General features: G+C 48.5%; 1 pseudogene; it reads right to left on the minus strand.

The window, feature by feature from the left end:
- Positions 1-37,217: 37,217 nt before the first annotated feature.
- On the minus strand, positions 37,218-44,161 carry LOC144157720 (uncharacterized; annotated as a pseudogene).
- Between the last annotated feature and the right edge of the window lie 27,928 nt (positions 44,162-72,089).

The following is a 72,089-nucleotide window of genomic DNA, read 5'->3' on the forward strand; positions in this document are numbered from 1 at the left end:
CCGTTCAATTTGGTCCGACGGACGTCCGAGCTACGTTTGTGCATGGACGTTTACTATGGTCCCATCAATAACGTCCGCTGGACGCCCATCGTACGTCTGTATGGTTGAAGCAATATTCCTTGATCTTGTTTGTAACTTATCGTAATTAGCATCGCGTTAATTATGTTATCTATATTCTTGCTGCCTGCAGCGGGAGGCAAACAATTCGTAAGCTCCGAAACAATTGCAATAGCTGTAACCCTCGCGTCTTTCTGGCTCGCGCACAAGTAACTCGTTGCGGGCTGAACGAATTCAAAACAGGAACGACAGCAGATCTCATAAAGTTTTATAAAAACAGTTGGGTTGATATACAATGTTGTATTGTTTGATTTTCTGCTAATTAGGCTAAAAAGTATTTTTTTGTGCGTATAAAGTTTTTTTTTCTTTTTTGCGATGCAAAGCCAACACTGGTCAAGACACGTCAAGCCGTACAGCCATAGCCATTCGCTTTTGTGTGCCCCTTGCTAGAGTGAACTAGAATACTTGGGTAGTGGAAAAAGCGGCCGCCGCCGAGTGAGGCACTTCGTGTCAACCCCGCGCGGTGGCGCTCGCGTGCCCCGCCCGAGCGCTTTTTCGCCTCGGGTAGCGGCGGGTAGGCGTGCGTTGGGGCAGTCTCCGAGGGGCTAGTAGGGGCCGTACCCAGAAATTTTTTTCGGGGGGTGTTATGAATTTTGGGAAGGGGGTAATTTGGCTGAAAGCAACAGTAAGTATTGTTTACGTGCTGCCTGGAAAAGATTTCGGGAGGGGTTCGAACCCCCAAACCCCCCCTCTGGGTACGGCCCTGGGGGCTACAGTTATTTTTTCGTGTAAAAACCGTTGATAAGGCTATTAATGTACCAGGGTTTTTATGGGAAAGGTAGCTACATCGTGTATTTACTGTTTGCTCATTTCTTCATCCCATTTGGCCAACCGAGCAGACCGCGCGGTGCTTTAGCGATCGATCTCGATCGCTATCATGCCGATATTTTTTTCTGCGTTGTTTGATGATTTTGCTATCGTACTGTGTCAACTGAGGAAAGAGTGGCGTGCTTTAGGCTGGCCAGCATACGTCTCTTCTGCTTTTTTTATTTTCTTGCTGAGTTTTCGATCAAGATCTGAATACCGACCGAGCAAACTGCGTCGTGCGTACGCAAACGTACCCCGTTTTCTTTTTCAAATTTGACCCATGCAGCACACATGACAGATGTCTTAAAACTTCAGTCAAGTCAACGAAAAGCGCGCAAATACAGGATTCGTAACCGCAATTCTCAGAAAAGCACCAAGTCACACGGCATAATTTTACTGCGGGATCATTTTAAAACTGCGCACTTTTCGGCGCAGTGTACACCTACAAACATAACATAATACATTATTTACATTTAATTATTTATATCTACATCACAAACAAAAAGAACCAAGAGTATTTAAAGAAATGTGGTGCCTGCTCAAAATTCTCAATATGTGGCCGATGTGTTTTGACTCGTTCTTACAACTCCAAATTTATTTAACGTACGTTGCTTAACAACCACGATTGCCTTTGCATGCATCTTTAGTGTGCGCTTGTTTACGTGGTGCCTGGAAAAAGGGGTTCAACCCCCCAAACCCCTCTCTCGGTACGGCCCTGGCTCTGGGCATTTATTTTGTGTGCGTGTGTGTGTGTCTGTGTGTGAGCGTGCGTGTGCGTGCGTGCGTGTGCGCGCGCGTGTGTGCGTCCGTCGTGCACGCGTGCGTGTATGTGTGTTCGCGCGTGTGCGCGTGTGCGTGCGTGTGTGTTCGCACGTGCGTGCGTGCCTGCGTGTGTGTGCAAGTGTGCCTACACACACACACACACACACATTGTTTCTAAACACACATACACACACACACCAGACTTTCTAAATATCATCCCGCGTCCGACAGAGTATGAGCCCGAAAAATATCAGCTTTTAAACCGAGAGCGAGTATATATACAGATATATCGCATTTAATTTTCTTGAACTTGTACCGAGCTTTGTACAACACACACACACACACACACACACACACACACACACATATATATATATATATATATATATATATATATATTTATATATATATATATATATATATATATACAGAAATAAGGGTTGGCAGTCGAGAAAACCTCGGAAAGCAAAGGGGAGGATGTGGTAGATCATTGAAAATAGATTAAGAATTTGGAAAGAAAGCAAGAAAGTGAAAGCAAGAAAGCAAGAAAGGAGGTCGTGGGTTCGGATCCCACCTGGCGGGCATTTTTTCTTCACTTTCTTGCTTTCTTTCCAAATTCTTAATCTATTTTCAATGATCTACCACATCCTCCCCTTTGCTTTCCGAGGTTTTCTCGACTGCCAACCCTTTTTTCTGTGTTATTTCTATCCTATTCTGATTCGCTACATGCATAGCGAGGGCCTCTGTTCTGGCAGTCTTGGTGCCAAAGTGAGCTTAAGAGGGTTCAAAGCTGGTCGACCACTCTGGACATGTCGTAGACACTCGAGTCACGACCCGGGGGTTAAAAAGAAGGTCCCCTTCACCCCGATTAGTCCGAATGGCGCTGGCTACCACCCCCAAGCACAGGAAACAAACATACCTAACATAAATACCCCAGAAAGTGAATGGGAAAATCGCCCCGCCGGTAGCGTAGTGGTTATCGCACCAGACCGGTATTCTGGAGGTCGTGGGTTCGGATCCCACCTGGCGGGCATTTTTTCTTCACTTTCTTGCTTTCTTTCCAAATTCTTAATCTATGTTCAATGATCTACCACATCCTCCCCTTTGCTTTCCGAGGTTTTCTCGACTGCCAACCCTTATTTCTGTGTTATTTCTACGAGCCCCTCATTTCCTATATATATATATATATATATATATATATATATATATATATATATATATATATAAACTTGCTTTCCTCAGGGCCCTGAGGAAAGCAAGTTCTCTTAGCTAAAACGTAGGCCACAATCGTGCTTTTACCTTGTTCGAAGTTTTTCTTCTCTTGTATATATATATATATATATATATATATATATATATATATATATATATATATATATATATATATATATATATATATATATATATATATATAGCCTTCCTGACATAGAAAATATTTTTTGAGTGTACAGTATCAGCGAAAGATATTTTTAACGGTGCCGCAGTGGCCTCGCACTTTGATTTTTTTTTTCATTTAAGCTAAATGATCAATGCGGAAATTTTTTGGGCAACAACCATTACGAAGACACTGCATGCATGTGCTCGGGCAAGCACGTCCCAAAATATTTTTGTTGAAGCCCGAGCCTGGCCCGGGCCCGAGAAAATTAGTGCTACCTGGCCCGGGCCCTTGCAGTGCACTAATCTACGCAACACACACGATACGTTTTAAAAACTTCACTCAAGTCAGCGAAAAGCATCAACATTCGCAACCGTACGTAGTTCTAAAAAAGCACCACATGGCACACTTTATCGCGCGATCATTTTAAAAGTGCACAGTTCATTGGAACGCTGGTTACCCATTAACATAAAATAATTACCGCTTCAGAAATGCACAAGTTCATGAAATGTACTGCCCACGTCTTGCAGACGTAAGATAATTATGAACAGTTAGGAACGCAACAAATGAAAGCAGGGTAAAACAAATCGCAAATATAAAATATTTCTAGCAGCATTTTACTAGCGAAAAATAGACGCGGACAAAGAAGTACACAGGACACTCGCTAGCGAGCGTCCTGTGTACTTCTTTTTCGTCCGCGTCTATCTAGCGAGTGTCCTGTGTACTTCTTCGTCCGCGTCTATTTTTCGCTAGTAAAATGCAGTCAGATAACCAACTAGCCCAACTTTATGCCTTAAGTATTTCTAGCAATCACATAAATTTATTAGGGGTGCAGTCCCACCCCACAATACTGCACAATCTTTTTCAAACTGCATGAGCCATGGCCCTTCTGCCATTAGAGACCGTCGCACGCATAACACCCTGTCCGTATTACCAATAAAAGACGGAATCAAGTACACTTAAGGATCAGTACAGTGACTGCAAGGCTCCTCTTGTAATTTCACACAAAAAAGACCATGTGCAGCGGTTAAAAAACGTCAACACACCGCGGGAATCACCGAACAGCAGCATAGCGGCACGTCGATCAACGCGCGCCGCTTCCGGATCTCCTCGGGCGGGGCACACCAGCGCCACGCGCGGCGGTTAACACGTTTGGCTTCAAGGGCGCCGTGGGGAGCAGCCGCCGCTTTTTCCACTACCCAAGTATTCTAGTTCACTCTACCCTTGCAAACAAGTGTGCCCCTTGCAAACATTTCTTGCAAACAAGGGAAATCTAGAAACTACACTCGATCGGCGATCATCGTAGTCCACATTGTTGATCGGGGAAACAAGCCGCTGCTTACGCTTCGGTCGCATGCGTAATACACCACCACTCTCATGGTGTTTGCATGTTTGCGGATAATCTACCACAGTTGATACGGTTATACAGTCACCATTAGGTCGAATTGCGCTTGACGCACTGAGAATTAACTTCAAACGAAGGAAATTAACACCAAAATACTTTTAGAACGCGCCTCCTAAGCGAAGTGTCACGCGCTGCAAGCCAACTACGCAGCAAGATAGGAACGGTGATCCTACAAGTGACGTCAAAACGATCGCAGCGCCGGCCTCTCCAGTGGTGGGCCTCGCGGCCAATCCATCGTGTGCGAGTTGTGAAGCGCCAACGAACTTCGATTATCTTAGAGAAAGAAACCCTGCTGCTTTCTTCTAGACATCTTTTTGCGTCCCCAACGAAAGGTAAGACATTTTTATAAGTGCCGGTGAGTGCGGAGAGGGCGAGGAAATCGTCTTTAGCTTTCCGTGTACTGCAAACGCCGTACCAGCCGTACGTTGTGCCGAAGTTAGGCATGACTGGATTAAAGCGTTTTGAATGACAGTGTAAAAACGCGCTCAGGGAATCACCTTTTCTTCGCAAACATAGGCGCTTAAAGCTATCAGCAGTACGTGCACGTACTCTCGTTGAAAGAAAGTCGTTGAGCATGCCCGCGTTCGCATTCAGCCCGGCGCTACCCAGACAACACCAAACATCCTAAGGACATCCCAAAAAAGGCCCTATATCCCATGTCCCAAACAGCACAGCCTATGGGCATCCCTGGGACTTCCACACTGGGAGTGTCCTAAAAATGTCCAAGAATGGCTGTAATTGGGATGTATGTGGAAGCGCATGCGTGCTTTTTGTTGATTCGGTCAGCCCGATATTTTGTTTTTGTGCGTAGAAGAATAAAACGCATAGGCGCGTGTAATGCGCGTGAAGGAGGTACAGCCGTAAAGCAAATGCATGGAGGAAGAAAACTTTTCTTTCCTCCATGAGCAAATGCCTCGCGTACCCGCAGGTAGTGCGTGATTGTTACAGGAAGTGCTTCAGAGAAAGGCTAGTACACTGATTAAACCAACTGAAAACGCTGCTTTTGAGCACGGCAACTTTCTAAGGGAGGAAAGAACCGTCCCGCTCAGATAACCTGCTGCTTGGTTCCGGGCACGGAGGTTCCGGGTCTGCCTTGTTGCCATTTTATTTCGTATTTATGTAAAATATTTCAAACTATAAGTTAAAAACTAAAATTTCTATTTTATTTTAATTATATCTCAATACATTTTTAAAGCTTCGTTGTTATTCTGCACCATTAGAGACGTCTGTGAGCTTTTTACGAAACTGATTCAGCCGATTCAGCCATCGCAGTTTTATAAACATGGCCGCCCGCGGATGGGATTGTGCGCCGTGCTCCCGTGCTGCTGGAACGTCATTTCACATGGTAACTACTGCAAGTCGTTTATATGTACCACTCAGTGTTTAAACCCTTCCAATGCCCCTCTTGTGTTTTATGCATGATTTCTTGCTCTGTGGTCGAAGGTGGGTGCTCAGTGCGGAAACGGTCGAAAGGCGTCTCCCGGGGTGGCGGGAGAAGTTGCAACGCTTGCCGCACTGTTTCGCGTCGCTCAACTTGTTTTGTACCTCTGGCTGTTGATTATTTTACATGAATTTATTATACAACTAATGTAGAAGGGAATCACTGCAACAGATTAAAAAAAAAACGCCGCAGATGCCGGAAAGCCGAGCAAGAACAACTCTAAACAAAGAGACATTATTGGGCCTCAATAGTTTGACTAACTAAAACTTTTCACGTAGTTTAGTTCCTGGTTCTAGGCCTCAATCATCAGTCCCGCGCTACCCGGAACGAAATCACTCATTTCTCGCATGTATTTAGATAAAACCACGTCTCGGGTTTTGTCAACGCGCGAGACAGTCCAGTGACAGCCCTCGGTACTGACTGCGTTTTTTTCTTTTTATTTTTTTATTTTTCAGAAATGATAGAGCGGCTAAGCGCAGGCGTTATGCGTTATAATTTACGCGTTTAACATTTTTCACTGAGTAGCATGTCAGTGTGTGATGTGCTCAATTTACTCAGCTCGCGTGATCGCCTGCCCTTGTATGTGCTTATGACTGTGCTGCAATCTAAATCTGGCTTGCTGCTGTAACTTTGCGGCCGTTTGTAGATGGGCATGTTGGCGACTACACAACCTCCACAGCAAAGAGAATTCCGGCAAACTATGCAACAAATGGCAACGTGATCTGGGCCGCTTTGATACTCAGATCTGGGCCGCTTTGACGACTGTTTTAAAGAAGGGGACTATGGGGGTAGTTGTGAATCTTGTTTAAAGGGCTGCGAAGACTGACTTCACAGTGCGGTTACTCTTAAAAAGCCTTAACAATTTTTCATGAGCGGTAAACACAACCTTTCACTCATTTTGTTTGTAATCTTTCTCAAATTGCACGATATGCTCTGAATATAGGTATTGCAGTCAGTCTTTAACTGCCAAGCAGCTATATTTCTTTTTTTTGCCAGTTTCCTGTAGTCTCTTGTCGGCAAGCAGACACTCAGAGATGCAGTTAGCAGTTTTTACAGGCAGCTTTAAACCTTGCGGGCATTACCAGAAAACTGCGACTCCCGTGTCTAGTGTCGTCCTTATTATTGTTACTCTGTTATATTTCATTGTGCTTTGCACCATTGGATCCCAGGGAAGACTAATGTAATGGCGCATTTGACAAACGTTTAATGGTAAATGGCTGCAGTAGCTTGCATGTGTTTGATGCGTTGTCCCAACAAGCATGATTGTAAGAGCCAGTTCAAAATCTCTTGACTGAAAATTATTTAGAAAAACTGTTTCATTTACTTCTGAAGCAGGTGAAATGTTTGGGAAGTCACGGAATGTAAAGGTCGTGTCCATGAAACATAACTAAATAGCAAAATTTCTATCACACATCAAATTTCTGCGCAAAACAACCCGCAAGCTCCTCAAGGTTTCGCGTGGCAGCGGGCTGCTTTAGTGTTGTGAGTTCTGGCCGCGAGGTTTATTTTGACTGTAGCGCAATCACGAGAGCATGTATCAGGAAGGGCATTGTGAGAGATCAGCGAAGCTCAGCTTGTACTCGTAAGCATGCCGTTTTACCCATGGTGTGAAATCACCATGGGTAAATGTTTATCTGTACACTTCGCTAATGCTCGAGTTGTGTTTCCTTACTGGAAGTTTTCAAGCTAGCCGGTGTCCGCACTGTTCATTGAATTCATTACAAGTTGTTTTCTAAATAATGTGCAGGCAGCTTCATGGGCCATGGAAAGCCTCCCCAGCCACAAGGAACTCCAAAGGATAAGAAGACAGCCACACGGTTCTGATGTGCTGCAGAAAGAGCTGCGGCACACTAGAAAATCCTTGGAGCTCCAATGCAGTGACTGCCAAGGAATGATATGAAAGTCGTTTAATCTGATTTTCTTTATCTTGGTTGCTCATGTATATTTTCCTGACACTAATCAAAACTGTTTTTTTGTGTGTGTGTGTGGTAAGCTACTACGTGGTAAATAAACTACGGATTTCAGGGCATCATGCCAGAATAAGGTGCATGGCGCCAGTACTCCCTCAGTGTGTGGTTGTCCATTTGGACGTTTGTATGGTCTCTGCTGTGCGTCAACTAACACCACATACATGGCTAATATACTATTACAAAGTGCAGCCTGGCTAGTTTTGAGTGATATCAATATTATTTATCTTAGTGTATGAGAGTCAAACTCAAATTTAAAACTCGAAAAATATAATTTTGCTTCACTTGCCTCTGTATTTTCTGTATTTTCGAAGTTATAGAAAACAATTCAACAGAAATTGGATAGATTGCTGTGCATTCATAATACATACCAATTAGTGGCTGCATGATGGAATTCAATTGGTTTCAAAATTTCTTCATATTTCTGCTAAAAAAGTCTAAAAAGGGAAATTCTGTACTTTATATTTACATGACTCAGTGCAGAGCAGTGATAGTTTTTGTACATGTTGGCTGTAGACTGATTTTTTTTGCCGTCAAAATTTGGCTGCATTTATTTGGAATTTTTTAATTTCCGAGGTTAAAATGTCGCAATATACATCCTTACACGGTCCCACATTTTCAACGCTAACTCATAAGTATGCATGCACATATATTTCCACATTTAGACCTCAGTGCGTAAAATGGTAACAAAATGCAGCCAAATTTTAAAGGTAGAAAAATATGCATACAGCCAACACGTGCAAAGTGTTATTCTTCTGCTCTAAGCCGTGTAATGTTACCTGTTCATCAATTTTCTTGTGTTAGCTTTTATTTGCCTTTTAGCAGACAGGTGAAAAGCTATTTGGCTGAGAACAAATTTGTCATCATGTGGCCAATTGGCATGTCTTCTAAGCACACAGCAAATGTCCTCCCTTTACGTTGAATAGTTCTACATAATTCTTTTCGAATGTAGGTACACGTGATCCAAAATTTTATTTTATAAGTTTTTTTTTTTCATTTGCAGTAGGTTTTAGAGCTAGTATTTTATATCAATCAGAACTAGATCAGCTGGCCTTTCGAATGATTTCTATGTGTGTGTGGTGCAAAGCGATGCCTTACGGTAGCCCTGTATTGTTCAAAAGTGGCCGTGCGGCCTGAGGGAGTGTGACTGCCACATTAAAGGGCCTTGCAGACAAAATACAAGCTTGTTTTCTTCGAAAGATTTGGGGTTTTGTAGTGCCCTTAGCACGTGTCGGGCAGCACATGATGCTTTATTTGCCAAGAAATTAATGAGTTTAAGTTAAAATTTTGATTCTACCGCCAAATCGTGTTTTGTGACGTCTGCCATGACATCACAAGGAAGGGTCTTCAAGCTAATTTCAAGTGCGCCGTCCTGCCTGCAGCGGACTGCGGAGCCTTGTTTACCATCAATCCTCTTAAAATCGCCACCATGCTGTCTTCACCTTTGCTTTGTTTTTGACTGTATTTGCACCTGGCTTGGTTTTATTACGGTAGGTACTAATTGCTTCGTGAAACATGGGGTACGTCTACAATTAGGGTCACGTAAGACAATGTCGCTTACACCGCTCGGCCAGTGTCGTCTGAGACAACCCCAAAGCGCCACAGTTCTGTGCTGCTATAACAAGCATAGTGTGCGCAGTAGTTACAGCAATACGCACTGGTTCTTCTTTTGTAACTTCCATTGTTTCACCCCACCATTCTTACTGCTATAAAATGAATATGCATTACACTTAAGCGAAAATAACTTATTCTGCAAGCTTATAAGCCCTGCCTAACTTGTGTTTGCTTTTGCTGGCCTCAGCCAATCGCACGGCTGTGCGTATGGTGTCATGTGTCCTAGTGTGGGAAGTGAGCTAGTGGGTCGCATGGCAATTCCCTTTTTTCCTAATTATGTAGCTTATTTGAGCAACGTTTGCATTTAAAGGGGCCATGGAGACAGGTCAAGTTTGGTTCCTTCAAAAGATTGCCTCGGTAGAATCAGGTTGACACCACTTTTAATGTAAACTTCACTCAAATAAGCTACATAATTAGGAAAAAAAGGGAATAGCCATGCGACCCACTAGCTCATTTACCGCAGCAGAACCTATGATGTCATATGCCGAGCTGTGCGATTGGCTGAGGCCGGCAAACACAAATTAGGCAGAGCTCATAAGCATGCCCAAAGAGCTATTTTCATTTAAATTTAGGGCACATTCTTTTTATATCGGTAAGAATGGTGGGACAAACAGTGGAAGTTAGGAAAGCACACATAAACATTGAAGTACCTCTGCGTACTGCTGTTGGTACTGCACGCACTATGCTTCGTTTAGATGCATAGCACTGCGGGGCTTTGGAATTGTCTCAGACAACACTGGCCAACTGACGCAAGCGACGGTGTCTTACGTGACCATATTTGTCGAGCGACCACCATGTTTCACAAAATGATTATTTTCTCCGTGAATAAAAACAAGCCATGTTTAAATACGGTCACAAACAAACCAAAAACATGAGACTGCTTTCCGTGGTGTGGTGGCGCCATTCAGGTCAACTAACAGTAAACAAGTCTCCGCTCCACACCAACTTTAGCTGAAAGACCTGCTCTTATATCACTGCAAACGTCATTCAAACACACTTTTTGGCGTGAAAATCAAAATTTTAGTTGATTAATTTCGCAGTGAACAAACCATCGTTTTCTTCTGGACAAGCACTGGGGGCACTATAAAACACGAAATCTTTCGAATAAAGCAAACTTGTATTTTGTCTTCATGGCCCCTTTATAGTCGTGTCAAAATGTTTCTATCAAGGCAATCTTTTTAATGAACCAAACTTGTGTTTTGTCTGCATGGCCCTTTTAATGGTTTTCAGTAACTTACTGTGCACTAATGTGCTTTTCCTTTGTCGTGAAACATGTTTCACCTTTTGGTATTTCATAAAGTACTGCACTTAAAGACCTTATTCTTTATGCCATAAATTGCTTAGAAATTAGGCTCACTCTATTTTGTAAATAAATTAGGTGCATGGCACATTTCTGATGTAAAAGAGAAGAGACGATTCTTATCTTTCTGTACATAATTCGTGCTACCTTTAGAAATTTTTCATGTGAAATTTCACTTCTGCTTCAGCTACTCGAATTTATTGTGAGAAACAGAAGTAAAGTCATGCATCAAGTTATAAAGAACTTGTTTGTGGTATTAAAAGTGTATGGTGTACCTTTAAGACTTAAGTGCTGCTTGATTTTGCCACTGATCTCTGTTATGTACGAAATTCGTCCAATAAAATGGTTTTGCAGAGTTCTAATTGTGCACTTGAGTGGAGGAAAAGCTCCATTGCAATGGAATGTTGAGCTATAACTACAAGCATTAATGAAACATGTCCTGAAAAGGACCAACGAGCACCTTTTTGGAACATCCCAAAAATTTCCTTTCTTTGTTCTACATGGGATGTCAGACCTCCCAGCAAAGTCCTGGTCTGGGACATCCCAGCGAGGTCTTTTTTTGTATCACTTGGGATGTTTTTGGAACTTAAGTGGGATGTCCCTGGGAGTTCCCGAACTCCCATGTGGGACATCCCTGGTACTTACCTAGGATGTATGTGCGTTGTCTGGGTACCTACGACGGGGTGTGCGCAGTGGCTACTTTTACGTTCACTCAGGTTTACGGAAAGGGTTGTAACAATTTTTACTGTGTGAGCTCATTGCGGAGATGCGTTATGCATTGGCCTTGAGGTGAAATGTAGGCACGTGTCACGAAACGTGTAGGAAGCCGTACGGTGAGTTTTAGGTATGGGGGTGATTCCACGACCCCAGAGGGGACGCGGCCGTATAGTGTTTACGCCGAGGTGCCCTTCAGTGTGGCTCATGCCGGCGAACGCGGTGAAGTAAACGCATTTTGCTGACGCGAGCATGGAGCGTGTACTAATATATTTGCCGTGCTTGCTTATGCACTTGCAGACGCACGTATCAATTCGCTCTTTCCAGTGACGCGCTAGTGACGCCGCGCGGAATTTGTCTGAAGCCGGGACCGGACGCTCCGGCGGAGCCGGCCGGCGGCATCCTTGCGGCCTCGCAGAAGCGAAAGGAAAATAGTAATCGCAAGTATAGTAATCGACAATGCCGTGTAAAACACCCGAAAATACAGGCAGAACGCGCGTTTATATTCTCTCAACTTTCTTGAAGCTATAGAAGCTGCAGGTAAATGAAAGAGTTTTAGGCCTCATCGGCATCTGCTGCGGAGAAAAACGGAAGTCTTTCGGACGCACACCTGCGTGCGTGGTGCCTAAATTATTCTTTCCTGAATTATGGCTAACACATTTATTAGTTATTTGCTGTGAGGACGCCGATTTTGTAGGAACTTTGTACAACCTTGTGATCGCCTTTTTCGGATACTATTTACAGTCACTGCCGCATAATGTATCAACCAATCTCCGCTTATATGAGCTTAAATTCGCTCCATTCCACTGCTTTCAAACATATATAGCAGCAGAGGCTGTCCAATCCGCTTGCTTTTATTTTCAGTAAAGAAACAAATCAAACGTTTTTGCACGTGAAGGCGAGAAGCAAATGTGGGGATGCGTTTATTGATGAATGACTGAAAATATACATATATATGTCGAAGAAAGATGTTTTAGCAATGACAATATAGTAACCTAGTAACCTCATCTGGTAGTTGAAATGAGAGCTCTTGAATGTATTTTGTAGCCGCCGTTTTGGTTTTGGTTATAAGCATTCACGCACTTAAAAATCTTACCGGCAGTCAAATCAACATAACGCACTTACAGCCAGGAGGTTTCTGTAATTATCACAAGCCAAAAGCGCACCTGTAAAGTACTGCCTGTATTTTCATGTACGCTTCAATATCACACGTACGCTTATCTTTTTTTTTCATATATAATGCTAGCATGTTCGTTTGTATACCACTTGATACGACGTAATAGGAGCCTCGTCTTCGCGGTTTTACTGCCCAAAGTCACAACTAGGTTTTAGGGCATCTAAGAAAAACACCGCAATACGCACATATCGCCCGCGCATTGTGTGCATGGGCTTCTGCTTAGTATGTACACAGGAAAATGAACACGCCTAACTAAAACGTGCACTTCGGCGACTTACGCTGCAATAATCTCCCAAAATTTAGCGTTGCACATTATGTATTAGGTTGTTTACCCAATGAGGCGGTATTGTTCTCAAACCACTTCCGTGAGGCCTGAGCCATGCACAGCGGATTGCCTCGCATGCAGCGCTTTTTACACCGCAGCAGACACCCTGAAACGAATCGAATGTTGTCTCGCAATCAGCAACGTATGCATGTGTCAATGTTTCAAGAAAGTAGTTTCAAGCGGAACTGCGACGTTTCACTGAGGCCGCTATTGATGCTGGAGCACATGCTGCTACGAAGGCCCGATCACCGTCTCGTCCGCCATTGCTGTTTTCCGCAGCGCCACCTGTAGGGGTTGGAAAGAGCGGATACCCGCCGCGGTGTCTCAGTGGCTAAGCCGTAGTGCTGCCGAGCCCAAGGACACGGGTTCAATTTTCGGCCGCGGCGGCTGCTTTTCTGATGGAGGCGAAAAGAGAAAACGCCCGTATGTACGACATTTAGCCGCACGTTAAAGATAACCAGGTGGTCAAAATTCATCCGGCGCCCTCCACTACGGCGCGCACACCTCATATTGATAGACGCCGTCAAAGCGCGTAGGTGAAAAGCATGCATCGTATCCAAACGCACCCCACTGACTCTACGAAGCTTGGAGTTGGGCTACTTGGTGATTAAAAATATTGAAATATGAGGGGTGGGGGGAGGGGAGAATTTAGCCTGGCTAATCAGGGTTTCGGTGCGCAAAGTTGCGTCCCTCCGCAGCTGCCAGTCACCGTGTGAATGTATTGTGTATAAAGGCCCATTCACACTTGCGACAGGAGCAACAAAAGTGGTGCTGATTTCTTTTCTGTTGCTGTGACGAAAATTGCTCGAATCTGGAGTAGCTGTAGATTAGCCCCAACCAAAATAGTTCAAAAGCAGGCTAAAATTCTTTTTGTGTGTCTAATTATGTAGCCATATATAGGACTAAATAAACCATGAAGTTTGAATTTACATGTATTTGACTTCTGTCAGGTGGCTCCAAGAAGAAACCTGTAATTGTTGCTTTTGGTTTTGCAGGTGCTGACTGAAGAGTTGGGGAAAGTTTGAGCCGAGATGTTCCTGGCATGAAGCGTGATGGGCACATGAAAGGTTGTACTTACATTTGAGGTTATAAAGCATCAAATAAAAAAATTTCAAGCTTTGCGACATTGTCTCATCTGTTTTGCATGCCATATTTTGCAACATGTAATCTATTTCATTCAGTATATTTGTTTTCAGCAGCCTGCTTAACTGTTCAATACTTCACTTTTTCAAGCTAACTTGTTGTTCTTTAGCGTGCATTGCTGGAAGTTCTGTCTTTAGCAGTTTAATGGAAATATCCCAAACATACTCGGTATAGATTCATAAAGCTTAATAGTGTAGGTTTCAGTTTTTTAGTAAACTTGAGAACCTGTACTTGCTGTAAATTTCAGTGCTTTATTGATAACATGCCTTGAAGTACTACTCCAGCTTTAAGAATACTAAATGCAAAAGCCCCTTCTGTAGCTTGTTTTGGCAAAACCCTAATTATAAATGCTTGTACCACACAATATGTGGACTCACAACTCCACACCCTATTCATATTTTTCTTGGCAAGAGTGGGAGCAGGGATGCTTGCAGTAGCATAATATTAGCGTGGAAAGTTGTGAGCTTATTGTCGTAACCGCTTTTCAATACAGAACCATGTGTACACTGCGGGCTGTCATGTTGAAACATCCTGTTCACCGAGGTGGTAACTGCCTACTACAACTTATTCATATTTATATATGTTGACACAACAGCCCGCACTGTATGCATAGTCCTTATTGGAAAGTCATGACAATAAGCTTGCAACATTCCACTGTATTATGCTTTTGTAACCACTGTTCGCACTCTTGGCAAGAGAAATATGAATAGGTTGTGGAGTTGTCTGACCACAGAGTGCATGGGGCAAGCATTTATAATTGGGGCTGTGCCAAAACAAGCTACAGAAGAGGCTTTCGTATCAAGTATTCGTAAAGCTGGAGTGGTGCTTCAAGGCATGTTATCAACAAAGCACTGAGGTTTACAGCGAGTACAGGTTCTCCCCGATTCGAAAAATTTAGGACTAGAAGCGGACGTCCGGTGGACATCCAATATCCGCATTTTGTTGTCCCCTGGACGTCCCTTGTACATTTCGGTTTGGAAATGTCCAATTTTGAACATCCGCCGGATGTCGGAAAATCCGGCTGGGACGTCTGTCGGACGTTCGTAGGATGACCAATTCCTTTGCATCGGACCATCCCACGGACGTCTGTAAAACGTCCGCTGGCTTTCTGCGGATGTCTGACGGACGTCCAAATGTCCGACAACGGATGTCTATCGGATGTTCGATGGACGTCTGTGGTCCACTGGGTTAACGTTTGCATGAATTGTGCTTCAGCAATTAACTCGTCGTCTGCGAGGGAGTATATCGTTATATGTGCTTCCTCGATCGCTAATGCAGACAACACATATATATGTTATCGGCAATAACAAAGAAAACGAAAATGCACAATTTGTGTTTGTGTAGCCAAATTATTTAATACTAAGAGCTCATTGCACTAGAATTCACTAAATGAATAACAAAATTAAAGATTAGCTCATCTGTACTCGGTCATGATCGTCTGCTTCGTCTGCACGACTGCGCAGCCGTGCCCACGGCAGTCTGTTCATTCCGCTTTCACTTTATCGCCTTTGCAATTGAAAGATTGCTTCTTGCCTTATATCTGATAGGGCAAGAAACAATCTCGTCATTGTAACTCTAGATAAAAGAGAATTCCCTTGTTCAGGGTTCTGATCACGGAGCAAGATATACGTTTGCTTGCACGAATCGCGAATTTTTGATGTCGATGCCAGTGGTTCCGTTTAGAAACTAAATGTTTCTAATTTTATTTTGCTGTCTCTGTTCGAATTTGTAAACTTTCAGAAGTGTACACAAGCTTTTTTGGTGCGTATAGAGACGCAGCTTGCAAGAGTGGCAGATATTGTTTCACAGAAACGGCTTCATAATTTTCTATTGAAATGTGTATTGCGAGCTTCGTTTGTAAGTGGCGTGCATAAATTCAGCTTTGTTAAACCTTTCAAAAGGGCATTAAGTGTCACTGTTATGCTACACAACACCGGTTGCATAAGCATCGCAATCACGGCGCACGCAAAAGGTTGTTTTCTGTATTTTGTATAGAGGGGAGGAAGACAGAAACCGAAAGGCCAGATTTTGATTTGCGTATGGGGCGAGCTTATGTTATCCTTTGTCCATAGTAAAATAAAAGGCACTGGCTATGTTACAGCTTTAAAAGTTTAACCAACTAAAAAAAGAAAGAAAAAGACTATCCTTGAGGGGGATTTGAACCAATGTCTTTCGCGTAGGAGTCGAGTACTCTATCCGTTGCGCCACGATGGAGGGGTAACGCTCGCAGCGCCGCTAAACGGTTCGACCCCATTTTTTGCCTCACTTTTAATACATGGGCCCTATGGGCGTTTGAACCACTCTATCTTCTAGTTTACTCTAACCATAGAGGGAGCCATGGAGGAAGAAAAAGTTAGGAGACGGCGCCGCCGGAGAAACGTGAAGCCTATACATAAAAAGTAAAATCGAAGTCGGCCCAGGCGTCACTGCACCACGTGACCCCACCGCACCGCCTCTGTATGGGCCGCCGCGCTCATCAATTTCGTCTGCTCGAAACTGCTCTGCGGCCCGTTGTCGCGAAGCCTGCTATATGTTGTTTTTTTTTCCCACGGCTTTTGTCTTCCGCACGTACGCGGCACTCCTGCCCGCACACGGGCATGAGATCGCCGAGCAGACAAATGCAGGAAGGACGGGGAACAGCTATATATTAGTATGAAACTCTATGCCTTGGAGGGCCGACTGCGGCGGCTTGAGAAAGGGAAACGGCGGATGGAGCGGCTTCAACGGACCTGGGCTTGCGAAGGCTAGCTGCGTGACGTCATGCCGTCTCCTAACTTTTTTTTAAATGCAGAGCATTTCAGTAACTCACGATGTCACCCGCGTTGGCGTCCGTAGTCCGCATCGCTCCCCGTCGGTCTGGCATTGGATTGGATTCGATTGGATTGGATTGGCTTGGATTAAATTGGATTGGCTTGGCTTGGCTTGGATTGGTTTGGATTTGGATTGGATTAAAGTGGATTGTGTTGGATTGTGTTGCGTCATAGCCGCTCCACGTTGCGTCATAGCCGCGGCAGGGGGTTCACGGCACGTTTCACGTTTCACCATCGACTTCATCGACAATGTCTACGCGGGAAGAGAAGGCGGCGCGGCGGCGTGCTGCGGATGCTGAGCGCAAGCGCCGCAAGCGAGCCGCCGACGCCGAACTTTTGGTCTCCTCGATTCGGCTACACTTTCTGCACTAGTTCACAAAAGTGCCGTGCAAGTGCAGCGCCAGTTCTTTCGCACGCTACACCTTGCACGAGACGAGAACTAGCACAGGGGCTAGTGCAGAAGTGTAGAAGAACTGGTGCAGCACGGCGTCAAATCGAGGGCCGAAGTGCAGGTGGCGCAAGCTGCACTGGTAAATCGAGTGCGCGAGTGCTGCACCGCCTGAACTGGTGCAGAAAGTGTAGCCAAATCGAGGAGACCATTTGCCAGCGAGAAGCCGCAGCCATTCGTGAACGTCGGGCGGCGATGCGGGAGTAGTTCACTCTAGCGGGAGGGAAAACAAGCACCAAAAGAACAGAACTCCTGCTGGCGCAGTTTCAGGCAGGGGGCGCGCGAGCACTGCGAAGGAGGGAAATTTGAAATGCGTCGGGTGGTAGCAGTGAGCGGATAACGGCGCTACAGCCCATTATGGCGAATCAGTGCTCTGCATTTCCAACAGTTTTCACGTAGAGTGGAACGGCTGTAACTTTTTTCCTCCATGGAGGGAGCGGTTTTTCGCACTTGATCTCACCCCCACTGCTCTCTGCGCATGCGCCGCGTTGTTGTGGCAACGGAGACGCGTCGCCTGCGTCGTCTGCTTCCCCTCCGCCGCCTGCTTCCTCTCCGCCTTGGCTGCGCTCCGCGGCGCCGAAGTCAAACGGGAGCGCGCGGCCTCCATGGCGCGCGGCACGCCGTCGGCAACGAGAAGCGTGTAGCCGCGTATGCGATCGCGATGGAAACAAAAACCAAAAAAAAAAAAAAAAAACAGAAAGAAAAGAAGATTCGAACGCGGAGATCTAGGCATTGGGCACATTTTGCTCAGCCCAGCGATGAACAGCTGATCTCACGATTCGTGTCGTATGCGCTGGTTATGACTAAGCTAAATCGGCGCTAGCATGGGGTTTCATTGCGATGGTCACTTGATACAATCGGCGCCTTTGTCTGTGCATCCCATCCTTGTAGCGCCTGTTTCAGAACTTCTTACGCAGATTATCAACTTTTGTAAGCTGTTTATTTGATGTGCTTCCTTTGTCCGGGACGATGCTAGTCTCGTACGTGTTTATCAGTCTTTTTGTTGTTGTCGAAGTTGTTCTGTTCACCTTCCTGTGCTGGGCCTAAATAGAGGCTTGCTGTACAAACAAACAAACAAACAAACAAACAAACAAACAAACAAACAAACAAACAAACAAACAAACAAACAAACAAACAAACAAACAAACAAACAAACAAACAAACAAACAAACAAACAAACAAACAAACAAACAAACAAACAAACAAACAAACAAACAAACAAACAAACAAACAAACAAACAAACAAACAAACAAACAAACAAACAAACAAACAAACAAACAAACAAACAAACAAACAAACAAACAAACAAACAAACAAACAAACAAACAAACAAACAAACAAACAAACAAACAAACAAACAAACAAACAAACAAACAAACAAACAAACAAACAAACAAACAAACAAACAAACAAACAAACAAACAAACAAACAAACAAACAAAAAAACAAACAAACAAACAAACAAACAAACAAACAAACAAACAAACAAACAAACAAACAAACAAACAAACAAACAAACAAACAAACAAACAAACAAACAAACAAACAAACAAACAAACAAACAAACAAACAAACAAACAAACAAAAAAATAAATAAATAAATAAATAAATAAATAAATAAATAAATAAATAAATAAATAAATAAATAAATAAATAAATATTTTCATTACTAACTATTTATGGAAAACCCGAATGAAAAGGGCAAAGGTTACGCGCAACTGCAGGGTTGAAAGCCTTCCGCAAGCGCAGTGTTTTTTTTTTTTTTTTCATTAGGCCGGGAAAGATGAACCACGTAATGAAAGAAGCTTCATCCCGTGTTTGTTTTTCGGTTCTTTCATAGACCCCACAAAGCAGAATTCGGCAGCAAGTAACGCGAACGCTCTCAAGCAGACGCGTTCATGCACCTCACAAGGCGTGTTTACATCGTGAATTTAAAGTTGCCAAAAATTACGCAATAATTAAAATATAATACACGTGCCATCATTGCGTAGAAAATGGCAAGGCCTCTTAAGCATTTCTTTTGTTCGGGCCCTGATCGTTTGAGATGGATTATGCCATGCTTCAATGACAAAGGGAGGCTGGTTATAGCACATGATCCATGAATCATTCATTTATTTAAAAAAGCACAGGACATATTTATTACATGCGACAATTAACACCAGTTTTGTTGAATATACACGTATGGGGTACACAGTGTAGGAAAACATATCAAAATAGGAAACTGCTCCTGACTCGAAATTGCTAAACCAGAACAGAGTGTACTAAACCAGAATGAGAGCGTAGATTGTGTCCTCTAGTAAATCTATGAGAGTGATTACACGTGTCCCAGAAACAATATATTCATCAAATAAAAACAGGACAGGTAAAACAAAGCATATATTCTTTGCTAAAGACAAAACTGCGTCCCATGACCAGATGCGCATACATGGATTATGTTACTAGAAGCTGTGAAAAAATATACCTAACTGCAGATGTGGCGAAAAGGGCGCAGCCACACGTCGGATTCTGGGTTCGGACTCCAAAATGTGCCCATGTGCGTTTAGGGGCGGGTCGCAGCGTTATTTATGGCCTGGGAGAGAGCGACATCGCGCTGCTGAGGAAAAGACTGCACATTGCACGTCGAAACTGTGTACTTCCAGACATCAAACGCCCCATATCGAGACTGAAAACTAAGCGCTTATCCTCCGGCTCGCAACCTGTTGACAGCACTGGGAAAGGTAGCGGCGTCCCAAGTCAATCATTCAATTCAATTCAATTCAATTCAGTTTATTTCAACATCAAGGATGTTTGGAGGCACAGACAAAAAGCCATACAAAGGCTTGACAGAGGTCCGTGCCCCCTACATGGCACACGGGAGGCCGTGTTCATATTGGCAACAAAGCAATTACATGTTTTTCGCGTACAGAAGCAGAGCGCCACTTTTGTAAAACAAAAAAAAAACTACAACAAAGAACAGAGACCGTACTATAGTGACTAGATAAGGGAAAGGATTTTTGTGCGCACCAGGAGGTCAGTAAGGCATTCCATAATGTGTGACGCTAAGAACAATAGTTAATCCGGGATTGCAGCAACATATAAATGTCATTGATAACAAAGGAGAAACAGCATACAACGGAAAAAAACAAAATATACAGGAGGTCTATGAGACAACTACAAAAACGCGTTACGCAGATCTTTAAAAGAGACTGTAAAAATATCAGTTCCATGTTCGCAATAAAGTCGATTTCGCATTGAAGGGAGGCAAAATTTCAGCATTTGCTTTCCATAATTTGTGCGGCACGTGTCAACTTGCCATTGCTCTAGGACTGCGGGTTGCATAAGAAATGACGTTTTTTCGTAGTTTCGCAAGTTCGGCCATTGTGCCAACGTTTCTGGCTGTTTCTTAATTAAAGTTCTGAGATAACTTAAATGGATTTTACATTGATAATTTTAAGGTCATGAAACAGACTACTTGTATGGGATAGCGGAGGTACTTTATTTACAATTCGGATAACTCGTTTCTTCATAAGGAGTAGTTTTCCTATGTTTTGAAGAGTGGTAGTGCCCCACACTAATACGCCATAATTCAATAGAGATGAAAAGAGACCATTGTACAAAATGATATTAACAGATATGGGAAAATAAAAGTAGCTGTTTCAGCATACAGTCAGTCACAACCGATAATTTCCCGTTTAGGTAACTGATGTGTTTATCCCAGGACATATGCTCTGAAAAGTATACACCTAAAGTTTGGAAATGCGCTACTATTTCGATTTCGGTATTATCTATATGAATGGGAAGCAATGTGAAATATTTATGTCGGGGGTGAAATACAATTGCCTTTGTTTTGTCGGTGTTGATCCTGAGATCATTACTAAAGATCATTCATGATAGAGTGCACTACATAATTGTGCTCCTACGCGCCTGTCGCCCCCGTAAATCTGACAGGTGTCTTTCTGACCTGTTGTTTTTTGAAAGATCTGCAAACGACGAAGGTTTCTGCTGTGGAAGTCTAACGGGCCACAATGTCGTTGTCCAAGCAGTCTTCAAAACGCAAAGTGGAAGACGAGAAGAGGTGCTTTCAGGAGCGATGGGAACTTTCTTATTTCTTCACGGAATCAAGAGACAATGTGTTGTGCTTAGTCTGCCACGAGACTGTGGCTGTGCCGAAGGAGTGCAATGTTCGACGCCACTTCATGTCTTGCCATCACGAGAAGTATGGTGCTCTTACTGGCAACGTTCGCGAGCACACCGTGACTCAACTGAAGGCGGCGTTGGGAAAGCAGCAAAACCTGTTCAAAAAGGCTGCCAAAGCAAGAGACGAAACGGCAAGGGCAAGCTTCGTCATTTCTGAGCTTATCGCCAAATCATATCCAAGCCCTTCACTGAAGGTCTGTTCGTGAAGCAGTGCCTGCTCGGAGTCGCTGATGCTCCTGTCCCAGCATGAAAAAGACATTCGAGAAAATAAGCCTCTCTCCAAAACACAGTCGCCCAGAGAATTAACGAGATCAGTGGAGACATTGAAAAAGGATTAATCAACCGATGCCACGAGTTTGAAGCATTCGATTGATTTGATTGGTTGTAGGGTTTAACGCACCGACGCAACGCAGGCGATGAGGCGCGCCGTAGTGGAGGGCTCCGGATTAATTTTGACCACCTGGGGATCTTTAACGTGCGCCGAAATCTCGTACACACGGGCGTTTTTGCTTTTCGCCTCCATCAGAAAAGCGGCCGCCGCGGTTGGGAATCGAACCCGCGACCTCGTGGTCAGCAGCGCAACGCCTTAGCCACTGAGCCACCGCGGCGGGTAGTTTGAAGCATTCTCTATTGCAGTTGACGAAAGCACTGAGATCGTGAGATCAGCTGTTCATTGCTAGGCTGAGAAAAATGTGCCCAATGCCTCGATCTCCGCGTTCGAATCTTCTTCTTTTCTTTCTTTGTTTTGCTTTTGTTTCCATCGTGATCGCATACGCGGCTACACGCTTCTCGTTGCCGACGGCGCGCATCGACGAGCGGCGTGCCGCGCGCTCCCGTTTGACTTCGGCGCCGCGGAGCGCAGCCGCGGCGGAGAGGAAGCAGACGACGCAGGCGACGCGCCTCCATTGCCATAGCAACGCGGCGCATGCGCAGAGAGCAGTGGGGGTGAGATCAAGGGCGAAAAACCTCTCCCAACCATAGAGTAAGAAACTCTATAGGGACCGGGCAGCTGGACGGGTGGCGCCACCACTCGGCGCTCCCCTCGTCAGTGGAATGAGCCGGTGCATTGGACTACACAGCCTCCCGTTGTTTTTGTCGTGTTTGCTTCGGTGCTTTGTATGTTTTGGTGGCGTTGTGAGCCGACATGTGAGAATAAACGAAGTATAAACAGATGTGTTGGGTTCTTAGATACAGTAATGACTACGTAAACTTGTCGGACGCGTCTAAAGTTGGGTATCGGCTGCAATGGCATAAGCGCTTTTTGCAGCGATCTGCACTTGGCTCCACCCGTTCTGAGTACGAAAAAGCTACTATTATTAGTATTCTTTTCTTCTTAAATGCACTCACGGCTACGCAAACTTATTGGATGCTTGTAAGGTTGGGGAAGGGCTACATTGACACGAGCGCTTTTGCAGCGCTCTGTGCCTGGCTCCGCGCGATGTGAGTAGGAATCAAACTATTAGCAATATAAGAATTCATTTCTACCACTATCTTCACTTGTTGCAATGACTACGGTTTCCACGCCAGCCTTAGCGCTGGGATACCTCGATACGCGTGCTTTAACCCTTTAATGCCTGAATTATGAAATAGGCCACAAAAAAATTTTTTTTGTGTGTTTCGGCTTTAATCAGGGACCGTGATCACAGTCCACATTTGTTTTATCTGGGGTGCAACTATATCGCCGACTTTTAGGTTTGTCGCGAATTCGCGACAACAGGCACTTAAGCCCATATCTCGAATAGAACTTCATCACCTGCTTTTAGGTTTGTCCTGAATTCGCGACAACTGGCACTTGGGTCAATATGAGGAAGTTTTGCCGCAAGAATAAAGGGGATGTCTGCAGGCCTGCGAAACAATGGCTTCTATGAAAAACATTTATTTCACAGATTCCAAGCCCAAGAAATCAACTGTCTTGAAAATAAAATCCTCGGCTCAAAAATTGATGACAGCATGTCATTTACGGCTGGTGAAAATTGTGGAAGCAGTTCGCATTCTTGTTGAGGCACAGGTGAACGTTGCACTTCGCGCATTTGAAAACCGTTTGTCCTTTGCACCCAGGCCGTTTGCACCGCTGGCGTGTGTTTTCCACAGCCGGCCAGTGACCTGTACTGTCCGTACGGATGCTAGCGACTGGCACGGGTCTCATTGGCCCTCTTTTTTTCTTGCATTCAAGCTTGGCTTCCACAGATGAAGATGACGGTCTTCCCCTTTTCTTCACTGTAATGTCTTTGCCCTGCTTCAACAGACATGTGGCAATGTAAAATTTGAATTTGAGGAGGTCCATCCTCTGCTTGACAGGAACACCCACTGAAGCACAGTCACGTCTATAAAGCAGCCAGCTGACAACGACGACCATGTCCACAAAGTGAAAGAAAATCTTGAGATAAAACTTTCTTGACCTAATGTGGATTCTGTAAAATGCAATGAGGGCATCAAGTTGGTCGACGCCTCCCATCGACTTGTTGTAGATGCTAACAGCACTTGGACAGTCAACCTGCACGGTCTTCTTTTGCGTGCGTTCCCACCTGTCTACGGAAGTCACCGGCTGTGCACCTGCAAACGTGCTCAATGTTGTCACCGCTCGGTTGTCGTACCACTTGAGTACAATTATTTTTGAGTCATCAATCACCGTCTCGAACTCTTCAAAGGATCCTCGGCCCTTCTTTTTCAAACTGGCATCGGTAGGCAGAGGGCAACCCTGTAGGCGATTAGCGCGTGCTGTTCCAAGACAGTGTACATCTTTCTTTGCCAAGGCAGTAAAAAGCTTCACTGATGAAAACCAATTATCACAGAAAAGAAGATGGTTCAATCCTGGCTCGATCACTTGGCACAGCTTGAGGACTATATTTCCACTGGCACCAATGTCCGGCTCTGCAGTAACAGCCTCTATCTTCCCTGTGTATATTTCAAATGAATGTACCATTCCCTGAGAGTCGCACAGAAGAAATATCTTGTAACCCCACTTATGAGGTTTGCTGGGAATGTACTGCTTCAGGTTACTGCGACCCTTGAATGGAACCATTTGCTCGTCAACACAAAGGGCTTGCGTTTTCGGAATAGACTGAAATTTTGGAAGCAGGGAGTCAAGAATTGGTCTCACCTTGAAAAGCCGATCCTTCTGTGGATCGTCGGGCGAGGGCATGTCTTCATTGTTATTGAAATGCAAGCTCGCCTTGATTGCCTCCCAACGATCACGTGACATAGTATCAGCCACCGTGGGGACCCTGCACTCTGCCATCCAGTATAGCCGACTTCTTGGGAGCCTACAGAGCGACATGAATGTGATCGTGCCAAGAAACTGTTCCAGCTCCTCACGAGTCAGTGCCAGCCCTTTGTTTGGGTTTTTTTGCGTTGCAAACAGATTTGTCTGCTGGACGATTTGATCCAGTAAGCAGTCATCAAAAAAGTCTCTGAAATATTCAATAGGTTCTCGCACAGTGTCATTTTCACGAAGAGTGGTATTCCAGGACGGTATTTCCCGCTGTTCTCGACAGTCTGTTTTTTTCCACTTCACGGTCTGTTTTGCACAGGCAGTTGGCAAAGCCACCACGTCACCGTTTTCATCTTCACTGCTAGACGAAGACTCTCCCAAGGGCGCAGCCCGTGCTTGTGCATACGGATCGTAGTCAACATCGTCGTCATCACTGTCACTAAGACAGCTATCGTCACTCTTATCCTCAGGTGGCAGTCGTGTGCGAAGCCCTTTTCTTCCATAGAACGATCCAACGTCCATCCTCTGCCAAAAAATAAAAAAAAAAACGTCATACCTGCAGTCACCGCAAAGTGCCAAAATGGCCGAGTGTCACGAATTCGCGACATACCACGAAAGGAAGAAGCATGCAACAAAAAACACAGTTTTAGAGAATGTAGCAGCTTATGGGCAGTCTCTTGAATGCGTGCCAATAGGGTAAAAGATTTGGGGAGCTTGTACTCACTTTGGTTAGGCAGAAACCGACGAAGAAGTGAGAGCTGTCTCACGTGGCTCGCGCTTCCCGCCAACCGATAGCACAGAACTGGCAGGATGCCGATAGATCTACTGGGTTCTAATTTTCAACATCTTGTACTAGATGGCGATACATGCCTGGAGCGCAACCACCCCCTCTTTGAATGAAACACATGACAGCCGCCGCTGAAGTGCCTAAATGGCCGAGTGTCGCGAATTCGCGACATACCAGAAAAGCATGAAGCCTGCAACAAAAAACGTATTTTGATTCAATGTAACACATTATGGACAGCCTCTGGAATTCGTGCAAATAGAAAAAAAAATTCGGAGAGCTTGTGCTCACTTTGGTTAGGCAGAAAACGACGAAGAAGTGGAAGCTGTCACACGTGGCTTGCCCTGTCCGCCAACCGACAGACATTCTGGGTTCTTATTTTCAACAACTTATACCAGATGGCGCTACATGTCTGGAACTCAACCACCACATCTGCTGCAAACACATGACAGCCGCCGCTGATGGCAGCAAAGGTTGCGCGAGTTGCCTGGCCAGCTTATTCAGTATGTCGCGAATTCGCGACAACCGGCATTAAAAGAAAGGCACCTGCATACGAGATGGATTACCGTGTAGCAGTAGAAATGTTGCGGTAGTTTACACTTTCTGTAACCGTGAGCTTTGTACCTTCGGTTTGGTGAGCGACACTGTGACAGCATGGGAGCCTGAGAGCCGAAGCGGAACTCCCACGTTTGTGGTGGTCATTTTATCAAGAGCAAAAGTTGTTCACCCACCCAACAGCCCAAGCCACAAACCACCCCTCCTCCCCTTCCCGTTTTACCACCTGCGTGAAATAAAGGCTGGCACCGATAGTTAAAAAATGTGGCAGTGTTAATGTCAGCCGGTGTTTTTTAATGCTTAAGTATTCTTTACAGATTACCTAAAAATCATGTAATGACTCGTGAAGACACCAAAAGCGCGCGATTAGTTGCCTCAAATATGGGTGCATCAGCCTAAGTCCCCCAGCACAGACACATTTCCGACGCGCTGGAAAAAGTATAGATTTGGAGAGGGGTGCATGGAAGTTCAAAATTAAACAGCAAAATCATCTAGCCCTCCGTCTACTGATTACGATAGTTGAACGCAAAGCTTTCTTCGTGCGAAATCGAATGGGAAATGGTCAAAGTCAAAGACGCTGCAATCAAAAGACCAAACTTCGTGCCGGTCAAATTCGATCAACTAGTCAAAGTTTAAATCCAGACGGCAACCAAGGAAGCCCATACGAGAAAGCTTTGCGATAAACCATCATCGTCGTTAGACGGAGGAGTGCATGATTTTTCAAGCGTAGGCGGCAGCTTGTAAATTGACCGCAGCATTTAGTTGTGAAGCTTAGTACGGGTTTCGGGCACCCTCCTGTCTCGCGTCCTTCAGCCACGCAGGAATTGGTTTTTCAAAAACCATTTACCAACTAGCCAGCAACCATTGCAGTTCTTGTAAAGCAATGCTTCTGTACGACAAGCAATAACGTTCTACTATCATGCTTTATTCTATCAACGATTCCCGATGACTGTAGTAAGAGCATTTCTTTGAAATTAAACACGTTTCAGCCGTAGTTAATGAAGTTACGAAGCGTCGTCCATCACAATTTCTGTTTTGAGGTAAATCTTAGAAGGCACCCCCACTTTGTTTTTCGCTTGTGCACGACGTCGACGCCGTTTCGTCATCAACAGCCAAAGGCCAGCGCCGCAGCATTACGGGATCGGTTGCACACACCGGCTTTGTGGGAGCATTTAGCTGCAATGTACTCTTCGATAATAGAAACTGTATGCAGGCATGAAAAAATTGCATGAAGGAACGGACTTTCACTTTCAGCTTGACTTCCAGCTTGGCGCATTGAGCGTAGTCTGCTATTTGTAAATACTGAGTATGGGCGTAAATCACACACATGGCATGCCTCGTCCACGCTCAAGATTTACCGATTTGAAAAAAGTCCTTGTAGTTATGTACACTTTGCGAGCTGCACCGCAGATAAACGACAGCAGAAAGCCATGCATAATAACGCTGTGCTGACCGCCACCGGCATTCCACTGACGAGCGGTTCGCCACGGGCGGCGCTGTTCGCTGAAGCGACGGAGGTGCCATACAACGGATCGCCGCGAGCTCGACATGTAGGTGGCGACAGCGTCGCGCTGCTAGTGTGGATGCTCCGCTGAGCGGCCCGTAAGAATGCATACTGTGGGCGCGCTTCGTGCCTTTTTGCCGCCGTATGTGTTCACGAAAGGCGCAAACAAGAGTGGTATGATGTAGTTCGGTTCCTCAACGTTCAATGCATAGCATGGAAGCAGCAGTAAGTCTTCATTACTACGCCAAAAAAGCGACGACCCGTCGGGAATCTCAGAATGGCCGTAATAGTGACAATGAACTTGTACGCCGTGGCTCGTAGCAAGTTCGATCATTCCATACTATGGCTTTGAAACTTTAATAAAAGCATCAGCAGAAACAAATCATGAAGCCTCGATTTCTGAAATTCAGTTTACAACGGCAATCTCAATCGCTTTCACTGGTAGCATGACGCATTCTTGCATTTGTGAGATGCCCTTACATGGTAACAGCACCTACCTGCCCCGAAATTCTTTCTAAGAGCTTACGGTATTTTTTGTGTGTTCAAAACGCAACATAAAATTACTGAATTTTAATCAGCGCAGAGATATAAATGTAACCACTCTAACGGTTCTTTTAAATGAAAGTTTAACGACTCTGAAGGAAGGTTTGATGAAAAACGGTTATGGATCACTTATTTACGGCTTTCGTCGCAAGTGAACGTGCGAATTGAATTGTCAACGCACGCACTACAATCAACATCACATGTTTAGCTATAGGTTTTCGCAAAGTGACAAGCAGGTTTACGGTGTGCCAACCAAGCTTCTGGGACCTCACAGTGAGCACAAATTTTCTGTTACGGCTGCTCTGTTGACCATTTCCGTTCCTTTTAAAATCTAACAGGTGCCTGCAACGGCGAGATGTGTTTGCATTCTTGCGTATAAGGTCGCTTACGAACCCTAAAGATGGCAATAAATGAAGATGCGCTGTTGCAGATGTAGTAAAACATTTCCTTTTTATTTCTCGTTGCGAATCAGCGCAACGGGTTCCCGGTAACTGCTTTGTTTTGTAAACTGAATATTGCCTTTGTCTTGGCATTTAATTCTTGAGGATTGGTTAAAAAATGAAATTCTGTGCATTTAGTTTTTTTTCGGGAAGGGGGGGGGGGGGGTCCTGCCAACGTTGCAAGAGCAGCGAGAAGATAACGCATGTAACGCGAAAAGCCAAACTATGGTTATCAGTATTACTTACAATCGAAACTACACTAGGCGTCGTGTTCTGTAGCGGTGAAAAAGCAGTACGTATTTTCAAAACTGATTAACCTCTCCCCCCAACCCCCCCCCCCCCTTTGGTCCGGGATTGTCCAGGAATTGTGGCTCGCCTTTTTCAAAATTGTATTGAAAGCAAGCATTGTGGGAAAAAATTAAAAAAAAAAACTGAGTCATGGCGCACACCCCTCACACATGTGGGCAACAACGTGCATTAAATTACGCGTTTTCTCCTCTTTCTTTAAACTTAGGTCCACCTTAAGAAGTTAAGACGTGACCATATTAGGCATTTGAAATGCCACATGACAGACGCAAACTCACAACTGCTTAATTTTACCGAAAAAGCCCCCCTAAATACTCTTGCGTACCCATAGAAACGTATTTTAAATAATACGTAAAATTAGCAACTCGATACAGTTGAATAAATGTTTATTCCTCCTCCTCAGTATAAACGACTGTCCAAAAATGGCATTTGTTTTAGAAAAGGTACGGGAAGGACACGATCACACAGGCGCTTGCGGGTGTAAAATACGTGTCCGGTAATGTATGGGCGATAGCGCACGGGTCGTGTGCAGTGTAAATGTTTTTGTTTATATTGTTTCTTCTTTCTATAAGGACACAGCGCAATTTTACAAGGGTGTGGAATTTGCACGCGTATGCACGTGTCTTGTCGCTTCGTACCCGTTTCGCGTACTAAACTTTTATCCTTTAAATAATCACCACGCCACCTTCAAAAAGCACCCTTCGACGTTCCTGAAACGGCAGACGACCGCACTCAACAATACAAAAAATGCAATGTGTGGAAGCAATGTTTATAACACGTTTCACACTTAAGCGGGCGGTGACCACGGCGAAGATGTTTCGTGGAATTAAACCATCGTAATAAACCTTAACGGCCGCTGATTATTGCGTTTCTAGAGGAAATGCGCAAGCAGAGGTAACTATGTCATTGCTTACTGCCAAACGAGCACACATATTGGTTGTTTTGTCGTGTGCAGCACGCGTCTAGCGCCTCACGCAACGTGAAAAAGCAGACGACGCGAGAGCGCCATCCACACTAGGAGCGGTTCGTCCCGCCGCCGCCAGGGGCCGACTGTGTTCGCGCTCGGGGCGAATAAGGCCGACATGTTCGAGCAAATTGAGAGGGGAAAAGACGAGTGTAAAACTTTCAAGGCCAAGCGAAACGAACGATAGTACCAGGCGGCGATAAAAAAAACGGCGCTAAAGAAAGGGGCGGAGCGACAACTACACTACTGATCAGGTACATTCAGCAGAAAGCAGAGATCGAAGGAGAGAGAGCGTCGTGAAAGGAAGAAACTTGGATAGAGCGGGTGAGGAAAGCGGGTGTTCGGTCATCGCCGTTGGGTTGTGTCGTATGTTTTCGCGTTCGGGGGCGGCTCGATGGGAGCTTCAAACTCACGGTCCGCCAGCCACCTGAACTTTGACTTCCCGCGGTTGGTGCGTTGGCGTACTGCTGCTGCATAGGGTCGTCAATAGGGTTGCCACCTGACCGGTTGTTTTCGACAGCGGGCCAGTTTCAGGGGCGGATCCAGGTGCCCGCTTTGGGGAAGGGGGGGGGGGGGCGGTTTCATAATGCTGATGGGACGGGGGGCGCAACCGACCAAAATTTCATTTGTCCTCAGTTGCACACTATAGTGCTTTTGGGGGGGCGATCGCCCAACCGCACCCCCCTTGGATCCGCCACTGGCCAGTTTTCGGTCTGTACCTAAAATCGGCCGACATCGCCCGGTTTTTTTACTATCGTACCGCGGGTATTTTTTTTTTTTTTGCCTTTTGTAAGCGTGAATACAGCAACTACGCCGATAAATATGTGTCGACAAGCTGTGCAAAGACACGCGAGCCGACAAAATACGTGGTCAAGCGTGATTCCTGAGATGGAAGGGGACCAAAGGGAGGAACAGCACCACGAAATGCCCCGGCGCGGTAAGCAAGTACGGCTACGTTTCAGTGCAGCACATTCAGCAATAACCAAAATCTCAATTACATTTAAATACAAACGTTATGTGGATTTCTATACACGAAAACGCTACAATAAATGGCATTGCATGTAAAAAAAAGACATCCCCCTCGCGAGGGGCACGATCAAATGCACAGCATTTCCGAGGGGGTGCGCCGGCAAGTCGTATCTCTCGATCGCGGGACCCGTGTCGCCATCTTTTGGAGGCGCGGGACAACTTGTGGCGCTTTCGAAACAAACGAGAAATGAGTGAAGGATATAAGGCGCTTTCGGTGCATCGAAATCTGTGTCGGTTTCGTGGCTCGGTCGGTAGTGCGCCGGGCACCTTGCGTTCCGCCCGCGGCGTCATGGGTTCGAAACCGGGCGCCGGAAACTGTTATTTCTTCCTGGCTGCGGACTGCGACAAGGCGCGCCTGCGGACTACGACAAGGCGCGCATGCGGACTACGACAAGGCACGCCAACGCCGCGTGACATTGTGAGTTACTAAAATGCTATGCATTTAAAAAAATCAAGAACGTAGCGTCTCTTTTTTAACGCAAATTCAACCTTCTATATACCCCCCCCGCCCCCCCCCCCCCCTTCGCTCCGAAGGGCCGGTTTTTTCGTTGGGGAAAGGTGGCAACCCTAGCCGTCAAAGGTAAACTCCAGCACGCGAGTACCCGCCTGCTTGCTTGCATCTGTTCAGCAAGTGGTCTGGCCCGCCTGCGGACTTTTGCACAAGCAGCGTTAAATGGGGTGTTCAGCATAAAGATCTGGTCGATACGAGGTGGCGAAGCGCTGTAAAAGATGGGGAAAACGACGGTTTATCCGCGAAAGGATTCGTCATATGAAGCGGACCGCGTGCACCCGAGGGTCATATCATCGGGGTTTTTAATGCATTGTTTCTCTGGGGCGTTTGCCGCGGCCGCGGGGATATCCGTCGTAAGAAGCGAGTCGTCGTAAGTCCTGGGGACGTGTCAGTGGGGTTCCACTGTACCTAGTTCGCTTCAATGTCCCTTTATTGCATTTTCCAAGAAGAAAATTAATAGGGCAATAATTTTAAAATGGCATTTTTACAGTACGCTCTGCTAAAAACCCGAATTACCCAATAATTGTAGTTTCTTTAGCTATTCAAGCGACCTGTGGCAGAAAGATAAGCTTGAATAAAATTTTAAAATCCCCCTTGTAGCGCAGCCCAGACTTGCTGTCCCAAAAGAGAGAAGTGGCATAAAAAAAGGCCGTCCCTATGCAATTATTTGGAGCTCCTCCAAAAGCACTTGTCTATAGCTACCCAGAAGCGGCGGCAAAAGAGAAAAAAATATCTTCGAATAATTCCGGGACCTGGCACTATGCACTTGGTTCAGTTTCAGAAAGACCTAACATTAAGCTATCTGAATGGAACCTTGGAATCCAGCACTGCAGCTCAGTGAAGGTTACTTGGCATTCCTGCAAAGCAGAAGGAGAGTTCCAACTGAACTTTAAATGCATATTCTTTTTTTTAGACGAGATCATCAATCTACATGCCAAAATCTTCTTATACGTGGGGATGCACAAAGAGGTGCGTCTTGGATGCCGAATTGAAAGGAAGCCCTGATGGCGAGATCAGCTAGACTCGTTGCCCATGAGCCCTGAAACCCATCACATGTCCAGGAACTAAAAAAAGATGCGGGCAGTACAGTGGTGGCTCTGAAGAAATACTTAGTGCCGAAATAACCGAAATGGAATCGGACGATACAATGGTTCAGTAACATAATGTAGTATAATGCTATTCCGTAAAGTGAGCGCCATAAAAATGGGCGTGTAGTTAAAGTTCGTAACGAAACATTCCAGTCCAGAGATTCCGAGAAAATTCAAATTCCAGCTTTCTCAGCACCTTGCAATGCATTCGACTGCGATTTAGGGTACTTAAAGGGGTCCTGAAATACCTTCCGCCGATGCATGGATGTACATGTACCTAAATAAAGCAATGTGTTTGCAATCTCCTCCCGCAAGAATTTTGTTAAAGCGATGAGTATTAGCTGAGAAATCGTAAATCAAAAACCGCGCATTACCGTCGCTCCGCGTTTCCTCCTCCTTTAGACTAATTACTCTCCGCTGTTGACGGCGCGCGAGCCTTGCCTCCCATGATGCTGCGCTCCGCATCGGTGACGTACTTCCGCTATTGCGCTGCTCAGACTGTCGTCTGCTACGGGCAAGCTTTGTTGACACCATGAATCCCGCACTTCGCTCAAGGCTGGAAAAGCGAACGAAAAATCTGGTCCCATGTGTGCGGCGGCCTGGCCTTCCCCTTTCGCGGTGTACGTTGCTGGCGGCACGTGACTTTTTATCGGCGGCGAACTCGCAGCCGCACGGGGAGAATCATGCGCTCGCTCCCTTGGATGCACAGCGCACTGTTTATCCAAGAAGCGTCGTATCAGATGTGGCCCCGCTGGTGCCGGGTCTTATTTTGTGGCGGTGGTAATTCCTGCCGGCGGCATGTGAAAAAGACATTTTAAACCGATACAGAACCCGTGCACAAAACACCAGTTCAGCTTGGGGCGACGCGTGGTGGAGAGCGGCAACGTTGGCAAAACATGCCCGCCGCGGCTCTGAGCTTTCTAGCGCTGGAGCGAGCGCCTGTTCTTTGACAATATCAAACATCGGTTGCCCTGGCAACAAGGCACAAACCGCTCTAGAAGTCAGTTACGGTTGCGTGATCCCGGTTCAGCTTGGGGCCCCACCTCGCGGCATATGGGCACTGCAGGCATACTACTCACTCCCATTTGGAAGTGCGAGATGCGTTTGGCATTACAGGAGGCGATGGTGTGTGTGTTGTGGACGCCTTTGTTTCGCGATGCAATGCGACGTGGTGCTTCTGCGAGTGGATAGTGCTTCCCATGGTCTGGATTATCTTTCTTGAGCGACGTACGACTCAACCTCGCATGGGGTATGTGCAGTGTGCGTGGCTAAAAGCCATCGGCTTGTGTGCCAGAGTTAAGTGACTTGCTGTTCGTCTCCGCAAAGCGCGCGCGAGGTAAGTACCGAATTTACGACGGGCAGGAGGCAACCCACCCTCTGTCAATCGTGGTTCAGACTTTCAACGCATGTTGTGACGTTGTGTTCGTTAGAAACGCATCTCTGGATTGTTTTGAAGTTGAATAAAATGTATGCGTCAAACCCGGGCATTCGGCTCAGGGCGTTCTCTGCGATTGCACGAAACAAGTTCCACGGGGCTTCAACGCTTTCTTTATGGAACGTACTCAGGTAACAGAATATCCATGTCGTGTTATGGCCGTGTTGCATTCAATACAAACGGTTAAGCGTTTGTTTTACACTTGTTTCGTTTGCCGTAAAATGTCCAAGCACTCCGGCACTCCGCTGGCAGATCAGCCGGCGAGCCGACGCTGAGCAGACGACTCATCTCTTTGCCGGAAGTGCGTGAAAAAGCCGCCCAATAGCAGGATGTCTAGCTCATGACGAACATCTGGGAATCGATGATGTAGACATGTGAAGATGGCGGCGTCCAAAAACACGAAGGGAAGGGTGAGAAAAAAACGACAAACTTTGCAACAAAAGTGTGAGCTTTCTGCTGCGCGTAAAAGAGTAATACTTGGCACAGAGGACGTTGACGACCCAATCTAACGGTTGCGCTAGTTCATTTAGTGTGCTCAAAATGCCTTTCAGGGCCCCTTTAAAAGGGCCGTTAGTAGACAGCGGATGGTGGGTTGAAGGAGTTTCGCTGCATAATAAAACACGTTTTCAAAAAAAAAACCCTCTGCTTCTCTTTTCTCAATTGTAGGCACTGTAATTACGTCATGTAAGATAAGCAAAATATGAGCAAGGCATGCTTGCTCAAACTCCACTTCGAGTGAAACCCACTCCGGCCGGCCGAGGTGAAGCAAAGAATAAATCGGCAGCACAGAGGTTTGAAGCAAGGTTTGAACAGTGAGCAGTAGAAATCTTGCCCAGAGCTTTGGAATGCCTGCATCTAGGTAGAATACCCGAATCGAAATGAACCGAGGCAGGCGAAGGAAACTGCGAAAAATGTGTCTCTCTAATTGCTTAACGATAGCACGATATTCAATACAGAAGGCAAGTTGAGAACAAGTCACCACCAAACTTTAAGAACGACCGGCCGTGCGACCGGTACAACATCAAAAGGGAATCAAAGCTGTGGGGATCCGCTTGATCCCCTTTCCTCCTCCCGCGAGCGCGATGTTCGAAAGAGCGCGCTTTCCCGCGCACGTGACGTCAACCTCACGGGCCGACGCGCCGGTGGGCAGCGACTGTCCCGCCGCCACTGTCGCTCCTCCTCGCCAGGGAACCTGCCTCCTCTCCTCAGCGCCTTAAAACCGCGACGCGCACGTTTCGCGGCTCGGTCTCTCGCTCTGGGCTCGGAAAGGAGATGGAGGATAGAGTATAGGGAACGCGAGGGATCGCGGCTCGTATCGCACCCTCGCCGCCACCCGTCCGGAGCGGGGCCCATGACCCCAATCGGACGCGCGAGGTAGGCTACCCCCACCTCGCCAGCAGCCCCGTGTCGCCTCAGCCGTCGCGGCCCGCTCGAGCCCGGCCTTGAGGCGCGCGTCGGTACAGTGTAGTTCTTAACCCTGTCTTGGCGTTATTATGCGCTGTACCACCCGGTCAATAAACCCCCTGGTTCGTCCGGGCCCTTTGGAGCCTGTCGTCGCCTTTGTCGGTGAGTCGAACCCGTCACGGCGTCTCCCTTGTGGACGCCGCGTACCTCTCTGGGGCATTTTGGATGGGTCAGTTCCGGGCGTAGGGGGAACACCCTGAACCCCACTTAGGCCCACGAGGGACCATCGAGCCCAAATTGGCGCTCAACGTCTCTAACGAGGCTAGCCGGGGTGGTTTGCTATCCCGTAGCTAGACCAATTATGCCCACAAAGCACATTGCTGCTATTTCCGACATATATATGTTCTCTTCATGCGACCGTATGCCCTGTCCGCCGGAGTAACTGGTGTGTAGTGCCGGTCTTATGGGTGGTCGGCGATCGCCCAGGGCGCCAGCGAGAGAGAGAATCAACTTTTACTGAGCCCTTTAAAGAAGATGTGTGCGCGCAGGCACCAGATGGGGTGGTTCCGTAGTCAAGGGACCCATATGTGTCCAGCAGCTCCTGGCCCCTGGCCACCAGTCCGTACTGAGTGGCGAGGTTGGGGCTGGACAGCAAGGTCTCCCATCGCTCGAGGGGGTTGGGGATAGGGGTGGGGGGAAGGGAAGGGAAAATGGGGGAGTCTTGAGTTTCGTGCACTCCCCTATGATGTGCGCGAGAGTGCCTCTCTTCTTGCAGAACGGGCTCGAGCTGTCGTGCTCGGCCGGGTACATCCTGTTCAGGAGCACAGGATGCGCTAGCGACCCCGCTTGCATGCGACCAACGACCGTCTGCTGTCGTCTGTCCAGCTGCGGATGCGGACCGGGAAGCCTACATCGCTCGTTTCGGTACATTTGGACAATGTCTTTGTAGCTCGTGGCGGGGTGCGCGCGCGGTAGCTCGTCCTCGGCCCGGATTGACATTTCTCCGGCGTGGTGGTCGGCGAGGAGGTTGCCTTCCACCTGCGAGTGAGCCGGGACCCACACGAGCTTGATCGCTCGTCCCGGTGGTCTTCGTTTGTTCAGAATGGCTAGTGCCGCGGGAGAGACTCTCCCCCTCCGGTAGCGCCCGTATGCCGTCTTGGAGTCGGTTACCACGGTCCCCGCCTCCGGCATAGCCAGGGCAAGAGCCATGGCCACCTCTTCTGCTTCGACGGGGTCCTTCGTTCGCACGAACGCACTGGTGACTAGCTAGCTTGTCGATGGTGGTGACGACCGCCGTTGCCTTCGTGTTGTGTTTCGGGAGCGAAGCGTCGACGTAGAGTACCCGAGGGTCCTCTTCCAGCTGTTGGGCAAGAGCTTTGGCCCGCGCCGATCGCCTCTCGTCGTGCCTTCCCGCTAACATATTACGGGGGAGGGGTTTAGTATCGATTGATTTTTGCCACTCCTTGGGTAGCGCCACCGTCTCTGGCTGTGGTTCTATCTGCCATCCGATCTTTCTCAGGACGGCCCGGCCGTGCTCGGTCTTGCTCAGCCGTATTCGTTGGTTCGACAGGTGAGCCTCGATCAGCTCTTCCGCGGTGTTGAGCGTGCCCATGTCCAACAGACGTTGCGTCGACGAGTACATCGGCATGCCCATGGTGGTCTTTGTTGCTTTTCTTGTGGTCGCGTTGAGTGCTTCCCTGTCCGCCTTCGTAAGCCGGAGGTACGGGGCGGAGCAGGTGACGCGCGACACGACGAAAGCCTGAACCAGACGCAAGGCGTCTTCTTCCTTGAGTCCTCTGTTGCGGTTGGCAACTCTTTTGATAATGCTCGTAATCTGTTCTGACGTGTTCTTGATTTTTGTCTAAGCCGCCGTCGCGCTGCCGTCGCTTCGCAGCAACAGGCCCAGAATGCGGATCTGCTCGGTCGGCTTGATGTGCGTGCCGTCGATGGAGATGGTCATGTTCGGCGGCGCCTCCTTCTTCAGTCTGCCCGGTTGCACCATGAGCAGCTCCGATTACTGTGGAGCGCAGCTCAGGCCGCAGGACTTATCGTACTCGTGGACGGTCGTTGCCGCTCTCTGCAGCACCTCCTCCGCCCAGGCGTCTGAACCCGCGCGACTCGTCCACACCGTGATTTCGTCTGCGTAGGACGCGTGGTCCACGCCTTCGATCTGCTTCAGTAGTTCGGGTAGGGGGAGGAGGGCCAGGTTGAAGAGCAGAGGTGACACTACCGACCCCTGAGGGGTGCCCCTGTCTCCGAGTTCCACAGGCTCTGACCGTTCCTCGCCTATCCGTATTGTTGCCGTCCTCTTTGTGAGGAAGTCCTTGATGTAGCCGAAGGTCTTGCGGCCGCATCCCGTCTTCCTTAGGTTCTCCAGGACGCTCGCGTGAGACACGTTGTCAAAGGCCCCCTTGAGGTCCAGTGCCAGTTTCCCCCGCGGTGCGTTCTTCGTGGCTCGCTTGACTACCATTTCGTTCAACTGAACGAGGACGTCCTGGGTGCTCAGGTGTTGCCGGAACCTGTACATGGTCGCCGGCATCTGGTCCGTGTCGTCCAAAAACGCTTGAAGTCTCCTGAGAACCATGCGCTCCACGACCTTGCCCACGCAGGACGTGAGCGAGATCGGGCGCTTGTTCTCTATCGTCAGTGGCTTTCCGGCCTTCGGTATGAAACGTACCTCGGCCTCTTTCCATTCCGCAGGCAATCGCGAGCTCTCCCAGGCTTTGTTTATGTGACCCAGCAGCCCCTGCGCCGCCGCGCCGGCGAAAAGGGGGCGCCGACCTGCAATGAACGCCACCCCCCCCTTCCTGTTCTCTCCACCCGGCTCTGCCTTCCGTCCATCAAAAGAAGAAGTGACTTCGGAGGTGCACTTAGAAGTGAGGGACAAACAGACAGACAAAGAACTTTATTCACGTCCTGAGGAACTGCCTTGGACCGCCCCTATCAAGGGGAGTCCATGACAGTCGCGGGCCGCTCCCACGCAGAGACCGGAAGGCCGTGACCCTCCGCGCTCTCGCAGGCCCTCTGGACAGCCCCAAGCTGAACCGAAAGGTCGCCGCTCTTAATTAAGGGCTTCCTCCCAGTCCTCTTCTTTGGTGAACTCTGCACCGCGTAACGCAGGACATGAGCAGTGCGCCTCCCAGCAGTCCGGGCAATGCGGTTCTATGTCTGGCGGGAAGTGGCTAAACCTTCCCCTCGAAGGGAAAGATCCCGTTTGGAGCATCCTGAATTCCGACGATTGCGGTCGAGTGAGGTGAGGGTGAGGAAGCGGAAAAGTCCTCCGAGAAAGTTGATAATGAGTCGTGACCTCGTGGAAGGTGAGGAGCGACTCCTTGTACCTCCCGGCGACCCTGTCTACGAATTCGCCGGGACCGCCGCGATGAGTGAAACCTCACGCACGGTCGTGGGCAAACCCATTAGCGCTGGGAACATCGGGATTTACGTTGGCCCCCATGTGGGCCGGGAACCAATTTATGGTGTGAAATCCAGCAGCGCCCTCGCTGCCGAGGATTGCCGCTGCCTCTCGCGAGATCGAGCCCGAGGCGAAAGCCCTAGCTGCGGACCGCGAATCTGTAAATATATCTGGACGCGATGGGTCTTTCATTACTATAGCAATTGCGATTTGCTCAACCACCGTGGCCGATACATTTTTAACTGAGGCAGAACATAGGAGTTTGCCACTATGGTCGACCGAGACCACTGCGAAGCAGTCCGAGCGCTCGTACTGGGCTGCATCGACAAAGGTCGCGAGTTCCGGACTCTCTGCAACCGAGGTCAATAAAGAGCGGGCCCGAGCTAAGCGGCGCCCTACATTGTATTGCGGATGGACATTTCTTGGAAGCGGACGCGTACTGTAAAAGTACTTCTGATCGAGGGCGATAAGGCCACTTTACGCTCGTTAGACTCGTTAAGACCGCAGCCAATGGATTCCAGGATGCGCCTACCAGCCCGCGAGGACGATAGACGCACGACCTGAGCCGTCTTCTGGGCCTCGATCACCTCCGAGAGGGAATTATGCATGCCCAATTGCATGAGCTTCTCGGTGTTTGTGTTGAGAGGCAAGCCTAGAACTCGCTTTATGCTTTTGCGCATTAGTGCGTTGATTTTGGCCTCCTCCGTTTTGGACCAGTGCAGAGCCGAAGCGACGTAATTAATGTGGCTCATAAGAAACGCATGGTAGAGCCGAAGGAGATTGCTCTCGCTCAATCCTCCCCTGCGGTTAGAGACTCTGAGTATGAGCCTAAGCATGTTCTCCGTCTTGAAGGTTATGCGGGCTATTGTCTCAGAGTTTTGCCCCTTTGACTCCAGTAGAAGACCGAGGATCCTGATGGAGTCTACCCTGGGGATTCTCTGCCCATCCCGTGTGTATATAGCTATGGGAATCTGCTCTAAAGGAGTGAGGTTCCTCATCCCGTGTCGAGTGGGTCCGTAGAGTAATAACTCGGACTTGGCCGATGACAGGCTCATTCCCGAATCGACTAGAAAATTTTCCGTTATGTCTAATGCCTGTTGAAGCGCCTGCTCTACCTCAGCGTCGGACCCTCCCATGCACCACACGGTGATATCGTCCGCGTAGAGAGCATGGTTGGTCCCGCGCACCGTGGCCAGTCGCTCCGAAAGGCCCTTCATGGCAATATTGAAGAGAAATAAAGAGATGACTGCACCCTGTGGGGTGCCTCTCGCTCCCAAGGTAAATTCCTGAGATTTAATTTGACCGATTTGGATGGTAGCCTTGCTATCCCTGAGAAAGGAGCTAACATATGCGTGGAAACGTTGTCCCAAGCCGATATCCGAGATCACCTCAAGCACAAATTTGTGCGAGATATTATTAAAAGCTTTAGCCAGGTCTAGCGCGAGTATGCCTCTAGTATCCCTGGTGAAGTTGTCAATAATTTGTTTATTGAGAAGGAGCATGACGTCCTGTGTGGATAGTGCAGGTCGAAATCCTACCACATTGTGGGGAAACACCTCCTGGCTTTCTATGTATCGGGAAACCCAAGTGTGAATCGCATGTTCAGCCACCTTGCCCACACAGGACGTAAGCGAAATGGACCGCATGTTGTCCGGCGTTAGAGGTTTGCCTGTCTTTGGGATGAGCACAACCGAGGCCGCCTTCCAGAAATCTGGAACGAGCCCGATCTCCCAGATTTTGTTGACTTCCTCAGTTAACTTCGCAATAGATTTTCCGTCCAAGTTACGTAAGAGCTTATCTGGAATTCCATCCGGGCCCGGCGCAGAGCGCCCGTTGAGCTCGAGTAGGACGTCCCAAATTTCGGATTCAGTGAAAAGTGCGTCCAGCTCCTCCACCGTTACCCCCCGGTAACGAGGATAATCCACGTCCCCGGAAGAGCCCAGAGGAAGATATCTGTCCGCTAACCCATGCAGGAGTGCCTTTTCGGACACCCCCTTTGCCTTTTGGCTGTGAACGATTCTGTCGATAGCCAATCTCTGATTACCCTTGGACTGAGACTCATCAAGTAATTGTTTGAGGAGGTTCCATTTGCCCCCCACTCTCATCTGTCCATTAACCGAAGCACATACTTCATTCCACTGCTGTTTGGACAGTTCAATAGAGTGGGCCTCAATCTCCCGATTGAGCTCCGCAATTTTCTTGCGTAGTCTGCGATTGAGCCTTTGCGTTCTCCATCGGGCTAGGATGGAATTCTTGGCCTCTAAGAGGTGCGCGAGACGCGCGTCTATTCGATCAACCCTCAGGTCCGTTTTGACAACCTTGGTCGCAGAATGTTCATCCTCCTTGAGCCTTGCAAAAAGGCTGTCCAACTTGGCAAGCTGTCGTATTCATTCTGGTCCTCCTTTCGCAATTTCCGAAAGGCATCCTAATCCGTTACTTTAAATTCCCTGAGGGGAGCTGCGTGGATTGCTAGGGTAATAGCCACTATGTAGTAGTCGCTACCTAGATTCTCTTGTAAATTTTGTCACCTTGCTCCGGAAACATTCTTGACGAACGCCAGGTCCGGAGTTGTGTCTCGGACTACTGACGTGCCAGTTCTCGTCGGGTAGTGCGAATCTGTAATCAGTTCCAGCGAACAGTCCGACACCGCCTTTAGGAGATTGTTACCCTTGGTGGATTGCCTCGGGTAGCCCCAGGCGCCATGCTGAGCATTAAAGTCTCCCGCTACCACGATGGGGGCTCCCTTGGCCAGTCACCGCTTTTGACATGATCGAAGCAAACGCATGCCGGTTGAACGACGGCGAGCTGTAGACATTTAGGATGAATACACTGTTTTTGAGCCAGCTGTTGGGGATGATTTCGATCATAATAACCTCCGCCCTGGTTTTGCCCAGCTGTAGTGTGTGTTCCTGGAAGGAGCATTTTCTTGCGATCAAGGTTGCCAAACCCCGCTTCCCCTCCTCGCGCACCGAGACGATAGCCCGGGAAGCTTAACTAATCACCGCGAGTTTCCTGTAAGATAATTACGTGCGGTTTGACCGCCTGCGAAGCGACAAACTGCTGCAGCGGAGCCCTGCGCCTTTTAAAGCTAGCACAGTTCCACTGCCACACGAACAGTTCAAGGCACGTTTCCTTGCACGTTTCCTCGCACGTTTTCTTGCACGTTTTCTTGCGTTACAGCAATGTTGCCAAATGTGGGCCAACGTTGGATACATTCATGCAACGTTTAAGATGAAGGCATGGGCAACGTTACCCTTTACACAGTCAGTAGTATTAACTCTATGCTTTACACGCTTTTTTCGCGTTGCAGCAATGTTGGCAAATGTAGGCAAATGTCATATTTATGATGTTAATCGATTGTATGGGGAGTTACATAAGCTGCCTAAAAATTCGAATGATCCCGTACAGCAGACTTGGAATGTTTGCGATGTAGAACATGTACACTCTAAGAAATCGGGGGGAGCAGTTGAAGAGTCCAACCGTCATTGTACTCTTGCAAGCGTTGATGGACTCCCCTCGAAAGCTGCGGGGAGTTGGATGCAATGCTCGCTCCCCATGAGGAGGAGAGCAAAACTGACCGCGTATTCTTCTCGTGCGCTGCGGAGTGCAGCCCCAGTTCTGCTCCCGCACCAGTGAAGAGTAAACCTGCGCATCGTCTCCCATCTCCAGTACGAAGAGTAGAATTGCAATTTCATTCCAGGGCGGGAGTAAGCATGGAGATGCACTCCTGCCATCTGCGCACACCAACTCATCAGCGATGTTTTATTTGCATACGAATATATTATATAAAGCGGTTGTGTAAAAAGCGCCCGATTACTTCTGCCGGGCATTCTACACGTGCAAGAATATGAATTCGTGTAACGATTGCTCGCAGCGTTCAGTGGCGGCAGGCGGCAAACCGAAGGAACTAATCTACGGACCGCTGCAGACGGTCGCTTTGAAAGAGTTTGATCTATAGAAGTACGCTTGTCCCGCGCCTAGTCGAGCTAAAAAAAACGGATTGTAAATCTGAGATCGATTGAGAAAAATGGTGTTGCAAGAAGTGAAGTCCGCACTCTTCTGATAGCTCAAGCTGCAAGCGCAACACGAACCCGACCCAACAACCGTGGAGTGTCGCCGAGATAGGCATGTACATGCGATAGCTTTTATTAGGTTAAATAAAGGAAATCCGTATACATTGTAATGATCCGAGGCTGTTCACTTGGGAACCATCCTTTTATTCTGTTCCTCAACCTTCTCTTCTTCCCCTGCCCCTAGTCCTGCCTTCGTCGTCTTCGGCTCTCCACACTCTCCGGGGCCCTGTTTTCGTCATTCCTCTGTGTGTAGGGAACCACGTTGCTGATGGCCGCGACTTCCACAGTCCCGTTGCCCGTCATGTACCAGACGGTCTTCAAAACGCCATTGGTAGATGCTGTCTTGATAACTTCGAAGGGCCCGATAGGTCTGGTTTCTGAGTTGCCACATCCTTTTCGCACCAAGACCAAATCGCCTGGTGAAACAGCCGAAATACTCGTGTTGTGGCGCCTGTCGAAGAAACGTTTCATCGTCTCCCTATACTTCATTTCACTCTGGACTGTCCTTTTCGTTTCTTGAAGTTTAAGCCTTGTCGTCAGACCAAGGATCTCGTCAGCGGGAAGGTATGATGGCTTACCAAAGGCTGCATACTGAGGGCTGCACCCCAGCGCACTTGTGTGCGACCGGTTGTGATGCGTGACCGCCGCCTCCAGACAGCACTTCCAACCCCCGGGAAAGTTAGGGTAGAAGTGGATGTACTGTTTAATATCTCGTATGGCCCGTTCTGCAAGACCATTAGCCGCCGGGTGATATGGGGCTGCAAACTTGAGTGTGATGCCTCTGCTTTCCGCCCAGCGTATCATTGCTCGGCTCCTGAAAGCAGGTGCATTGTCAGACACAACTTATTTTACGCCATTAAACATCTCTCTGTTCAAAAGCGCTATTACAGTATTTGCGTCCTCCTTTCCTGGTTTTGCAGCCACTATCCTGGAGCATTCATCGATACACAATAAGAAAGACTGTGTCCTTCTTACCCCTTCACCCTTCTTTTTGAGCTCCGCAAAATCGAGATGCACTCTCTCAAATGGTATTTTTGAATGGGCTGGCAAAGTCATTGCATCCATTTTCTGTTTGTATTTGGCCTTGTTGATTTGGCATGAGTGACACGAGCGGATGTATGCGCTTACATCTCTTTTCATTTGTGGCCAAGTGAACCTCTTCCTGATCTTGTAATAGGTTCGCCAGAAGCCGTCGTGACCTCCTGACTCTGGACTGTCATGGTAGAACTCCAGAACTTTTCTGACCAGTGTAGGTGGAACGTGAAACCGTCCATCTACACACTGTAGTTCTTCTGTTCCTTCCCACAGCCTCAGAGCCATCAGTGCATTTACTTCTTCACAAGTCTTGGAGCTTATGTCAATAGGAAGACGGGAAAGGGCATCCGCATCTGAAAGCAACTGCCCGGATCGGTGCAATACGTCGAAATCGAACTGCTGCAATTCGCTGATCCAACGAGATACTCGTCCTTTAGGTTGACTGTCATGCAGGAGATATGTAAGGGCCTGGTGGTCAGTAAAAAGCTTGAACTTCTTGCCCTCGAGAAACGATCGAAAGTACCTCACCGCTAGCACAACAGTCAGAGCCTCTTTCTCTGTTGTACAGTAGTTCTCTTCAGTCTTGTTGAACGTATACGAGTAGTATCCAACAACGTGTAGTTTTCGATCGTTTGTAGCCGAATGTCCTCGTTGGTATAGGACGGCGCCTGCACCATAGTGAGAAGCGTCCGTGGTGAGCTCAAAAGGAAGTGAGAAGTCTGGCAGTGTGAGCACGGGGTCAGATGAAATGGCTGACACTAAGTCGTGGTACGCTTTTTCGCACTCTTCTGTCCACTGGAAAGCCGTACCCTTTTGAAGCAGGCTTGTTAGTGGCTTGGCACGAGCAGCGAAACCCGGAATAAAGCTCCGGAAGTGTCCTGCCAGAGCGAGAAAAACTCGCAGTGCGTGTATGTTTTCAGGTCGCTTCATATTTCGTACCCGTTCAACGGACTCCTCTTTCGTGCTTTTAGTGAAGCCATCCAGCACGCGCCCGAGAAATGTGATTTTCGGCTTAAAGAACTCACTTTTCTTAAAATTTACTTTCAGCTTGGCTGCACTCAGGGCAATCAAGACAGCGGTCAAATGTTCCGCATGTGAGCTATCATCCTTGGAGTACACTATAATGTCATCAACATAAACATTGCAAAATAGGCCCAAAAATGGTTTCAACACCCCATTCATCATCTTCTGAAACCAGGCGGGGCTGTTCTTCCACCCGAAAGGTAGTCGGTTGTATTCGTACACGTCGAAGGGTGTGACAAAAGCCGTGTACTGTTTGTAGTCTTCCTCTAGAGGAATCTGCCAAAATCCCTTGCACAAGTCTATGCGAGAGAAGACGCGGCAGCCTCCCGTCTCTTCAATGATGTTGTCTATTCGTGGCATCGGAAATGGGAAAAGGTCAGTTTGTCTGTTTAGAATCCTGTAATCTGTGCAAAAACGCAATGAGCCATCTTCTTTTAACGCTAATGTAATGGGGGAAGCAAATTTGGAGACTGACGGGCGTATTTCAGCTTCCAGCATGTGCTGAAGTTCTTTCTTTAGCCAAAGTCTTCTTTCACGGGACATATTGTAAGGCTTTGGTCTAATGGGTGTTACATCAGCAAGCTTGAAAGGGACAGAGAATGTTGTTGTTGCTGGCGGGTAAGTACCGACGCAAACGAGCTCTGGAAACTTGAGGCGAACGTCCTCCTCACACCGAACAAGTCGGTCTGTCGTGCTCAGGGAACCGCAGGCCTCCATGTCAACGCAGACATTATCATTCCAGTATAGGTTTATTTTAAGTCTTTTCATATCAGGTCTTGAGAGTAGAAATTGGTATTCGCACCCATTAACAACTAGGGCGTCGATTTCTGTGCTTTGACCTTGGTACGTCACCTTGGCTTTTATCCACTCATCGTAAAGTTGTCTCCTTCCGTCAAAGCCCTGTATTTGTACTGGTCTCCATCTTTTTCAGACACAAGGGACTTGTTTATAACGGACACGGAAGCGCCACTATCAACTAGTGCTGTGACGTCGGTGCCGTTAACTCCCACCGTTATGAAAAGAAGATTTAATGTGGTGAAGTAAACAGTCTCAATTTTTGTCGTCGGGTGGGACTGATCACCCTCATTTATTAGTTTTTTTTTCTGGGTTGCTTCAGCGTCACTATGTGCTTCGACTTGACGGGACTCATCCGAGGTTATATTGTCACTACAGGTGGATGCAAGGTTAAAGACACCATGTCCTCGGTACGAATTTCTTTGTGTACCCGATGACACTTCGGAAGATCCAGACCTCTGTGACGCTTGCCCGGTTTCGAAATTGAAACGTCGCGTACCCTGCATTCTCGGAGGAGCATCTATGCACAAGCCTTGAAAGCACTCCAAAAGTTCCTCGATTGTCTTTGGGGACTTAAGCTGCACCTGCTTCTGAAGATCCTTAGGCAACCCGTGAATAATCAGTGGCACAGATGAAGACTCCGGGAGATTAGAATCAGCCATTTTTAGTAGGCGTCTTTTCTCGTAAAAATACTCCAAGGGTTTGCCCGATCGGTATTTATAGAAAATTGCGCGGTCCCACCTTTCCACGGGGTTTTCCTTGAACGCTGCGAGAAAGCTTGCCTTCCAGCTGTCCCAGCTGTCTGACGCGTGTGTGGAGAAGTGTAGCTCATACCACTTCTTTGCAAGTCCCGTCAAAAACAGCCGCATGTTTTCCACTCGGTCGGTAGCTTCGTGCCAGGAGTTCTTCTCGGATGCGTATTCATAGGAACGAATCCAATCCTCAGGACTTGAGCTCTCTCCGTCAAACCGATCCGGCTTCACCATTTCTGTGCGCTCTCTTTGTTGAGCTTGGACCGTAGCGATGAGGGTCTCCATGAGCTGCTGTTGCCTCTCTGCCTGCCGTTATTGCTCTTGCAGAATCAGAAGAAGGCCTGGGTCCATGGTGGTAATGTTAACATTCGGTGTCGTGTTCGTGTTCCCTGACGCCCTCATGGTTGCAATGGCTCCATGAAGTATTCCTGGAACTCGGACAGCTTCACCCTGAGCTTGAGAGAAGACTAGGTAGTCAGGTCCTCGGTTGTCTGGCCGGTCTTCTTTGCCACCCAGTCACACAGTTGTGGTGTTGTGATGCACTCGGGCAAGACGTACAGCACTTCGTCGTCGACTTGGCATGACGAGAAGTAAAACTTGCCTTGTGCGTTCCGCGTGGCATGCAGAGTAATCCACATAGTGTCCGTCTTTGGAACCCTGTCGGCTGCGCCAATGTAATGATCCGAGGCTGTTTACTTGGGAACCATCCTTTTATTCTGTTCCTCAACCTTCTCTTCTTCCCCTGCCCCTAGTCCTGCCTTCGTCGTCTTCGGCTCTCCACATACATAACTGGTATTAACAGCAATATGGGGCCTATCTGCAAGATCAGAGTGTGAGGAACAGGCGATACCACTGCGAGGGCATCTCAAGGTGAGGGCATCTCTACGGTGAAAACTATCTCGTCGGCTGACGAGCGACGATAAAAGCGTACACACCGATCGGTTGCTGGAACTCAAGCGCCTTTGTTAAGCAAAGAGAAATGATGAATCCCCCCCCCCCCGCGGCGGCGCAGGCGTGGATCACGATACGTAACGCGTCTACATCCGGGGGATCATGTAACGCGAACCGCCCGAGCAAGCGTGAGAAAGGCACCTTCAGCGAGCCACGAAGTGCGCGTGTTCTGCAAAAAATTCCCCCGCATTTCCCCGAAGGGGAGTATGAGGAAGTGCGAAGCACGGGGTGATGCTATGAGGGGGAGTTTGTTGAAGTTTGGTGGCATTTTGCCCGTTAGTTACATTAACACCCCCTCGTGATCACGACGAAGACGCGCGCGCGACTAACTGCAGAGCCGAGCCGAGCGAGGAGACTGTAGCGAGAGAGCACGCGCGCGCCGACCCACGGAGTGTGCCGCGCCGAGCCAGGTGGCTGAGAGAGAGGAGGCGCGGGCGAGCGCAACGAGCGAAGGGGAGAGGGCAGCGAACGCGCGCAACGGCGCAGCGGCAGCCGAGCGAGGGGAGAGGAGGCGCGAGCGCGTGACGTCACGGCGAGAGCGCGCGCCATCACATGGTGTAGTGACGTCACTGCGCCGTTGCTATGGACGCCTTCCCTCCGCTACCGCGCCGTTGCTAAGGAGAGGAGGGCGGACGGACGGACGGCGGCCGACGCGGGAGTAGGCCCGACTAAGTGCTTCGCACTTAAAACCTACACAGGCGGTGAACCCGCCAAGGCCGGACGGGCGACTTACAGGCCGCGCAAGACCGTGACGTCAATGTGCTACGAACGAAGTGGGATTTCAAGCAGACGCTTCGTGCAACATGGGAAGTTGGACTAGAGCTGCCCTTATCGTCATACTTGATTCGACACGCGTGTTGGCTAACTGCTGGCCGCTTGTGCGTCGGCGCGACATCATGCACACGCGAGCAAGTCGTATATTCGTTCATTCGTGCGTGCGTGCGTGCGTGCGTGGTACTAGTTTTTCTTTCGGACGAACATCACAGCGGCGACAGCGCTGAGGCCGATTTCGGAACTATGCGCACTGTGTAGCGATGCGCGCGCTATGGCCGGACTGTATCCGCGGCCGTCGCAGGCTTCGCGCCTTGAGCTCGGGATCTTTCGCAGCTATTACGACCTTGGATTTATCTACCGGACGAAGAACCGCTGGCGGGAAGTAGAGGTAAGCCATTAGTTAACCTCGTATTCTTGTGTTGTGTATTTAACGAAGCAGAGTTACTCTCGGTACTTCGGTCCGCGGAAGCGGTCAGTCCTAACGTTTTCGTGACTAATTTTGACCGTTGCTTAGTTTTGAAGGGCGGCTTTTGTACCCGTGTGCAAACAGCGTCGATTCTTGCACCGTTTCAATCCCTTTGATTCGTGAAGTGTTGGTATCCTCTCCCTGTTCTGTGGTATCCTTGCGGAATGTTTTCGCAGGTAGGAAGCATGGTCGCGCGAGTAGTCGCAGCGCTACGCTGTACTCTTAGCTCGGCGGCTAGGGTTAGAGTGGCGGCCGTGCAGTAGCTGTGGCTACCTGCGCGGCTCCAAAGAATTGCGTACAATAGGCTGAGTGATAGGAGCGCGTCTAGCGCGTGGTAGTCACTAAATTACAATAATTTTAGTGACCGCCGCGCGTACAGCAGCAGACTGAAATGCTGTTCAGACAAGTTTTTTTACGTTTTGCGGTCAGTCCTAAGCGGTCAGTCCTAACGTTTTCGTGACTAATTTTGACCGTTGCTTAGTTTTGAAGGGCGGCTTTTGTACCCGTGTGCAAACAGCGTCGATTCTTGCACCGTTTCAATCCCTTTGATTCGTGAAGTGTTGGTATCCTCTCCCTGCAGTAGCTGTGGACGGAATGGGCAGGATGGACGGAAATGGGACTTTTCGGGGCGTACTCACCGCACTGTTAAGGGGTAATTACATGCGTCTAAGGCGATGAGCGACGCGAGAAACCTCACTCAGTGTGTACGGGAAACAGGTATTGTGTGAGACACAGACAAGCGAAAATTTTTTACACAGGCCGCTGACGGCGGCGACAGCGGCAGGCGACGGGCCGTCGCCGTCGCGGGTTTATTCCCGGACAGAAGCAGCCCACAAGCGAGCGGCAGCAACGACGACGAAGGGCATTGGCAGCAATGCATTACTTTTTTTCGTTTGTCGTTGTCGCCCACTCTGTTTGTTGTACCCATTACATTACTTTTTTCGCTTCGGTTGTCGCCGTCGCTCGAGCGTTCGAGCGTTCTGATCGTTCAATAACGAGCCTATTGGTTCTCATCAAATGTTGCGATCTGCAGCGTGCATGCAACGAAGCGTACTCGAGAATGAAGAAAACAGTAGCTATATGACCCATTAGTAACTTTTCCACGCTAGTCTTGTGAACATATAATTGGCCCTACGTTGCAGTCTGCTGAGGACCAAATCCAATGTAAATTATTCAGGGAATATAACCTTACAAAAAGAGTTATGTTTCCTTAAATTTTGTTCAATGTTTTAATACCGGTAACGATAGCGGGGTAAACAGTTGAAGCTACGGACACGTAAGCACTAATGGGTTTTGGGCGCAGTGCGTAGGCAGACAGCTGTAGGGCGCGATGTCTGACATGACATTGGCCAAGTGGTACCATGAGCGTGGTGGCATCCAAGGTCACCACATCCGCATCTAGACTGGTTACTGCGCCAAGCAGTATGGCATTCCAATACGGGTTCAGTGCGTGCTCTCGGCGCAAAAACTAATCTATCACCCAATAAACTTCATTTAACGTTGTCAAACTCGTTAATATTTTTTTCATTGTAGAACTTATCTTTGCTGTCCCCCTCTTTCTGTCTATGTAGGAACCACGGGAAGACGCTACTTGCCCGAAGACTTTTTTTTTTTTTTGAGAGAGAGGGAGAGATCCCCGAGGCGTCAGCAGCGTTGGCCGTCGCATTCAAGACACTTCTCCTCGCACCCTTGGACATCGTGGATGGGTTCCCATTGCTGCTGTCTGTGTTTTGGCCGTTCATTGTATAATACGCTTTAAAGGCGAAGCGCACCTTCTTCCTTCTGTAGACGTTACTTTGGCTCAAGCACGGTGCCCTGGTCGGTACTGTTCTGAAGGCCGCCACCAACATTATGAAGCAGTCAGCTCGAGCGTGTTTGTTTTTAATACCAAGTTATGCCATTTTAAATCTTACTAGCGCATCCTCATTTGAGAACCACCCGCCTAAAAAACCCAGTGGGAATGTTTCCTGCGGTTTCCTATTGTACCACCAAAATATATCTGTTGCAAAGTTGCCGTGTCAATGGCTTTGTATCTTTGTGTTGATTGCACCTTGTAATGCGTTAATAGTAATCCACGCTGAATTGTTTTAGTCCCAGATTTTTTCGCAAAATTTATTTGTAAATATTTTTGTGTGCTAAATAAGAGCTGGCTTTTCCAGTCCATGTAAAGCACTCATTGATGTACTAAGGCCATTTTGTTTTATGTTAATACTGTTAACTATTCTCCCCCTGCTGTATTTCTACTGACGCTTTTCGTGCTAATGCCAGTACCTTTTTATTTGTGGATGTTAATGTCATTTTTATCGTCATAATTGAATGTTTGTATTTCAGTGTTTTCAATTGCTTTGCTGCATTTTTATTTGTGAATTTTTCTTGGATGTATCCTAAAGAGGCGCTACGTCTCCTGTGTGCATGTGGAGTAGGAACCGTTTTTATGCCGTGATATTTTCATCCCCAATCAATTGCATTTTGTGTTAAATTGAAAAATGAACCGATTGTTGTGGTATTTTGAAAAATAAAGTCTGAGCTTGTTTTTCTTCTTTTCCATGTTTCAAAATAGCTTGTCCTGTTTTGTTTGCTTGTAACTGCCTATAGTACCATCGTGGGGAAGGGGGGGGGGGGTCTAGTAGCAGGCGGAACGAAAGCACGCTGCCTCGCGGGGAATAGCAGAACGCTCTTGAGGCGTAACGAGATGCTTTCCAAGAGAGAGTAGTAGTACCCCTCTGCAGTATCCGGGAACGCCGCCAATAGAGCTTATTTACGCCTAAAGAGAGTGACGGAATGCTGCCTTGGAGATGGCATTGCAATTCCCACACAGGGTTCAAGTACTCCGCTTCGAAAGCAGCAAGTAAATCCCACGGGGAGTGTTTCGCCTCTCGTTCGGCCGCCACGCGCTACTCCTCGGAAGAGTCGCCCAATGCTTCCAAAGGGAGTGAAATATGGGACAAAATTTTTTACTCCTAGACAGAGTGCCCAGCACTCCTCGAGTTCTTAGAGTGTAACGTCAGGATACGTTAATTTCGGGAGTGTGGTTAAATGTGATCCACAGTTTCTACATATTTAGCAATGCTCTCGAAAAACCCGGAAAGAACAATGCCTGTGTGCATGATATATCTAGGTTGCCCCAATATTGAGGAATGTTGAATGTGTAGCAGCTTTCCATTTATTTATTATGTGAAACACCACACTAACCCATGCTTTGGAGGAATTACGTGGCCTATAAAAGTTCAAATTGTTTTGCACAACGGACGCCTTAGCCACAGTTCACTAGCTGTACCATCGCCTCCTGTACTTTACTGTACTTTAGCTGCGTATAATACGGCAATTACACACACACACACGCACGATGCACGCACATAAATGAAATATCCATCGTCAGCCTGTCTACTGCAGGACGAGGACCTCTCCAAATACGGGAAGTTCAAGTTCGCCACCAAAGGTGCCAATCTTGTTCTCGTGAATGGATGCCGTTTTCTTAGGCATCGCCTATCTGGTTTAGCCTCTCTGATATTCGCTGATGATATACCACAGGACCAGGCAGCACCCCAGACCGGGGAATATAACGGAACAAAGGGTGGTACCTGTACTAGATTTGAATTATTCCGAGGCAGACAGCAGGGCACCCTACATCGATGTGTGATTATTTAGAGGCACATCTCTCGAAAAACTGCAGAAATGCATGTGGAGGAGTGTCACGCTGAGCGTGTAGGCTCCCCCATGAAATCTAAAAGGAACAGCGAGCGTTAAATTTGAACATTTCTCAAAACGAAAGAAACGCGTGGTGCCGGTTCGATGGATGGCGCAACCAAACTCGGCGGAAGATCTATTTATTTTAGTCCCTCATTTGTTGGATGATCACACAATATTACTGTAGAGAGGATACAGCCTAAAAAAAAACAATACCGCCATTCCGCGCTTCGCGCATAAAGGGTTTCATTAAAGCCAGCCAGGTGCTGCGCCGTTCTAAGACGATCATTTTTTTCAAGATGGCCGCCGGCTGTCCCTTAAATGAAATTCGTTTTTATTAAAAACGAAAAAAAAAAGTTCCTGCGTTTTTGCAGTCGCCCCATTCCATAGGGGCGATTTCTCGTGCAAGCCGGGTGAACTTCCCAAGCGTTGCAGTCCCACACAAGGGCCGAGCGCCAGGCCGGGGAGTCGCTTGTAACTATTTTACCGGTAGGTGCCCGGCGCCACCAAGGAACACGAATTCACATGGTGCCTTCCACAGCCACGATGGACGCTCAACTCGCAACCGCCTGTGGCAGGACATTCCGCCAGACTCTTTCACCCCCGGCAATGGCGCAACGCAGCATGGTGGCCGGAGGCCCCGCCAGATGGACAAGGGTCAGGGGCCCCTCGATAGGGTAAAGGCAGTTTTCCAGACGTGGATTCCAGGGACGCCTGTACCCATTAAAGAAACCTGTGGGTACCCGGCGGCACCAGGATTCGAACCCAGTACCTCCCGCATACGAGGCGAGTGCTGCACCTCTGAGCCACCGCTGCGGTTTAAAAGTTACGACCCCTTCCAACGGGTCGTAGCGGAGGGCAGCGGAGAAGGAAGGTGGTAGCGCCAACTGCTCCCTCCTTCTCCGCTGCCCTCCTCCGACGCCCTCGCAACGCTTCGGGCCGCTCGCTGCAGTTTTTCGTGCAGTTTGCTCTTGTTTTCCCGCCGCAATCGCTCTTTGGTAGAATAATAGTATTTCTAGAGCCCCATTTTACCAACACGCATTAAGTGAGACTGTTTTGTTGTATATATTTGTCTAGAAGGGGATATTTGCGGGGTGGGTGCCGCGGGCGCATACGGACAGCGCAGTGTTTGTTTACGTGTGCGGCATGCTCAGGATAGTTCGTGAACCCGAAAGGATCGAACGTGGACGTTTCAAACTGCTCTGTTACATAGTATTTCTAGAGCCCCGTATTACCAACACGCCCTAAGTGAGGCTGTTTTGTTGTATATTTTTGTGTAGAAGAGGATATTTGCGGGATGGATGCCGCTGGCGCATACGGACAGCGCGGGTTTGTTTACGTGTGTGGCATGCTCAGGATAGTTTGTGAACGCGAAAGGATCGAACGTGGACGTTTCAAATTGCTATGTTACAGTAATTCCGTTCTCGCATTTGCGTGATTAAGTTGTGGTCGTGCAAGCGCTGCACAGAGGGCTTGCGCATGGTTCTTGGTGACCTTGGTTCGCGGCAGTTCGAGCGCTGCGCTGGCTTTTTTGCGTTCGTGTTTTTTGCGTTAGTTGTAGATTAGGCAGCGCTCAGTATGCGTCCCGCATTAGCTACTGACATTCATGCCACCTTTATTCCGTGCACTTTCCGGTGCTTTGACGCTGTTGCAAAATATATGTCACCTTCACGTCGTTATAGGCTGCTGTCAAGGTCAAAGTTCTCGCGTCTCCTCGTTGGCCTCGCCCATGACGGCTGTACTTTTGGTAGTGCGTCCGTGGCAAAGCAACGCTCGTGCGATTGGCGTTCACAATTACTTCGAGTAAGGCCCTGTCGGGCATATCTGGAAAAGGCTGGCACAAAGAACGCGCAGTCAAATAATGCGCTCAGCTAACAATTAGCAGTAGTGCCCAGTCCTCTAATAACTACCGTATTCCAAGGCCAGAAGCGCGCTAACAAGCGCAATTGTGAACCCTTTTAAGTGCGAAGCACTTCTTAGTCGGGCCTACTCCTGCTTCCACCGCCGTCCTCCGTCCGCAGCCTAGCAACGGAGCTAGCTACCGTGCCTAGCAACGGCGCCGGATTTCCGACGCGTGAGCGCATAGCGCCTCCTCTCCCCCCTCGCCTACTCTCCTAAAGCCCCTTTACTACTCTCCAGCTCGCAACACCCTCTCTTGGCGCGCCAGCCAGGCCACTACACTATATAAAAAAAAAAAACAGCATCCGGCGCCAGGTTTCGATCCGAGGACTTTGCGGCCGCAGCGCGACGCTCTACCGACTAAGCCACGGACGCTTTTTTTTTTTTTTGTAACAGTAACTTTATTTACAAATATACATACAGGGCCAGATGAAGTGGTTACAGAGGTTTCAGAGAACAGTGCAACATCCTTTGCTCACACAGACAAATAATCGCGTTCGGGAACTGAACCAGCCAAGACAAGAATCAGCGTGTTTCGCCAGGGAAGTGGAAACTATTCGTAGACAGTGCCAGCAAAGCCACGCAGTGCTGGCGTGGTTCCTATTAGAAACACTTACAAATGGGCGATGGTGTCATTTGTTTACAGTATACGGTAATGTAATAGGGACGAGGGGTTGGGCGTAGAAGTCGTTAGTGGGCAGAAGTGGCCCATGGTGCTGTCCCGCTTCCGACCCTCAGATCAAGTCCCATCTCCTTTGCTGTTCTACCTTAAACTCCATGAGGGCTCGTGAGCCCCGCGCCAGTGAGTCGCGCAGTTCAGTGTCTGAATCGGGCCCGTCGAGGGCGGCCACTGCCCATTGCGCCTTCTGTACAAAGTGCCTCCACGCTGGCCGCGGGTTTTCGGCACATTCAACCACGTCGACTCTCGCCCTCCATAGCGAGTGGAGACCTATGACGTGGACGCAGTCACGGAGGAGCGGGTGCTCCGAGGCCGCCTCCAAGAACCTCAAGTTCATCCAGGTGAGCTGCCAGTACGTGTCGAAAGAGCACTGCAGCTCGTCCCAGAATTACGACGCCGTGTTGCACTCCAACAAGACGTGCTCTGCCGTCTCCCTCCTTCCACACAACAAGCAGTTGGTCCCTCCAGGAAGAAAGAAGCCCCTCTCCCCCTGTCTTGCCTTAGTGGGTAGAACCCCTGTGTGAAAGCGGAAGAAGAAATCCTTCGAACCAAAAGGAATGGGGAGCTTCCGCACTCGCCGGAGGACGTCACTTTTCATGCGCCCAAGAGGTGGTGAGCGATACATGGGGTGTGGAAGGATCTGTTCCACCAGGTCCCAGTACAACTTCTTCGGGGCCACTGCGCACAGGTACTCCCAAGAGAACAGTCCCTGCAAAAGGGCCACCGCTGCCGCCACTTCTTTGTAAAAGCCCGTTGCCCGGTTACTATGTGTAAACTCCGCTGTTGTTGGCAGCCAAGGGGCCAAATGTGAGGAGCCTACGTTTTGCAGAGCAGCCCGAAGGAAACCGTCGCGACGATCCCGGAAGAACAAAAAACGTTGCACTGTCAGCTTGAGCTCCACGTTAACAAGCCCGAAGCCACCCGCTTCCGGACTCCAGAAAATGTTCGTGCGACGCATAGGCTCGTAGGTGGATCGCCAGAGGAATACTGCGAACATCCGGTGTAGCTTGGCCACTGAGCCTGCGTCGATGGTCGATACTCTGGCCACGTACAGGACGGCCGGGTATAACACGGCATTGCAAACATTTGCCCTTGAGAAAAAGGAGATGTGTCGCGCTCGCCAGGGCTCCAACTTCCTACCCGCGGCTGCCAGCTTTGACTGCCAGCGGGGGGCAATGGCTCGGCCGCAGTCCAGGTTGACTCCGAGGTAGCGGGTGATGGCCTCCCTCCATCGGACTCCGTAGAGCTGTGATGGTTTGGTGGGCCATTCACCTAGCCATGCTCCCTCACACTTTGAAAGATTCAGCTGAGCACCCGAAAACCGACAGAATGATTGCGCGAGCGCGACGATCTCCCTCACCTGATCTTTCGATGAACATACGAAGGCGACATCATCCGCGTAAGCCAGGACTCTTAGTTCTTCGTCGCCGAGAACCAAGCCTTTGACTGACTTCGATGCCATTGCCATTCTGCAAAGTGGCTCTATATATAATGCAAACAGAATCGGGAACATGGGGCAGCCCTGCCTGACCGACCTTCTCACGGCGATGGGGCTCCCCACCTCCCCATTCATAATGATGCTGGTGGTGATTTCAGTGTAGCAGATCTTGATCCACTCCACCATTTCGTCCCCTATCCCGCACCGATGGAGGAGCATCAACAGAAAGGCGTGGTCTACTTGGTCGAAGGCCTTTCTGAGGTCGAGTTGCAAGACAGCAAGGGGAAAAAACCCTGACCCGCCACCTCACAGACAGTCCTCATGCGGTGTAGGTTGGTGTTTATTGAGCGGCCTCTGAATCCGCATGTCTGATGTGGTCCCACCACACTGCTGAGGGCCTTCTCGAGCCGTCTGGACAGGATTCGGGATAGGATTTTGTAGTCTGTTGATAGCAGACTGATAGGCCTGAAATCTTCAACACTGGGTGCCGTATCGTGAGACGTTTTTTTCGGTATAAGGACCAAATTACTGCTCCGCATTGAAGGTGGCAGCAATTTTGTGTTTTTGACGTTTTCGAATACCGACGCCAAAACAGGGCTGATCTCCTCTCGGAATACCTGGTAGAACTCCGAAACGATCCCATCCGGCCCCGGTGACTTATTCCGTTATAGCGCTTTTGACCTCTTCGACCGTGATGGGGTTGTTTATGACGGCCTTAACGTCCTTCGGGACCTTGGGCAGCTCATCGAGGACATCCGGCGGAGGAACATCGGGAACAGCGCGCGAGAACAAGTTTTTGTAGTAGTCGCCGAAGGCAGCCGCCACCTCCCTGCTCCCACGAGCGAGCCCATTAGGGTGGTTGACCTCGGAAATCGCTTTAGTGGCAGTCCTTGCCAGCTCGAAAGCACCAAAAAGTTTCGACGGCTGTGCCTCGGCCACCACTCGCTGCTCCCTACTCCGCACAAGAGCCCCCCAGTACTGCTTTTCCAGCTCAGTACGGATCTCCTCTTTGACACTGCGAATGTCCTCCGAGAATTCCCCCGGCCTCTCCTCGTCCGCTTCCACAAGAGAGCGTAGGCACTCCGTGAGTCGACTTAATTTCGCCTTTCTGTCTCTCGCTTCCTGTCGTCCGATTGCGATTGCTGCATTTTTAACCCGTTTTTTGATGCGCTCCCAGGCGACCCCATCGATGGGTGCAGCATTGAGTGCTTCAATTTCGCCTCTTATGCGATCAGCGAAACCCGCTTTATCGTGGACCGTTGTGTTCATCAGCCAACGGCTGCCAACCCCTCCCTTGATTTCGCGCTCAATTCTGATGGTACATGTTACCAAACCGTGGTCCGAGAAAGCAACAGGGGTGACGGCGTAGTCAGTCACAAACGGCAGCGCATCGCTCGTCAAGTACACCCGATCTAAGCGAGCCTGTGACGTGCCACGCCATCTGGTGTAGCGAGAAGTTGACCACCCACGCTGGAGGGCGACATCGTTCAGGTCACCCTCTCGAAGGACTGCTTTCAAAACACGCGCCGAAGCGTCCGCCACGCCCCTAGCACCCGCTCTGTCGCTGGCATTAACAACGCAATTGAAGTCGCCTGCCAGGACGAGTCGACCCGGAATCACCAGGATGTCACGAAGGGAAGAGAAGAAATCGGCGCGCGCCGCCTGATCGTTCGGTGCATAAACGCAAACAAAGCGCGTAAGCTCCCCTCCCACCAGGACATCGACGGTGCAAAAACGCCCGTCCCTCGCCAGCTCGCAGTCAATTACGGTTAAGGAATTATGTTTGCGAATTAGAATAGCGGTTCCGCCCGCACGGGTAGCTGTAAGGGTGTAAAAACACCAAAATTGGTGGCCAAAAAAACGAACAAAATTTTGAGCGTCCTCTCGAGAAGCAATTTTGGTTTCTTGTAAAAAAGCAACGTCTATCTTGTTTTCATTAAGGAGGTCGGCCAGCCAATGCTTCCGTTTCTGCGAGGTTAGACTTACCACATTTAATGTGGCAAGCGTGACTGCGCTCTGTTGTGGTGTCATGCGCCTCCTCTCCCTTCACTCCGGTCGGCGCTTCGCAGCTGCGGTGCGCTGCGGTGCGGTGCGCTCCTCCTCTTCCCTTCCCATTGTGTCGGCGGGCTCCACGTGCGACCGCGGTAGGCTTAGTCGAGCGCAGGCTTAGCCCAGGTGCGATCGAGCGCGTGTCGAGGTCCGTATAAATAGCGGTTGAGAGCGCGTCACCAAACTTCAACAAACTCCCCCTCATAGCATCACCCCGTGCTTCGCACTTCCTCATACTCCCCTTCGGTGAAATGCGGGGGAATTTTTATGCTGTACAGCTAACATTGATTCATGTGTGGGCTTTGATAAATTAAAGCTTGCTACAGCCGAGCTGGCCGTGACTGCATTGACCTTATTCGAGCAGCCGAAGGCACAACAACTCGGCATCGCGAAGCTACATAAAGTGACGCCGGCGCTACACTTGTTTGAAACGAGCAGCTGACTCTTCGGTTGTTATCGGTTGTTATACGCTGGTGGCTTCGATAAAGCCTACTCCGAAACAGCTGAGCCTAAAATGGCGAATTTAAATGGACAGTGGCGGCGAAGAGAAGAAAAAACAAACAACGCGGGGACGAGGTACTACGTCACTGACCGTTGGCCAATGGCGCGCGGCGTTCACCGGCAAAAAACGAAGGAGGAAAGGAGCGCGGCTGAGGGCGAAAGGCGGCGAGATCTAAAGATGGCGCTAACTTGGTAATTTCAGGGACCTTAGGCCGACCTAAGGTCCCTAAAATAACTAAGGTAGCGCCAACTGCTCCCCCCTTCTCCGCTGCCCTCCTCGTTTTTCTCTCCCCTCACCCGTGGCGCCGCGGTCCCTTTAACTCCGCGGCGGGGCCGCCATGTTTGTTGGCTTCCTCAGAGCAGACGCCCTCGCAACGCTTCGGGCAGCTCGCTGCAGTTTGCTCTTGTTTTCACGCCGCAATCGCTCCTTGGTAGCATTAATAGTATTTCTAGAGCCCCGTTTTACCAACGCGCATTAAGTGAGACGGTTTTGTGGTATATTTTTGTCTAGAAGGGGATATTTGCGGGGTGGATGCCGCGGGCGCATACGGACAGCGCGGTGTTTGTTTACGTGTGCGGCATTCTCAGGATAGTTCGTGAACGCGAAAGGATCGAACATGGACGTTTCAAACTGCTCTGTTACATAGTATTTCTAGAGCCCGATATTACCAACACGCCCTAAGTGAGGCTGTTTTGTTGTATATTTTTGTGTAGAAGGGGATATTTGCTGGATGGATGCCGACGGACAGCGCGGTGTTTGTTTACGTGCGCGGCATGCCCAGGATAGTTCGTGATCGAACGTGGACGTTTCAAATTGCTCTGTTACAGTAATTCCGTTCTTGCATTTGCGTGATTAAGTTGTGGTCGTGCAAGCGCTGCAGAGAGGGCTTGCGCATGGTTCGCGGTGACCTTGGTTCGCGGCAGTTCGAGCGCTGCGCTGGCTTTTTTGCGTTCGCGTTTTTTTGCGTTAGTTGTAGATCATTAGGCAGCGCTCAGTATGCACCCAGCATTAGCTAGTGACATTCATGCCACCTTTATTTCGTGCACTTTACGGTGCGTTGACGCTGTTGCAATATATATGTCACCTTCACGTCGTTATAGGCTGCTGTCAGGGTCAAAGTTCTCGCGTTTCCTCGTTGGCCTCGCCCATGACGGCTGTACTTTTGGCAGTGCCTCCGTGGCATAGCAATGTTCGTGCGATTGGCGTTCACATTTACTTCGAGTAAGGCTCTGTCGGGCATATCTGGAAAAGGCTGGCACAAAGAACACGCAGTTAAAGAATGCGCTCAGCTTACTCTAGCGCCCAGTTCTATAATAACTACCGTATTCCAAGGCCAGAAGCGCGCTAACAAGCAAAATTGTGAATCATTTTCATGCTGTACAGCTAACATTGATTCATGTGTGGGCTTTGATAAATTACAGCTTGCTACAGCCGAGCTGACCGTGACTGCACTGACCTTATTCGAGCAGCCGAAGGCACAATAACTCGGCATCGCGAAGCTACATAAAGTGACGCCGACGCAACACTTGTTTGAAACGAGCAGCTGACTCTTCGGTTGTTATACGCTGGCGGCTTCGATAAGAGCTGCATTCAATTCAGACGCGATTCCCTGCAACGTTGCACGGTGCGCTGCACCAAAGTGCTCGATTCGCCGCTGCAGGAATGGTGCCGTGCACCGCGTCGCTCGATTGCTTATGGTGCTGCAGCGGTGCCGCCGCGGTGCAGAGAACCGCTGCACCTGCTACGGAGGAGGTGCAGCGATTCGGTGCCGTGAGCGTTCGGGCGTTTCGGGTTGGCAGGCGGCTACCGGCAGTTGCGGCGACCGCGTGAAAATGTCCGTCGAGCTCGAAGATGCGTGGGACAAACTTTGCGTCTCCGCTGATGCGTACGACGCAACCGAGATGGCCGTAAACATCCAGTTGTAGAGGACGACAGGCGAGGATGATTAGCAGACGACTATGCCTGCACCTCGCTCGGCACGGCAGCGCGGAACCACGCTGCTGCACTGCACCGGCACCACAGAACTTCCTCTGCAACGTTGCCGTGCCCCCCTTCTTAATCGAATGGAGCTAAGGCCTGCTCCGAGGCAGCTGAGCCTAAAATGGCGAATTTAAATGGACAGTGGCGGCGAAGAGAAGAAAAAACAAACAACGCGGGGACGAGGTATTACGTCACTGGCCGTTGGCCAATGGCGCGCGGCGTTCGCCGGCGAAAAAGAAAATGGCAAAAAACGAAGGAGGAAAGGAGCGCGGCGAGGGCGGAAGGCGGCGAGATCTAAAGATGGCGCTACCTTAGTAATTTCAGGGACCTTAGGCCGACCTAGGGAGCCTACATAAGCCGCGCCTTCGTCGTTTAGGGTGGTGCCACTCTTTGACACAACTCGTGCCGCCTCCCGCCGTCGGGCAGCGTTGCCAGCACACGTTGCCATAGCAACGGGGCCGATACGGCGCCATGTTGTTGCCCAGTCGGCTCACTGCCGCCGTGTGCGTAAGGCTGCGTCTTTGCCGCCCGTGACTCGCGGTGACTTTTGTTGACCACGGGAAGCTTTTCGTAACCATGCCAGCTCGGTGAACGTGTGGGGAGTTGTGTGAGCACCAAAAATGCCCGGCTGTTGCATTCCGCAATGTACGAATCATTGCAGAAAAGGCACACGGATGTTCCGCTTCCCGGCCAGCCCGAACCGAAGAAAGCGCTGGCTTGTACAAGTGAAAAGGGACCGCTGGGAGCCCACTGCTGCTTCTCGTGTTTGCGCTGTGAGTATTGCACCTCGCTTCATGTTTTTCGCACGCGTACTTGCAGCTATATTCTATTATGTAAGTGCTATGCACCTGCAACGCTTTCACCGAGCGCCGTCGTGTCCTCAACGTCGCCGCAGCGCCGTTGCGCGCCGGTAGCGGAGGCCATGGCTGTTTTGATGGCTGCGCGTAGCCGAGCGGCAATTTAGCGTGCGAATGCAGCGTGTGCGCAAGTGGATGCTTTGCGTGGTTCGATTATGCCGGATTATGCATGCATCAAACGTGAATGTTCAAAACTAAGCCTGGTTATAAAACATCCTCGGAATCGGAAGGCCCGGACCGTTCACGCTTGCTACAAAAAAAAAAAAAAAAAAAAACGCGATTCTCGTCACTGCGACAAAAATTGGTCGAGACCAAGCGACAAAAGCGGTCACTGAGCGACTGCCAAATCTTCGAATGCGCTGCAATTCAGAGTTCGGCAATCGATTTTGAAGCTGCCGTGGGCTGGATATTCATCAGGTCGCCGAAAAAATTGGCTGGCGCCCCCGTAGGCTTTGTGAAATCTCCCCCTCTACCGTGGACTCGCCTCGTAGGTGTTGTGAAATCCCCCCTACCGTAGACGGGCAATTGTTCCCTGCGTTGCTTGTGCTGATATTCCGTGCGGGGGTGGAATATATGACTGATTCTTTCATGCAACACTGCCAAACGGCGTATGAGGGGTCACTAAAGTCTGCAAAGATTTCTGTGGCGAGCCGCCCCATAAAAATTCCCGTACTGCAATTAGAGGGCATAATCAATTTCCATTCCAAAAGATAAAAAACGCGCGAAAGCGATCATTCTGCCTCTCGAGCGAGTAATTCAAATGCATTATGTGGTTTTCAATTATTGTTTAGATTGACTTTTTTTGTTCTAGGCACATTTTGAAGATTCAAGTTTTGAGCAGCACCGACAAGATGGACTGAAAAAGCTGAGGCCGGATGCTGTCCCAACTCTTTCCCTATCGTGGTAAGAACATATCTGAACTCGTTAAATAAAGCCGTAAAATGGACACAAATTTAATTTTCCTTTGAATTTGTGAATCTAGTTTGGGTCATTCAGAGAAAAGACAAACTCATCTAAATGCATTGCTTCAATTGCACTGCGGCATTTCGCTCTTATTTTTGTTTACTCAGAACATCTATAAGGAATAGTAATATGCTTTGTGTGGTGCAGACCATTCAAGAAAGTGCGTGATAACATTTTGCTTGTAATTTTTAGTCTGCAAAGCGAAAATAAGTATTGGAACTGTTTGCTGAGTGAGAATGCATAGGCAAGCATGTTATTGTAGTAATGTTTGTACGTTTAATTTTTTCCAGCTGCTCCAAAGCACCGGAAGTCCCCGAAGAAGCGCACTTCTGCCATGAAACCTGCGAATTCGTCTAACACCAAGCGTGTTTGCACATCTGGAGACATTCCACAGCTGCCTACGGATCCTTGCGACATAACGAGTTTTGAGCACGGTGTTCAGTTGAGTGCTCATATTTCAGCAGCCGTTTTACAGCCAGATGCTCTTCCTCATGACACTGCTGAATTCGCGAGAGGTGATCCTCCAGAAGCCCACTTGCTGTCAAGTTTGCCCACCAACAAGGCAGCAAGCATCGGTACCAGCGATCCTGAGTCCAGGCTTGCTCACGCATTGGGAGATTTCTCATTTCCTCTACCGCCTACAAACAATCTAGAAAGTGATGCGGACAGTGCTGCCGAGTGCAGGTGTGAGTGTACATCCGTGCGTGTGCCCCTGCCATTTGTTCCTCCAGCCAATGACGCAGACAGCACTGGTGAGTTTGGGTGTCATCATGAGACAGTAGCCGCCTCTCCACCACACCTGTCTGCCAACAATCTAGCAAGCGACACAAACGCTACTCCAGGTTCATCCGTAGCCATTCTGAAACAGCTCCCTCCCAACACCGTAGCAAATGATGCAGGTCTCACTCCTCCACAAGAACAGTCAACCATGCCAGCTGCATTTATGTTTGGAGGCAGCACAACTCCCACATTGTCGACGTTGCATCGGGAAAATTCCGAGCTCCGGAAAAACAACGCCGACTTAAGCAGAAGGTGTAAAAACTTGGTAAAACTGCATGAGCAGACGAGATCAAAAGTACGTAGTCTAAACAAGAAACTAAGGTTAGTTCAGCAAGAACTGAACGCATTAAGATAATCGACATTTCTTGCTGCAGATCAAACGAAGGCTCTAACAACAAAAGGCAGGGTTCGCAAGTGGTCAGTTCAGACTATACGCGTAGCCCTCCAAATAAAGCACGCATGTGGTACAACAGGCTACGAATTGCTCAGGTCTCTGTCATACCCACTGCCATCTAACCGGACATTGATTCGAAGAATGCAAAACATTCGCTTTCTGCCTGGTGTACTTACTGAAGTGCTGGATGTTCTAAAGCGTAAGGCAGAAACAATGGAAGACATTGAGAAAGATTGCGTCCTCTTCATGGATGAGATGGAAATTAGTCAAGGGTTTGAACATGACCGCTCTCTGGATTGCCTTTTTGGCGGTACGACACTTCCAGAGTCAACTGACAACGTTGCAAACCATGCCCTCGTGTTTATGATTGGAGGTCTAAACACGAGGTGGAAACAGGTCATCGCTTACCACTTCACTGGTCGTTCTACTGACGGAAGCCTTTTAAAGGAGCTTATATTTCATTTAATTGCGCTTTGTTTTGAGGTGTCCCTGAGAGTTCTTGTTGTAACAAGTGACATGGGAAGTGCCAACAGGAAAGTGTGGCAGCTGCTGGAGTTTTCAAGCCACAGGCACTCGCAAACTGTCTGCTCTATACCACACCCTCACTTGGATGGTAGGGAGCTGTATTTCATGGCTGATCCTGCTCACGTTTTGAAAAACATACGTGGGCAGCTTCTCCGCTCAGGAAGTTTTACCCTGGGGAAGGAGACGACAGAGGAGCATTGCATCCCAGGAAAAACTGTTACCCTTGAACATGTTGAGGCTGTTCTCGAATATGATAAAAAAAATGACCTCAAAATCGCTAACAAGCTGTCGGACATTCATGTCAGCGATGGACATTTCGCAAAAATGAAAGTAAACATCGCAGTGCAGTTGTTCCGTGAAGCACCTCCTGCCATTCGCTATCTAATCAAGCTCAAAATCTTGAAGCCGGAAGCTGAAGCAACTGCCTGGTTTTTTGACCTTGTCACTAAGTGGTACACTTTGATGTCATCACGACACCCCATCGTTGCTTTAAGTCATTTTGACCGCGCAAAGCACCAGGAAGCAGTTGGGACATTGCAGCTGGCATGTGCTACATTCACTCGGATGAATATGGGAGCAACTGCACACTGGAAGCCATCGCAGGCCGGTCTTTTGGTGTCTACAACTGTTGTGCTGCGCCTGTCAGAGGAGCTCCTGGCGAGGCGCGGGTACTTGTACCTCCTCACTGCTAGGTTGATCCAAGATTGCCTAGAAAATATTTTTTCAGTTGTGAGGTTGAAGAAGCCAGTTCCAAGTGCGTATGATGTTAAATGTGCACTGAAGGCCATTTGTGTCAGCCAGTTTGTACACACCCCTAAGACTTCGAGCTACAACATTGACGACAGCAGTCATCTGGCTGACTTGCTTGACCCAAGCTTAAAAAAGCTAGAGGAAGACCCCATTCAGCAGGCTGAGGAGTTAGAGAACTTGTTTGTGATTGGACTGACGGAAGCAGAGTGCGACATCGTAGCGTACATCGGTGGTTTCCTTCTGAGGTCTGTTTTAAAATCTATAGGTAACTGCAAAAGCTGTAAAGCAGTACTGACTGACAGTGCTCCTGGGAAATACAGCAGCCTCATCCAGTTGAAGGAGTACGTGAAAAATGCTGGAAATCTGATCCAGCCAAGCATGTCTGTAATGACAATTTTGATGGATTGTGAAGAAAACTTCAAAACGTTTGCTGAAATGGGTGAAGTCATGAAGGTGAAAAAGCCATTTTCAAGCATTCTGAGTGCCCTGCAGAAGTCTGTAAAAATGCACTTGGGATGTTGCAGTTCGCACAAGCCTACTGTAGAGAAGCTGCTTCTCGAAAAATATGTCCGAACAAGACTAAAGATTTACCTCAGGCAGCAGCATGAACACAGAGTAAATGGGGCAGCAAGCAAAACCTGTGCTGCAGCAAACTTGGAGTAGTTCAGCAGCCAGCTAGAACCGTAGAGCGTACGCAGCTGCGATAAATTTTTTTTATGTGAGGACACTTCAAGACTTGGGTGTGGTACGTTCAATCATAATTTAGGACTGCCTTTGTTAAGGACTCTATGCAACTTCATTGCCGTACAATGATGATAAAGGAAAATTGATGCCTTATTTGTATAATTTACATTATAGTGTGTTCAAAATAGCTGTAAAATATTTTACTGCTAACATTTTCTTTTGCTGTTCCTCAGTACCAGCCCGAAAAAGGCATTCAAAACCAAGAACAGTGGTGTGCCTTCGTTCACATTGCACCTTTCTCTCGAGACGTTGCTCTCCATTGTGTCAGTTGCTCACGACGTGTTTTTGTTCTCGACTGATGTCATGTAATTTTCAGTGGGGTAATTTGAATTAACCCAGTGGGGCTTGGGGAATTTTCTTATTGATTTATTCCCCAATATTTTGGTTCATGTATGTATCCTTGCTCAAAGTACTACTTATGCAGACGTGTAAAATGCTTTCTCACTGTCATCAGTGAAGCAAGCCGTATTCTTCTCTACTTGCTTTCTCCTTCATTAGTTATCTCTGCGTTTGTCTCATCAGCATTGTCCACCTGTGTAGCCCATCTGGGCTTTAATCTTGCTCGTTGCCTGTGTGTTCAGTTTTTTTTCAACAGCTCCATTGGAAAAAAGTCACGAATGAGTGGTAACTTTTACATGCATTAGTCTGCTACGTAAAGTGCTTCTTGAAATTCGATGCCTTTATTAGCTCGGACACATTTACTTTGTGTGTTTTGTTGTATTTCCCATGTACGCCTGTTGTTTGAGAAGGGGGCATCTGCATGTCACGCAAGCAGTGCAATAAAAGAATTTTACGTGAAGTTTGTCTTCCTTTATGCGTGTAATGAAAGTACGCTTCAAGGCATGATGACGTGTATGTTCAGCCATAGATGTAATATTTTGTGTTGCCACCTCAACAATATTCTTTTTAGTGTGTGTAAACGTGTTAAATTACACATTGGGCACGTTAAGATGCCCAGTTTGGGCAGAACGATTCAAGCATAGGCTGGGGAGGATCTATAGGCAACAGTGGTTTAGTCTGTGCGGGCCATTTTTATTGTATCGGAAACTTTACTACTACACCGATATTTTCTATGCTATAGCATTTGCGGGGTACCCTAATAACATGTAGTGCCTTGTATCTGCACAAAAATGCGTAATTTGAAAAGTCAACCTATTCAATTGAATAATAGTGCATAAAAAATAAAAGGGTAATAGTGCCAAAACAATTAAAAAATGATATAAAAGCCAAAAACTGAAAATGAAATTACCGTCTCTCTAATCGGGCGTCATCGTGCAATTACCTAAACAGAACCTTCCCGGGTTAAGAATGACGGCGAGGTAAAGCGACATAAAATCCCCGACCATTTCCACTAACGTGAAACCTGGGGAAAAGCGAAGCGTGCGGTGTACAAGTGTATCCTCGGCGCTTTGGCGTTTTTGCCACGGAGGTGAAACCGTTGGGGGTAGAAGGATACAGCTTTGAAGCGCAGCGCGTTCTAGCGCGAGGCATTGGAAAACGAGTGACCTGGTGTGTTTTCCTAGTACGCGTTACGCTTTACCCTAAGGCGTAAACAAGGGTCCCGGTGTTTTAGTGCCATGACTACATCGACGACGACATGAGACGGCCACAGCCCGAGCCATTAAGGGGCTTCGCCCCTAAAAGAGACGTGTTCCTTCAATGCCACCAAGGAAATGAAACGTTCGTGCAACAAGCGTCGGAAGAATGCTTATGTATTAGCAGATAATTCTGAGATATATTTCGTGCTTGCCACCGAACTGACCTGCGAAAAATAATTGCACCGTAGCACGATTCTGCATGTGAAAAACAAGATACACCGGCTATGCGCCACATCGAGCTCCACGCACAAAAAATCGCGTATTCGCGCGCTTCTACGTACAGCTAGGGCCTCCAAAGGAGGCATTGGCAAGCCTTTACCAAGGACGTGAATGCCGCATTAAACGAATGATCCCACGATCTCAACTGTTCCCAGCAGCAGGAAGTTTTTGGAAAGCTGCTTGGCGATAACCACGCACTATCGTTTCGAAGCAGGTCGTTCTAGAGATAGCCCATTCCGCGCCTCCATAGGCGCGGCGCATGCCGGCTCCCTGGGTCGGGCGGGCACTGGGGGGATCCAATATGGCGGCCCGTCAAGTTTGGCGGCCGCCGCAGCCACCGTTAGGAAACCTTGGACTCTGCTGTCGCCACCCTAAACGACGAAGGCGCGGCTTATGTAGGCTCCCTAGGCCGACCGTGGCAGCAGCGCCACCACGCGGGCGTAAACGAACAGGGGTAACGTTCAAGCGCCGCTTCAAGGTGGAGTTTTACAACTGGAATAGATGTAGTAACGTTGGGCATGGCTGCCCGCTCGCAAGCGCGCGCTCGGCCTTGTAAGGCGTTTTTGAAGCAATAAACGTTTGTTGACTGGTCTGGTAGAAAGGGAAGTATTGAGCTCATCACTCTAACTCCGCGCGCACTGCTTAAAACTCAAAAGAGACGGAAAAACTGTGCGTACAGGTTGAGGCATAGATGAGGTTCGTACACAGCGCCGACGACGGCAGATCGTCACAGGAAATGCGAAAAATAAGCTGCGAAATTGACCAATGACAACCAGTCGGATAGCCATGGCCTCAATGACGTCGTTTAGGCCATACCAGGGGTGCATAATGAGGAGAACTGAAGAGAGCACGGTTGGTTTTTCCGCGTCTTCCACAGCGATTTGCGCGCTCACCGCTTCAGGTGCACGTGTAATATTTGACTCAGGTATTCGTGGCAGTGTAAGCTAAACGTCGCGCAGGTTTACTGGCACTTCTCAAGGAGTGTTGCAGGGTACCTTTAATTCTACATTGTCTCGGCCTTGCATTACATACAAAAATTTGCAGATATATGTTCACACGTCTTTCTCGTGTTTTCGATCACTCTTTTTTTATTAGATTTTTTTTCTTCTTTGCGTCTTCATTGATTGCACTCAAACATATATGTCCCCCTTGTTTATATTACAGAACTTGCCACTGTAATAGCGGTCCTAACCCCGTGCGCGATATTCCTTAGATGGGTATCGGTGTATTTAGGTTGGTTATACTAAATTTATCGCTTGCGCCATGGTTCATCATTACGTGATCCAAAGCCTTGTCCGCCCCGAACTTTCCTAGCCACGTGGTTTGAATTGGACCCCTAGTCGGACCATGGGATCAAATTGTTTGCATCTGGAGAAATATCGTGCCAAGAACTTTGGAAAGATTAGTGCTATATGAATGGAACGGGGGGGGGGGGGGGGGCGTTCTGGCTTCAGCATGAACGACACCCTCGTCGCCATGGATGATCCCGACTTCCGTAGAATCCACCAATTACCGTCTTCCACGTCACCGCTGTTCTTTTTCAAAAGGGCCTGCCTGGACTCCCACGGATTTAGTTGCGGGCACGGCACGCATCAAACCATGGTGTCAAACCTACTCGTGTTTGCCTGTCTGCCGGTCACCGTGCTGCCAATTTCTATGAACGATGCTGCCCCGTCCGTGCTGCGCCTGCGCCAAGTTCCCCGAGCCTGCGATCCCTATCTCGGCTTAGCCCCGACAGCTGGCTTCAGCATGAACGACACCCTCGTCGCCATGGATGACCCCGACTTCCGTAGAATCCACCAATTACCGTCTTCCACGTCACCGCTGTTCTTCTTCGAAAGGGCCTGCCTGGACTCCCACGGATTTAGAGTCGGGCACGGCACGCATCAAACCATGGTGTCAAACCTACTCGTGTTTGCATGTCTGCAGGTATGACAGAGTTACTCATCGGTGCGAAGCAACCATTTGTCTCTTGTAATTGTGCCGTGCCTCAATCAACTGATATCTCTTGTGCGTGATTGTTGGTCCGTTTTGCTGAAATTGATTTAGTGGAGACGTTGAGACCAACCCTGGCCCCCTCTCCCTTGATGTATGTATGTATGTATTTATTGCACAAAAACAAGAAAGGAAGGTCCACCAACAGGCGTTAATTGTCTCGCCTAGGGGCGGACACCGGAACGCCTGCATCCCTTGATGAAAAGGTTGAGCAAATCCTACAAAATGTGAAAGAACAGTCAAAGACCCTGAAGGACATTAAGCGTGATCAACGTTCGCTTCAGAAAGAAGTAAACGAAAATGGCAACTTAATCAAGAATTTTGATGTGCGTTTAACTAAACTGGAATCTTCTCTCCCAATCGTGCTGGAAACTCAGGGTGTAATCATAGATTTGAAGAATCAAGTAGCAGAACTAACTCATAAGATCGACGATTTGGAAAATCGACAACGGCAGAATAACTTGCTTATATTCGGGCTACCTGAAAAACCAGATGATTTATATTCTCGCAGCTTAAAGGGTCACTGACACAAAAAATTTGCATCTTGTTTTTTTTTTGTTGCGTTAAGTAGCTAGTGACCTACTTATAACCTGTAGAAACCTCATTTGCTTCAGCGTGTGACGGTTGTTTTTTTAGAGGCATTTTCAATGCGGCCAGTCACAGTTTCGGTTTCAGCGAGTGCCGCGAAACGATGGATTTTGTGGATTTTGTGTGAACAAAGCTTACCACGTGACCATCGGAGGGATATCACAGAGCAGAGCCGCCGTAGCACTGTCGAATCCGCATCGAAGGCAGTTTCTGCGAATGCCCCCACGTACTGATCTCGTGAGGAGCTTAATTAAAAAGCAACCGTGGATGTGACGCAGGCGCTGCGAGTGCAAATGCTACCGCGGCTAAAGAACGACGCGCGGCGCTCGAGACGGTGGGTGGCAAGACGCGCGCTGGGAGCAGCCGGCCGGTCTGCCTACAGGTCCGCCTACAGATGTGTTCGGCTTAGCACTGCGGCGGATATTCGAGTGCCGCTCTCGTAAGCGGTGCAGATGACAATTTTTAATGCAACCCGCCATCGCATCATTAACTCCTTTCTCATGTAAGCCACCATGGTCGGGACTTCGGGACAATTTCGTGCAGCGGTAACAAGCTATCACTCGAGCTACCTGCGCCGGCCTGGGCCACTTCGCGGCCGTGGCCGCCGCCTGCACAGCGAGCGTGCGGCTAGCTCAGTGGGCTTTTCGTGCCTCCGGCGCGTTTTCGCATCCAATGGTAATAAACAGTAATAGAAACAGAGTGCCTGGAATCGCTGTAGAACTTTGGCCGCGGCCAACTGCCCGATGAGCTGACGAAATCGCGGCGCCTCCGCCGCCAACGATCGGGTCGTTCGTTCTCGAGAGCAGAAGCTCCGCCCTCCGGCCCCCCGATTGGAGCGGCGAGCCGGGCGAGCCGGCGAAAAACGCCGGCAGTGCGGAAGCTGCAAACACAAACTCGTGACGTATTCGGATGTTGTTTATTTACACAATATTCTCGGGATGTCGATTGCGCGTGGTCCTCTGCTGGCTGTTCGGTTGCGTTTCGCACACTTTAAAATTGATTTTAAATGTGTTCTAGGCTGTATTCGCCGCTGATATTTTGCAGATGATGTAAATGTGTTCCCACCAATCTATCTCCGAAGTTATCTCGTCTTCAAAATTTTGTGTCAGTGCCATTTAAGGTTAACCCCACTAGTATCGAACGGATGCACAGGCTGGGCAAGTGGCGAGGGAAAGACAGGCCTGTAATCTTCCGTTTGATCGACTCAAGAGAAAAAAATGACATTATGCGGAGCGGCGCTAAGCTAAAGGTCTCAAGCATTTCAATCAGCGAAGATTTTTCAAAGCGGGTGCTTTACTGCAGAAAGCGTCTCTGGGAAAGCGCGCGAGAAGATAATCGCAACGGTTCACGCGTGCGGCTGCTCCGCGATAAGCTTTCCGAGGACGACCGCCTGTACTACTGGGATGAACAAACCAAGTCTCCAATTAGCTGCGATGATGCCCCTAGTCCTCCACCTTTGAAAACCCCAGAAGAAAGCGAACATTCATCCTGAACGCTGATCAACTTAAACGCGCGCAGTATATTAAATAAAATATCAGATTTAGAAAGTGTTCTCCTCGAACATGAGCCTGACGTCGCCGTCATATCCGAAACGTGGCTAAGTGAATCAGTTCATTCCCACGAGTTTCTTCCCCCGAACTACGCAGCATGTAGGAAAGACCGTGGGTCAAGGGGAGGTGGTGTTGCTGTTGTTTACAAGAGTTGTATTCCTTGCGCAGAAATACCCTCCCCACCAGAGGTTGAGTGTGCTTTGTGTATCTTGGAAATCGGTGATGTATCTGTTGCTGTTGCTGCTGTGTATCGTC

This window comes from Haemaphysalis longicornis, unplaced genomic scaffold (assembly GCF_048455015.1).
Source record: "Haemaphysalis longicornis isolate Haplotype H1 unplaced genomic scaffold, Haemaphysalis longicornis Haplotype H1 scaffold_1, whole genome shotgun sequence".
In the NCBI taxonomy this organism is placed as follows: Eukaryota; Metazoa; Arthropoda; class Arachnida; order Ixodida; family Ixodidae; genus Haemaphysalis; species Haemaphysalis longicornis.